The following is a 72,089-nucleotide window of genomic DNA, read 5'->3' as shown; positions in this document are numbered from 1 at the left end:
ATAAAGTGGCACCATTTATTTGCGTTTAGCTGAGCCAATTCAGCATCCATAAAGCAATTGGATGGCTATCAACAGATCTATTTGAGGGAATTCAAAAACAGATAAACAATGAATAGAAAAGCAATTGGGTCATTAGATTTTTTTTTTCCTTTAAAAAGAAGCAAACAAAAATATATTTTTATTATCCATTTCTCCCCATTTTAAATGGGTCTGGCTCCGTGCCTCCATTTTAGCTGGCAGAAGAGAAACATTTTATTTTATAACATCTAATACGCATTGCATCCGAACCAGAAAAGCAACTCAAAAAAAAAACATTCCCAAATTTTTACCCAGGGTAGGAATCATTTCAGTGCAGAAAACCTGGATCAGAATCACCTAAAAGAGTTTTTCTCAAAGCTGACAACTTTAAGATGTGCGGACTTCAACTCCCAGAATTCCCCAGCCAGCCATGCTTGATTTAAAAGGGAAATTGGAAAACAAAAACAAAAAATGAAGCATGTTTAAGTTGTGATTCTCCAGAGGTTAAAAATATCCTCTTCGTGCATGTTACCTTATACATGAATACAGCTGGATTTTTATATATTAGCACAGAAGGACCATTATTTTCAGGTAGTCAGAGGCTTGGCAACCGGTACATATTTATGACGCTTGCCGTATCCCCAGGTCCTTGGATCAATTATTGTGACCTTCTGACAAACAAAGTCAATAGGGAAGTTAGATTCACTCAACAACCTTATTTCTAACTTAACGATGGCAGTGATTCACTTAACAACTGTGGCAAGAAAGGTTGTAAAATGTGGGCACAATCTGTGGTGGGATTCGGCCGTTTCGGACTGGTTTGGGCAAACTGTTAGCTCCGACAATCAGGTTGGCCTGTCTTCCTGCCCCTGTGCTTTACTTATCTATATCCTCTCAGCTGATTCGTGCAGCAGATCGGATTGCCGCACCTCAGCTGTGTTATGCCCCAGTAGTAACGTGGAAGGCAAGTTTTGTTAAAACTGTGCATGTGCATGAAAGTAAAGTACACAATCACCGAACTGGTTGTTAAACCAGCAGGATCCCACCACTGGGCACAATTCATTTAACAGCTGCTCAGCCACAGAAATTTTGGGCTCAATTGTGGTCATAAGTCAAGGACAGGGGTGAAATCCAGCAGGTTCTGACAGGTTCTGGAGAACTGGTAGCGGAAATTTTGAGTACTTCTGAGAACCGTTAGTGGAAATTTTGAGTAGTTTGGAGAACCAGTAGCGGAAATTTTGAATAGTTTGGAGAACCGGTAGCGGAAATTTTGAGTAGTTCGGAGAACCGGTAGCGGAAATTTTGAGTAGTTCGGAGAACCGTTAGTGGAAATTTTGAGTAGTTTGGAGAACCAGTAGCGGAAACTTTGAGTAGTTTGGAGAACCAGTAGCGGAAACTTTGAGTAGTTTGGAGAACCGTTAGTGGAAATTTTGAGTAGTTTGGAGAACCGTTAGTGGAAATTTTGAATAGTTCAGAGAACCAGTAGCGGAAACTTTGAGTAGTTTGGAGAACCGTTAGTGGAAATTTTGAGTAGTTTGGAGAACCAGTAGCGGAAATTTTGAGTAGTTTGGAGAACCAGTAGCGGAAATTTTGAATAGTTTGGAGAACCAGTAGCGGAAATTTTGAGTGGTTTGGAGAACCGGTAGCGGAAATTTTGAGTAGTTTGGAGAACCAGTAGCGGAAATTTTGAGTAGTTTGGAGAACCAGTAGCGGAAACTTTGAGTAGTTTGGAGAACCGTTAGTGGAAATTTTGAGTAGTTTGGAGAACCGTTAGTGGAAATTTTGAGTAGTTTGGAGAACCAGTAGCGGAAATTTTGAGTGGTTTGGAGAACCGTTAGTGGAAATTTTGAATAGTTTGGAGAACCGTTAGTGGAAATTTTGAGTGGTTTGGAGAACCGTTAGTGGAAATTTTGAGTAGTTTGGAGAACCGTTAGTGGAAATTTTGAGTAGTTTGGAGAACCGTTAGTGGAAATTTTGAATAGTTTGGAGAACCAGTAGCGGAAATTTTGAGTAGTTTGGAGAACCGTTAGTGGAAATTTTGAGTGGTTTGGAGAACCGTTAGTGGAAATTTTGAGTGGTTTGGAGAACCGTTAGTGGAAATTTTGAGTAGTTTGGAGAACCGTTAGTGGAAATTTTGAGTAGTTTGGAGAACCGTTAGTGGAAATTTTGAGTAGTTTGGAGAACCGTTAGTGGAAATTTTGAGTAGTTTGGAGAACCGTTAGTGGAAATTTTGAGTAGTTTGGAGAACCGTTAGTGGAAATTTTGAGTAGTTTGGAGAACCGTTAGTGGAAATTTTGAGTAGTTTGGAGAACCGTTAGTGGAAATTTTGAATAGTTTGGAGAACCAGTAGCGGAAATTTTGAGTAGTTTGGAGAACCGGTAGCGGAAATTTTGAGTAGTTTGTAGAACTGGCAAATGTCACCTGTGGCTGGCCCCAGAGTGGGGAGGGAATGAAGATTTTGCAGTATTCTTCCCATGCCATGCCCACCAAGCCACACCCACCAAGCTACACCATGCCCACCAAGCCACGCCCACAGAACCGGTAGTAAAAAAAATCTGAATTTTAACACTGGTCAAGGACCATCTGTATGTAGGTTCCTGAATGCCAAGGAGACCCTGCACGACACATAGGAATCAAACCAGGTTTGCTCTCTTTTAGTCCAACCTGCCCCATATACTGTATATTAGAGTAGGGAATCGGGTTGATGGTGGGCTAGCTATACCAGGTCACGCTAAAGGAGAAAAGGCAGGATTGTCATTAAATGAACAAACTGATGAGGAAGCAAGGACAAAGTTCTGTACTGGAAATAAGGTCACTGACTTGATCAGCGATAAGTATCTGGTTCATATTCATGCACACTGATCTATTAGTACCAGTTTTCTTCGGCTTAATTTAAATATTTTAACAATTTATACTTTAGCTTTTAAAAATGGAGAATAAAGGTAAAAAGAATAGTGGCATTCCACTATTCAATGGTAGATGCTCCAAGAAGTGTGTGTGTGTGTGTGTGTGTGTAGGCTTTGCAAACATGTGCACAGTCTTAAGTGTGTTGGTTGTTAGAATCACTTGCTCATCTATCTGATTGGAGCCTGAGGCCGGGCTCTTTTCCTGCAGATGGGAATTCTTGTTGTCCTGGCTTTCAAGATGCACAGAGCAGCTCATTGCTGTGTCCTTGCTAAAAGTGGATGCAAAAAGCAGTATCTGAGGAAGGAAGGAAGAAAGAGAAAGAAAGAAAGGAGAGGGAGAGGAACAGAGGGAGGAAGGGAGATGGGAAGGGGGAGGGAGGGAGGAAGAGCAGAAAAAGAAGGAAGGAAGGAAAAGAAAAGAAAGGAAAGAGGGGAGAAGAGGGAGCGGGAGGGAGGAAAGAAGGAAGAAAGGAAGGAGAAAGAAAGAAAGAAGAGAGGAGATGGATGGAAAGGAGGGAGGGTGGGAGGAAGGAAGGAAAAGAAAGGAAAGGGAGAGAAGAGAGAAAGGGAAAGGGAGGGAGGAAAGGAAGAAAGGAAGGAGAAAGGAAGGAAGGATGGAAAGAAGGAAGGAGAGAGGAGATGGATGGAAAAGAAGGAGGGTGGGAGGAAGGAAGGAAAAGAAAGTAAAGGGAGGAGGAGGAGGAGAGGGAGGGAGGGAAGAAGAAAGAAAGAAAGAAAGAAAGAAAGAAAGAAAGAAAGAAAGAAAGAAAGAAAGAAAGAAAGAAAGAAAGGGAAAGGAAAGGAAAGGAAAGAGAAGGGAGGGAAGGAAGGAAGGAAGAAGGAAGGAAAATCCTAACACAAGAAATGAAAAATAATAACTGCCCCAGAACTTTGAACAACTGAAAGATGTCTACAACCTTGCTTAGAACTCAGCTTCCCTCCCAAAATATCATTTGTTCCTTCTTGAAATTTGTTGACATGAACCCCACATCAAGAAGAAGATTCTCTCCCTGAGGTGGAGGAACTGATGTTAAGATAAGCTCTCTTGAAGAAAGATATATCTGTTGTGTCACATTCTTCCCCTCATCCTTGACAAGAAAACCAAAGTCCTCTGGAACACACAGCCTCTTGGGGACAAGAAATATGAATTGACAGATGTGAGGTCCAGCAGCATCGTTAGGAGAACTTTGCTCAGAATATGCTCATGTCGTACGGAATATTATGTTTGATATTCATTGCCTGTGATCAGCCCACATACAATGAACTTTCAGGCCTGGAGATAATGCATTTGGACACCAATATGGATTCATTTATCCCATTTCAGCATGAACAATCGTGCCTTTCTCAGAGGTCAATCACGATTATAATATTTTTGACCTTATTTGCATCGGCACCTCTTAGAATAGAGGAAACAGGAAATGGAGGCCGCAGCCTGGATGCTTTTGTCATTTCTAGCATCAAGATATCCAGCTGCAATGGAAGCATTGGATGGGGAAGAGGCTATTTTTATTATTAACTAGCTGATAACCCGGCATTGCCTGGGTATTTATTTATAGGGGGAAAATGTCTGGACCAAATATAATTTCTAATGTTGGATTTTCCCCCTTACCAGAGGGAGCCCCCTTGTGGAGTACTGTGAAACCGTTACCATGGCAACTCCACTATGCTATACAGGAGAAGCCATTTTGAGGGAGTACAGTAGAAGCCATTTTAAGGTACAACAGGCTGTATCGTAATAGAACACACACACTGAGGAGTGTTAGGGGTGTCTTACCCCCACAGTATTTGTTTCCAGAGAGTAAGTCATCTGTGTACTAAGTTTGGTTGAAATTGCTCAAGGCGTTCCAGAGTTATGCTAGAATACAGAGAGAGAGAGAGAGAGAGAGAGAGAGAGAGGGAGAGAGAGAGCTATATATATGTGTGTGTGTGTGTGTGTATGTATATGTGTGTGTGTGTGTGTATATATATATGTGTATGTATGTATGTATGTATGTATGTATGTATGTATGTATGTATGTATTTGTGTTACAACCCCTGGTATGACTAAATATGGGAGGAAGGTCACTACTCCCTCTTTCTGTCCTTCGGCTTATCACAGAAGACCATGCAGGCAGAAAACCATATTTTTATTTTTAATGTTGCCTTTTTATATTTGTGTTATATTTGTACTGATAAATAAAGGGAGACTAGTATAGATCTATTTCGACTAGTATAGATCTATTATATATATAATAAAAATGTATACATTAAACAAAGGTGAACCGCTCAAATCGACATGTTCGTGTTAAAATCCATTTACAATAATAACAGAAATCAAGCTGAAAATATAGAAAACCGTAAAGGCTAAATTTGCACTTGATAAAGGTCAATGGAATTCACCAGGGGCTGGACTTGTGGCAACGCAATGATTCCAAACCAATGACATGTTTCACTCCGCCTTCCAGCTCAGCCTGCTCTTCTCCTACATGATCACAAATACCCTTGAGGAAACTTTTACTGATTCCAAGATGCATGTTTAAACAAAGTGACCACTATATATGTTTTTTTTAAAAGCTCAGGCAGCTCAGAATGGCTGTTCCAGTTCTACACACACACACACACACACACACAAAGAGAGAGAGAGAGACAGAGACAGAGACAGAGAGACAGAGAGAGAGACAGAGAGACAGAGAGAGACAGAGAGACAGAGACAGAGAGACAGAGAGAGAGACAGAGAGAGAGACAGAGAGAGAGACAGAGAGAGAGACAGAGAGACAGAGAGAGAGAGACAGACACAAAGAGAGAGACAGACAGAGAGAGAGAGACAGAGAGACAGAGAGAGACAGAGACAGAGAGAGAGAGAGAGAGAGAGAGAGAGACAGAGAGAGAGACAGAGACAGAGACAGAGACAGAGACAGAGACAGAGAGAGGGGGGGTTCGCAAATTAAAAAAATGAAACTCTCCCAACCTCCATCCAGGAAATACTAAAGTTGTCGTTAATGTTACAACCTATAATACATAGCCAGTGGTCTGTTGACAGTATGTCAGCTAATAAGCTGAAAAGGTTTGGTTTGCTGAGCCTCAGAGCCAAAGGTTTAAGCCTAACAAAATTGTAATGTCGGTTCTTTCTAGGTTTGATCCTGTTGCGGTTTATACCATTTGTTATGTCTCCGGGTTTACTGCCTATGAAAATAGAGAAAGAAAAGGAAGGTAGATTAATTTTTTCCCCTTTAAGATGACTTCTATAAAAGCTTTAAAGGAAGCCTTCTGAATTACGAAGCTTGAAATGTTCCAATCACTTACCGTACCCATAAACTGAAACTAAGTGTACTAACTCACCCAATCCTTTAGTTAAAGGAGGAGTTTTTACAGCAGAAGACACCTTTAGACGACTTCGAATTATTACAGACATTACTTAACACTATTAAAAAGTCAATTTAGGATCTGGTATATCAGCCTCATTCCTTCATTTTCGGGATGTCTACTAAAGATGCATCCTTTATGCTTTATGTGTCCTGTAAAATGCCCAGAAGTACAAAAAGAATGTTCCGTTAGGTTGTTCAATTGTCAGTAGGACACGTTGCAAAATGAGGATTGTTCTTCCTGTACACAAAAAAAAAAAAACCCTGGAACTACACCACTTACGGTCTGACCTAAGCATACTACACAAAATTGTCTGCTACAACATCCTGTCTGCTTCAACCTCAATAATACACAGGCAAACAATAGAAACAAACTCAAGGTAAACCACTCCATACTCAATTGCAAAAAATACGACTTTAGCAACAGAGTGGTCAACGCCTGGAGTGCTCTACCTGACTCCGTTGTTACATCCTCAAAGCTTCAATGGCAAACTGTCTACCGTGGACCTCACCCGATTCCTAAGAGGTCCGTAAAGGGGGCATGCATAAGCGCACCAGCGTGCCTAACATCCCTGTCCTACTGTCCCCATTTTATTTGTACTCATTTCCTTTGTTCATGTCCATGTTTATACTTATACCTGTTACCTTGCACATGTTTCACAAACCAAATAAATAAAAATTTTAAAAAGTCAATTTAGGATCTGGTATATCAGCCTCATTAGTTCATTTTCGGGACGTCTACTAAAGATGCATCCTTTATGCTTTATGTGTCCTGTAAAATGCCCAGAAGTACAAAAAGGATCTTCCATTTAGGGTGTTTAATTGTCAGTAGGACACATTACAAAATGAGGATGGTTCTGTGATGGTTCTTCCTGTACAAAAAAGACCATCCGCGAGACAGATTTAGGAGTTCCGTTCTACATTGGACACAAAGGGTATGACGGAGTTTGCATGTTACTCATCTCTGTTTCACCCTGGACTCCAGAGAGGGCTTTGTTCCTAACAAGCAGCCATAAATCGCAGAATGTGAGGTTACCCTTGAGATTTTCACATAGCCTGCGGATGGCATGCAATCTATCTCGGGGAACTTGATTTAGGGGCACGAGGGAACATCCGGGACAATACTTAGCATTGTTTTTTAAGCTGCTGTGAAATCAATTACAGCGTTCAGGAGGTGGTGTACACTGCCTTCCCACTCTTCATTGCTCATTCAAGCTTGCTTGTCTAAGGGGGGGGAGGGGGGAAGCAGACGTAAAGTGCTCTAGCAGAACAAAAGGGAATTATACAATTGCATGGATTGACTCCTTCTTAGCTATCTCAAAAGCTGGAAAATCATTTCTTATACAAACTCACTAGGAAAAACTGGACTGCCCAAGATTGTCACCGCTAGACAAATCGGATATACATATGTGTTTCAAGGGAGAATGAATGTATGAATGAAGACGTTTTCACTTTAATTGAACAGATGGAACTTTATTGTAGACGGACTGCGACCTTCCGTATGTTTATTTTTCTGGGCAAAACCGTAGCCATTTCAATGAGATCTTAATTATTGATTCAATATCTATCTTGCTTTTCCTCTGGAGTTCAGATGTGGTAGGTTCCGCTTCACTGCATTCACTGCATTCAGTTCTGGTCACCACAATGTAAAAAAGATGTGGAGACTCTAGAAAGAGTGCAGAGAAGAGCAACAAAGAGGATTAGGGGACTGGAGACTAAAACATATGAAGAACGGTTGCAGGAACTGGGTATGTCTAGCTTAAGAGAAAGAAGGACTAGGGGAGACATGATAGCATTGTTCCAATATCTCAGGGGTTGCCACAAAGAAGCGGGAGTCATGCTATTCTCCAAGGCACCTGAGGACAGAACAAGAAGCAATGGGTGGAAACTAATCAAGGAGAGAAGCAACTTAGAACTGAGGAGAAATTTCCTGACAGTTAGAACAATTAATCAGTGGAACAGCTTGCCTCCAGAAGTTGTGAATGCCCCAACACTGGAAGTCTTTAAGAAGATGTTGGATAGCCATTTGTCTGGAACGATATAGGGTTTCCTGCCTAGGCAGGGGGTTGGACTAGAAGACCTCCAAGGTCCCTTCCAACTCTACTATTGTATTTTATTGTATTTTATTCTTCAAGACAAGCCTAGCCACTCTAAGGTAAAGTTAAAGGTAAAAGTAAAGGTTCCCCTCACACATATATGCTAGTCGTTCCTGACTCTAGGGGGTGGTGTTCATCTCCGTTTCAAAGCCGAAGAGCCAGCGCTGTCCGAAGACGTCCCTGTGGTCACATGGCCGGCATGACTAAAGACCGAAGGTGCACGAAACGCTGTTACCTTCCCACCAAAGGTGCTTCCTATTTTTCTACTTGAATTTTTACATGCTTTCAAATTGCTAGGTTGGCAGAAGCTGGGACAAGTAACGGGAGCTCACTCCGTTACACGGCGCTAGGGATTTGAACCGTTGAATTGTCGACCTTTCTCACTTTTGTAGCTTCCCTTTGTTACCTTGGTGTGGTCCAGTGACGTGCGGTGACGTTTATGACTGGTGAGGCTGGTGACGTCATCAAACCACGTGGTTGCTCCGATCGCAGTGGCGCAGCCCAAACGGAGACGTTTCTTCAGCTCCAGCCTCAATCAGCGCAGCCGCGGTCCCCTTCATCTTGCCTCAGGAAGGAGGGGAATGGGACCATGTGTGCAGGGGAAGGGGATCGCGGCTCTGCTAATCTGAGGCTGTGCGCTGAGGAGCCGCCTGCACACATAGTCCCATTCCCCTTGCAAGGATCCCGGGCTCGCCCGATGTAAAAAATGCCTAGGTACTGTGTTTCCCCGAAAATACAACCTGTCCCGCGCTCACTGACCTAGCGTTATCCTGAAAGCGCCAAGTTACAGGAGCTGGGGGTGGGGGGAGCGCTCACGTTGCTTGCCGCCTTCGGTATACCGCTAGGTTGGGGAGTGCCTGCTGCCGCCCCGCGCTGCCGCCCCGCGCTGCTGCCCTGTGCCGCCGCCGCCCCACCCCGCGCCGCCGCCGCTCTGCGCTGCCCCACGCCACCGCCGCCCTGCTCCGCGCCGCTCTGTGCTGCCCCACGCCACCGCCGCCCCGCTCCGCGCCACCCTGCGCCGCCGCCGCTGCCCCGCTCCGCTCCGTGCATAACATCCAAACTCCAAAACTTCCAGCATCGGCCGCCGGACAGAGAGTTTTCCGGACAGAGTCTTCCAGCAGCTGGCCCACCATAGAGAGCACTCCTAGAGCGGCCGATGCTGGAAGTTTTGGTTGTAGAGTGCCTGCTGCTGCCCCGCGCCGCCGCCGCCCCGCGCCGCCGCCGCCGCCACCGCCGCCCCGCGCCGCCGCCGCCGCCACCGCCGCCGCCACCGCCGCCCCGCGCCGCCGCCGCCGCCACCGCCGCCCCGCGCCGCCGCCACCGCCGCTGCCCCGCTCCGCTCCGTGCATAACTTCCAAACTCCAAAACTTCCAGCATCGGCCGCTCTAGGAGTGCTCTCTATGGTGGGCCGGCTGCTGGAAGACTCTGTCCGGAAAACTCTCTGTCCGGCGGCCGATGCTGGAAGTTTTGGAGTTTGGAAGTTATGCACGGAGCGGAGCGGGGCAGCGGCGGTGGCGGCGGCGCGGGACGGCGGTGGCGGCGGCGCGGGGGTGGCGGCGGCGGTGGCGGCGGCGCGGGGGTGGCGGCGGCGGTGGCGGCGGCGCGGGGCGGCGGCGCGGGCCGGCGGCGGCGCGGGGCAGCAGCAGGCACTCCACAACCAAAACTTCCAGCATCGGCCGCTCTAGGAGTGCTCTCTATCGTGGGCCAGCTGCTGGAAGACTCTGTCCGGAAAACTCTCTGTCCGGCGGCCGATGCTGGAAGTTTTGGAGTTTGGATGTTATGCACGGAGCGGAGCGGGGCAGCGGCGGCAGCGCAGGGTGGCACGGAGCGGGGCGGCGGTGGCGCGGGGCAGCGCGGGGCGGTGGCGGCGCGGGGTGGGGCGGCGGCAGCACGGGGCGGCAGCGGCACGGGGCGGCAGCGGGCGCCGGCAGCGGGCGCCGGCAGCGCGGGGCGGCAGCAGGCACTCCCCAACCTAGCGGTATACCGAAGGCGACAAGCAACGTGAGCGCTCCCCCCACCCCCGGCTCCTGTAACTTGGCACTTTCAGGATAACGCTAGGTCAGTGAGTGCGGGACAGGTTGTATTTTTGGGGAAACACGGTACCTAGGCATTTTTTGCATCGGGCGAGCCCGGGATCCTTGCAAGGGGAATGGGACCACGTGTGCAGGAGGCTCCTCAGCGCACAGCCTCAGATTAGCAGAGCCGCGATCCCCTTCCCCTGCACACGTGGTCCCATTCCCCTCCTTCCTGAGGCAAGATGAAGGGGACCGCGGCTGCGCTGATTGAGGCTGGAGCTGAGGAGCCTCCTGCACACGTGGTCCCATTCCCCTTGCAAGGATCCTGGGCTCGCCCGATGTAAAAAATGGCGAGATCGGCACACTTGGGGCTGCTGCTGAGATGTCCAGGGAGGCTAAACCAAGCCGCGCGACTCTCCCAGCCACTTTCACGGCTTCCTGGAGTAATTCTTTTTTATTTTCATGATGAGAGTGGTGAGGCTCCGCCTCCCCTGCCTCCCCTGACTGCACGTCACTGGTGTGGTCCCTGTCATTACTCAGTTGGCAGAACAATTGACAAAACCGATCAGGAAAAGAAATCGAAACTCTGAGGTTTTTTACAGCGCACTATTTTCTCAAATCAGAAGAAATAGCAACAAGAATCAGAAAGTGCTCGCATTCAGCCACAGTCCAATATACCACGAGCTATTACGACAATTATGGAAATGGGGAGTGGATTTCTATGAGGTTGCTCTCACCTTCAAGTATCTAAAGAGATTCTCCCAAGAGTGCTTTTTCAAAAGGCAGCTGGACTTTCTTTGTTTTTCCTTGAAGATGTTTCGCTTCACATCCAAGAAGATTCTTCAGTTCTATCTGAAGAGAGAAACATTGGGACTTTGTGACTGTGTGCTGTATCTCGCCAAGCAGTTGTCTTTATTAGGATTGTACACCAACAATTTGTCTTGTTGTCCACTTTGAGGGGTTCTATTACCCAATTCTTATTTCTATACTGAATCTCTAAAATAATTCAAAATTGAATCGACTGGAAAAGATTCAGACCTGCTGTAGAGATTTCACAGTCTTTTTTCCACCTTTGATTTTTTGAAAAAAATCCAGTGAAAGAAATTCCCTGATTGCATTCAATTTTATTAATGGAAGAGATAGATGATAGGATGGATGGATGGATGGATGGATGGATGGATGATAGATAGATAGATAGATAGATAGATAGATAGATAGATAGATAGATAGATAGATAGATAGATAGATAGATGATAGAACTGGCTGAATACCATCTCTGGTTTTGACTTGAAAACTTTGGATATGGTTCCTTAACATTTAAACATCTTTTTACACAATTGTAATTTTAACAAGAAGGAATCATTAAATACATAACAGTGAGTGATTATATCAAGTGCCTGTAGTATGAGTTTACTGGAAGTGAAATGAAATGAACTATTTTTCCCCTGTCCCCATAACATGTTACCATGTTTTCCTGAAAATAAGACAGGGTCTTATTTTCTTTTGATCCCCAAAATAAGTGTTTGACCTTATTTTCGGGGAGGATTTATTATTTCTGAGGTGCAGGAGGCGGTGGTCCCCTTGTGACTGCTGCTGTGTTGCAATATATTGAGGGAGGGCTTATTTTCGGGGAAGGGCTTATATTAGCGCATGTGCTCAAAAGCCCGATTGGGCTTATTATATGGGGAGATCTTATTTTTTGGGAAACAGGGTATGTTACTTTACACTTTACCCTACCAGTCTTGATTTGACTTGACTTGATTGACTTAGGTAGAACAAGAAGCAATGGGTGGAAACTAATCAAGGAGAGAAGCAACTTGGAACTGAGGAGAAATTTTCCGAGTTAGAACAATGAATCAGTGGAACAACTTGCCTCCAGAAGTTTTGAATGCTCCAACACTGGAAGTTTTCAAGAAGATGTTGGATAAGCATTTGTCTGAAGTGGTGTAGGGTTTCCTCCCTAGGCAGGGGGTTGGACTAGAAGACCTCCAAGATCCCTTCCAACTCTGTTATTCTATTCTAATTAACAACTGTGTTACTTGACTTGGTCTGATTGACTTGATTGACTTGACTTGATTTATTTTTTGGAGAACGGCTCTTGCAACCTAGCTCAATTGTGTCTTTCAGCTGGAAAAAGATATGAACTGGACTCAACATCATTTTCCGTTGGATAATGCTGAGTGAAGCAGCAGCAGCTGAGAGACTAGTGGCCAGAGCTCTGTTGTTTGAGGGGGCTCACACAGGCGTCCCTGTGAAGAAATGACACGTCTTTGGTTTTAATCTGAAAAAGAGAAGCATCACCAAATTAGGAGCTGTTTGTGAGTTCAAGTCTGCATCGTTCTTGACCTAGACAACGTATCTCATGATTTTATTATTATTTTTAGTTCTGAAGAGGAGTCAAGGAGAAAAAGAAATCTCTTGGCCTGGCTTGGTGTGAAACAAAAGGAATTCTTAAGTTTCAAGTACACACATCATTTGTTAAAGGCAATATTTATCTGAGATGAAAGCCGTGTAATAACAATGAGAAAGACATTCAGCCGATGAAAAGGAGCACAAAGCCAGATGAGTGCTTTAAGATGAGTGCGATGTAAACAGAGGCCCGTCTTCTGTTTCTGAGGAGACTAAATGCACATTGTTAGCATGTGGTGTTTCCTGGAGATGTTTGTTTGGATCCTTCTTCCATCAGAGGATCATAATGCGTGGAGTGATACGGCTGACGTTGGCCGTTTTGGAGATGGGCTTCTTGTTTTTTGTTTCTTTGGAGAGGGGAGGAAGGCTTGGGTGTGGGTGGGAGAAACTGAGTAGTTAATCTGAGGAGCTGGGAAGCTGGTGAGAGGTCTTGATCTTCCAGTAGGTCGGGGGCTCCATTTTCTTTTTGCCCTAAATTCCCACAGGGACACTTTAAGGAGGGGGAAGGATGTCACTCTCTTCTCACTCTCTCTCTCTCTTTCTCCCCTTCCCCTCTCCCTTTTATCCTCCTCCTCTTCTCTTTCCCTTCCATCCCTCTCTCTCCCATTCCTCTCTCCCGTTTCCTCCTCCCCTTTCTCTTTCTCTTCTTTTCCCTTTCCCTCTCTCTTTTCTTCTCCCTCTCTCCCTCTCTCCCCTCCCTCTCCATCTCCCTCTTTTTCTGCCTCCCTTCCTTCTTCTCCCCTTCCCTTTATGTCTCCCTGCCTTCCCCCCTCTCTCCCTCTCTCTTCCTTCACCCTCTTCCTGTCTCCCTCTCCTACATCTCCCTCTCCCTCCTTCCCTCTCTCCCTGTCTTCCCTTCTCCCCCTCTTTCATCTCCCTCTCCTACATCTCCCTCTTTCTCTCTCCTTCTCTCCCTCTCTTCCTCTCTCGCCCCCTCTCTTTCAACTCCCTCTCTCTCCTTCTTCGTTTCCTTTTCCCTCCCTTCCTGTCTCCCTCTCCCTGTCTTCTCCTCTCTTCCCTCTTCCATCTCCCTCTTCCTGTCTCCCTCTCCTACATCTCCCTCTCTACCAGTTTCTTTCTCTCTCCCTCTCCCTGTCTTCCCCTCCATCTCCCCCCTCTCTCCCCTCTCCCTCATCCTGCCTTCCTCTCCTACATCTCCCTCGCCTTCTCTGTCTCTTTTTCCTCTCCCTCCCTCTCTCTCTATCCCCCCCCCCACACACACACACTCAGCTGTCTCGTTATTTCTAGCCCACTCATTCCTTTCTGGGAATATACTGGAAACTTCACAAGAGCATACATTTTGAAAATTAAATTAGATCTTGCTCCAAATTTCTGTGAGCTGTCCCCATCACCCAATGTTTTATACAAAGTATGACATGAATAGCTTTAGCCATTGCTATCCTAGAAGGCAATGCGATATTACCAGTGAACATGATCTTCTTAGTGCTGACCCTTTATTTCTCTCCCCCAGGATGCTCGCCTGCCTTATACGTTATAATCTTTCAACTCTCATGAGAGAAATTTTGTTTTTACCCTGGAACATCGATTGCAGTCCTGCTGATGCTTTTCACTCAAAAGTGGAAAATGCTGTGGAACATGTTTGCATCATTTTACCGGCATTTTCACCAAGCATCTCCATTCCTAAAATAACTTGGAACTCAAGCTTGTCTACTTGCAACAAGCAGTTGTGTTTCCAGATGCTTTTTTTATTATTATTAAAGAAAAGACTAGGCTAACCTTCTCCAAAAAGGGACATGGTGGTTCAGTGGCTAAGAGGCTGAGCTTGTTGATCAGAAAGGTCGGCAGTTCGGTGGTGCAAATCCCTAGTGCCGTGTAACGGAGTGAGCTCCCGTTACTTGTCCCAGCTTCTGCCAACCTAGCAGTTCGAAAGCATGTAAAAACTGCAAGTAGAAAAATAGGAGCCACCTTTGGTGGAAGGTAACAGCGTTCCGTTCACTTTCAGTGTTTAGTCATGCCGGCCACATGACATCTTCGGACAGCGCTCGTTCTTCGGCTTCGAAATGGAGACGAGCATTGCCCCCTAGAGTCAGGAACAACTAGGATATATGTGCGAGGGGAACCTTTTACCTAACCTTCTCCAGGTGGTGCTATCCAGATGCTGAATTTTTCCTAAATGAGAAAACAACATTAAATGGAAGCCGATCCAGAACAAGGCAGAATTTTCAGGCAGGGTTTTTTAAAAGATCCAGAGCTTCACTCCTCTATTTATACATTCTCATCCCTGACAACAATAATTCCCTGATGTTATTTGTCTCCAAGAGCAAATTTGTTCTGTTGAGCTTTTCTTTCTTCTTTAGCATTAACCCACTCGCTAGTCTCACTCAACCTCTTCCATTCCTTTCCCCTCCCTAATTTTTTTTTCTAATAACCATGCAAGGACAGAACAATCAGTTCTGTCCTGACTGACCTTATGTATTAGTTAATATAATGCAACCCTTCAAATACTTGTTAATCTCCATAATCTGAAGAGATGATGCCAACAAGCCTCAGATTGCTGTCCTTGTGGCGTGTTATTGCTAAGTGTCTCTGTGTTTTAAAGACACCCTCCCTTTTTTTAAAAAAAATCAGACCGTGTCCATTTATGAAACAAAGCTTGTTTTGCCTTTGTTCCATGGATTTGGTGCCTCTAAAGATCCAGGAAACCAAGTGTGTCAACAGGACGTGACCAAAAATGTTGTGGTGCAATTGAAATGGAAACAAAAAACAACAACCCCAAAACACTTCTTCACCAGCAATCACCACCCAGATAAGGAGAGATTAACACTAGGATTGATCACCACCCTCAATGGTTCATCATACAATTTTGCCTCCAAACCCCTGATCATCTCTGTTGCTCTTCTCTGCGTACTTTCTGGATGGGTGACAACAGACTCAAGCTCAACCCTTCCAAGCGGCGCCCCGCTTTAGCCAATGTGTTCCATCTCTGGCCATCGGGGGGGAACAACTGCCCCCGGTGGATAGGGCACGCAATTTGGGCGTCCTCCTAGATTCCCGGCTGTTGCTGGATGATCATGTGACAGCCGTGGCTAGGGGGGTGTTCCACCAGGTTTGCCTGGTGCGCCAATTGCGCCCCCTACTAGAGCGGGACGCCCTTCGCACAGTCACTCATGCCCTGGTGACTTCCCGTCTTGATTACTGCAATGCTCTCTACATGGGGCTCCCCTTGAGATGCACCCGAAGGCTCCAGCTGGTTCAGAATGCAGCCGCGCGGGTTATTATGGGGAGTACTAGGTGCTCCCATGTAACACCTTTCCTGCGTGAGCTGCACTGGCTGCCTGTGGCTTTTCGGGTGCGTTTCAAGGTGCTGATTGTCATCTTCAAAGCGCTCCATGGCTCAGGACCTAGTTACCTGCGGGATCGCATTCTACCCCACACATCCCTGCGACCAATCCGCTCTCACAGAGAGGGTCTCCTCCGGGTACCTTCCGCTAAGCAGTGCGGGCGGGCGGTGCCTAGGAATAGGGCCTTCTCTGTGATGGGCCCAACCCTCTGGAACGACCTCCCCCCCGATATTAGAACCACCTCGGATCTCCGCTCCTTCCGCAAGAAACTCAAGACCCACCTGTTTCGACTAGCCAGCCTGGCCTAATTGTAATTGTAATTGTATTTACAGGGAACATCTACTACTGACCTTCCTGGATGGCTTTCTAAATTTTAAATTTTGGGGTTTTAAATTGGTTTTAGAATTGTTTTTAATTATTTAATTAGTTTGGGTTGTATATACAGACGGTATGTGTGCGTTGTTTTGTCTGATGTTTTATGTTATGTTTTGTTGTTTTATACACGAACGGTCTGTACACCGCCCCGAGTCCCTACGGGGAGAGGGGGCGGTCTATAAATTGAATAAAACCTAAAACCTAAACCTAAACCTAGGACAGGAGTGTCAAACTCAATTTCATTGAGGGCTGTTTCAAGGTTGGGTTTGACCTTGGGGGCTGGGTGGGTGTGGCCAGAGTAGGCATGGCCAGCTCAACATCACTTGTGTGTGGCCCCTCCTGAGAGCCGTTTTTGCTGGCAGAGGCACCGTAAGCCAGTCCTTCGCTGTTTCCAGGGTGGCCCCGCGGACTAGATCTAAGCACCCTGCAGGCCGCATCGCGCCCACAGGCCTTGATTTTGACATCCCTGTTCTAGGACCTTTTCCTAGTCAGAAGGGTTTATTTATTTGGGCCATAAGAAGTTCACCTGTTCTGACCTCGGTTTCCCCAAACCACTCCTTGTCCTGACCCCAAAAAACCAACTCTTTTTATAGAGTTACTGTGAATTCTGCTCATTCACAGCCAGCAAAGTCTTTCAAGGAAGGATTTACAGTCACAGACCTTATCTGGCTTGGAGAGCTGACAGGCCGATATCTGCAAAACAAGGAGTCTCGGAGACTCATGAACCAATTAAGCGAACTAATTGTCTCCTGCAAACTCCACTCCCCTTTCGCTCCTCTTTTATTTCCTCTGGGAGCGGCCATTCATCGTCCACCTGTGGCTTTACTCCCAAGTCGACCCCTGTTCTTTAGCTGTTCCCTTCGTCTGGCAACTCTGCGCATGCGCACACTGGGAACAGGCTCCAGCTGTTCGTCTGTCTCACTGATGTCTGACTCTGAAGGCAGCTGATAACTGTCAGACGGTCCTGGCCCCCTCTCTGCCTCCGACACAGAGCCCTCATCAGAGCCTTCCCCAGACTGCAGGACTGGCCCATGTTCCTCCCCAACCTCCTCACTGTCCGAATATGGGCCACAACAGAACCTAGGTACTTACCTCCTTCTTGAAATTAGCCCCACATTAGTGGATGGGGCAGAAGTGAAGACTTAGGACCATAAACTGTCCTTAGCCAAAGGTTTGACAAGTGGAGGTGAGGTGAGGTGAGATGCCTGAAAGCCATAAAGTCGTGGATCCATATCAAACATGTGTGATATGGAGCTGGTTTGGAGGATTAAAAAAAAAACCTGATATGCTTATCTTAAGGTTTGCACAACACTTTTTATGCACCATCCCTGATCAGATTTGCCTGGAGAAAGGATGTGTACATTTTCACACCTGAAAAGCAACTCAGCTTCCTTATCTTTTTTCTGTTCAGTCAACCACAGACTCCGTGGCCAGTTGTCCAAAAAGCAAACTTGCGTTTTAAAGTAAAATACTGCTGGTCCTTGATTTCCTTTTTTTTTTAAATGCGATTTTTGTTGCCTCTTCATTATAAACCACTGCTGCTAGAAACTCTAGGAAGCAAACAGTGTCACCGTGTGGTTTGTAATTAAAAGGGAGAGGGAAAAAAATGATAGCATTGTATCGCTTGGAACGGAGAAAGATAACTCGGGGTGCTGTTGTTAAAATTTGTTCCCCAAATTTCTTTTGTTTACCGTATTTTTCGGAGTATAAGACGCACCGGAGGATAAGACGCAACAAGGTTTTGAAGAGGCAAATTTTTTTAAAAAAGGGTTTTGCACTCTGCAAACCTCCCATAAACAGCTCATTTTTCACAAAACATGGACCGTTCCCCCCCCCCCCAAATGGCATGAATAGCTTTTCAGGGGCTTGCAGAGTGCTCCTGGGGGCTGGGGGGCAAAAATGAGGGAAAAATGGCCCGTTTTTCACTCATTTCTGCCTTCCCCAACCCCCAGGAGCACTCTGCAAGGCTCCTAAAGGCTCTGCACGGCCATTTTGGTGAAGGGGCAGGGTTTCAGGAGGCCAAAAATGCTGTATTCAGTGTCTAAGACGCACCCAGATTTTCAGCCTCTTTTTTGAGGGAAAAAGGTGTGTCTTATACTCCGAAAAATACAGTAGTTGTTGACCCTTAAGATTCCTAGTAAACATCACTATCCTATTAGAATCTGAGAATTAATACAATAATACAATAGCAGAGTTGGAAGGGACCTTGGAGGTCTTCTAGTCCAACCCCCTGCCTAGGCAGGAAACCCTATACCGTTTCAGACAAATAGATATCCAACATCTTCTTAAAGACTTCCAGTGTTGGGGCATTCACAACTTCTGGAGGCAACTTCTGTTCCACTGATTAATTGTTCTAACTGTCAGGAAATAGTAAAAAATGCTATTGGTTCGCAGAACCGGTAGTAAAAAAAAATGCTACTGGTTCGCAGAACCGGCAGTAAAAAATGCTATTGTTTCTCAGAACCGGCAGTAAAAAATGCTATTGTTTCTCTGAACTGGCAGTAAAAAATGCTATTGCTTCTCAGAACCGGCAGTAAAAATGCTATTGTTTCTCAGAACCAGTAGTAAAAAAATGCTATTGTTTCTCAGAACCGGTAGTAAAAAAATGCTATTGGTTCGCAGAACCAGTAGTAAAAAATGCTATTGTTTCTCAGAACCGGCAGTAAAAAATGCTATTGTTTCTCAGAACCGGCAGTAAAAAATGCTATTGCTTCTCAGAACCAGTAGTAAAAAATGCTATTGGTTCTTAGAACCAGTAGTAAAAAAATGCTATTGGTTATCAGAACCGGTAGTAAAAAATAATATTGGTTCTCAGAACCGGTAGTAAAAAAATGCTATTGGTTCGCAGAACCAGTAGTAAAAAATACTAAAAAAAGTAAAAGAAAAAAAAGAAAAGTTCCAACAATCGCACATCGCACAGCCAAAAATGGGGGGTGGGGGGTGGGATCCGTTTTTTCTCCCAGCAGGCTTCCCTGAGGCCTGCTGGGCCAAAAATGGGGGGTGAGGATCAGAAAAGGGGGGTGGGAGTCCGTTTTTGCTTCCAGCAGGCTTCCTGAAGACTGCTAGGCCAAAAATGGGGTGGGGGGTGCTGAGAAAAAAAGAAGGAAAGAAAGAGAGACAGAGACAGAAACAGAGGGAGAAAGAAAGAAGGGAGAAAGAAAGAAAAAGAATGGGAAAAAGGAGAGGAAGGACTACAAACCTGGCATTAGATGCAGCTTCAGAGGATAATCCAGGGCTGGAAGGGACCTGGAGGTCATCTAGTCCAACCCTGCTCCAGCAGGACATTGTTAAACTGAGTTTGTCTTTTGATCCCCCAGTTACATGACTACATAGTCACAAGACCCCCACGAAGCCACGCCCACAGAACCAGTAGTAAACAAAATTAGATTTCACCACTGCTTTGCTTGTCAGAAGGTCTCAAAAAGGGATCACATGATCCCAGAACCAGAGGTGGAATTCAGCAGGTTCTGACCAGTTCTGGTGAACCGGTAGCGGAAATTTTGAGTAGTTCGGAGAAGCGATAAATACCACCTCTGACTGGCCCCGCCCCCATCTATTCTCTGCCTCCCGAGTCCCAGCTGATCGGGAGGAAATGGGGATTTTATAGTATCCTTCCCCTGCCACACCCACCAAGCCATGCCACACCCACCAAGCCACACCCACAGAACCGGTAGTAAAAAAAATTGAATCCCATCACTGCCCGTTGCAACTGTCATATATATGAGTTACTTGCCAAGCATCTTAATTTTGACCACATGACCACAGGTATGTTGCAACGGTCACAAGTGTGAAAAACAGTAATAACTCACTTTTTTCATTGTCACTTCAAACAATCACTAAATGAACAGTTGTAAATTGAGGACTAGTTTAATTCATTCACTATTAAAGAAAGAAAGAGCAAAAAAAAAGGTTTTCCATTGGTATTGGTAGAATTGTTTATTTTTAAAATGATTTTAAAAGCATATAAAGAAAATACTTAGCAATTAGATGATCGTTTCTATCCACTCTTTAAAACAAATGATGTTGCATAATTTTTCCTGCAAAAATTGCAACCCCTGGGAGGCTGAATTAAAAACTGTGTTGTTTCCGAGGTTGCATGTGTGTCTCAAATTTAAATTTGTATTTGTATTTAAACGAGAGGCAATAGAGTAGGCTTGATTAAAGAAAGACATGAAATGAGATTAAACACTAAAATAGCAGTGCTGCAGTACAAGGATTCTAACAAATGATGTTTAAAGAAAACAATTGTTTCACATGTCAGTAGATTGTCGAGCAGAACTATTTCACGGTATAAATTAATAATAATTTAAGGGGAATCATTGTTAATCTTTGTTCTAAAAATTTAAATAAGTAGAATGTGCAACAATTTTGATTGAAGATGCTTAGCAGACTTAATTAGATTAACTTCTGCTAGAAACAAACAGATTTTGCATTGCCTTAATAGAAGCTGTTGAGAAGAATCAAGAATGGTTTATATAAGAACCAGTAACAATTGCTCCTGTATAATTTAAAATTAAAAACTGTTGCAAGCTAACACAGGCTTCTCTCTAACCTAAGGTATTATAACTTGAAATTCACATTTTTTCAGATTTTGAAAATGCAGCTGAACAATTATACTATACTAGCTGATAACCCAGTGCTGCCCAGGTATTTATTTATCCCAATCCTCCTTCCATGAACTTCGCTGCAATTTCTAATGTTGGATTTTCCCCCTTTACCAGAGGGAGCCCCCTTATGGAATACTGTGAAGCTGTTACCATGGCAACTCCACAGCGCTGTACAGTAGAAGCCATTTTACGACAGTACGGTAGAAGTCATTTTAAGGCACAACAGGCTGTATCTTAACAGAACACACACACTGAGGGGTGTTAGGGGTGTCTTACCCCCACAATATTTGTTTCCAGAGACTAAGCCATCTGTGTAACAAGTTTGGTTGAAATTGCTCGAAGCGTTCCAGAGTTATGCTAGAAAACACACACACACACACACACACACACACACACACATTTATCTATAGATAGATAGATTACAGAAATCTGACAAAAACACTAGTATTCGCCAAAAAACCCACACACAAAATGGCTTTATATTATAATTGTTTAAAACTCAAAAATGGTAAGCAACAATGTATACTTAGGAGAGTGATGTAAAATGTCAAATGGCATAAAATGTCAAAACAAATAAACAGACAGGACCACTGAATGGAATGTGCAGCAAGTATGAATGGAAATATGAGAAGCAGCGAGAAACATTAAATGTCTGCCTATTCTATTTATTCCAGTTATTGAGATGAACACAGGGTTTCTTGTGAAAAAGAATGCAAAAACAAACAGAAACACCATCATTTTAACATTCACAGTGCCAGAAGCTCGTTTTTGTTGGCGTAACAGGTAAAAATAAACAGCAGCTACAGTGCATAATATTTCTTAGTGGCTAGAGAACAAAATCAGCTCCATGTGTAGGGGGCAGAGGAGAATCTAATGAAGAACTGAACAAGCTTCTTGGATGAGAAGGGAAATGGCTTCAAGGAAAAACAAAGGAAGTCCAGTTGCCTTTTGAAAAGAAAAAAAAAGCACCTTTGGGATAACAAGATAATAATTTGAGAGAATTAACTTCATACTCTCAAAGTTTATGGAGGCATGGTTGCTTTTTCCAAAAGGGGGTTTTCCTTGAAAATGTTTCATACAATAATTGATTCATTGTTCTAACAGTCAGGAAATTTCCCTTTAGTTCTAGGTTGCTTCTCTCCTGGATTAGTTTCCACCCATTGCTTCTTGTTCTACCTTCAGGTGCTTTGGAGAATAGTTTGACTCCCTCTTCTTTGTGGCAACCCCTGAGATATTGGAAGACTGCTATCATGTCTCCCCTAGTCCTTCTCTCTACTAACTAGACATTCCCCATTCCTGCAGCCGTTCTTCATATGTTTTAGCCTCCAGCCCCCTAATCCTCTTTGTTGCTCTTCTCTGCACTCTTTCTAGGGTCTCAGCGTTTTGGCACATGAAAGCCTGAAGGAGTGCAAAACCATGCCCTAGAGCCGTGATGGCGAACCTATGGCACACGTGCCACAGGTGGCACGTGGAGCCATTTGTTAGGGCATGCGAAGCGTTGCCCTGTCAGCTCCAGCGCGCATGCGCGTGCTGGCCAGCTGACTTCGGCCTTCATTTTTGGCTGTTTCCCACCCTCTGGAGAGGGCTGATGAGGGAGGAACAGCTGGATCCCGTGCCTGACCCATGGCTGCATAGAAGGCAGAGGAGAGGAGAACAATGGAAATCTATGGGCCGGTCGTTGGGAAGGAAGAGCCACTGCTGCTGGCGAAGCATCACCTTAGCCCTGGAGATAAAAGGCAGGGGGCAGGGATGAATAGGTGTGGCAGACAATATTCATCTCCCTGCCAGACAGACTTGTTAGCCTGTTGTGAGTGAGAGAGAGGCTTTTGCTGTAGTTAAATTAATTTAACTACAGAGGGTATGTCATATTTGCGAGCCGGGTCAGAACTCTCACGATAAAATTTTATTGAATTCTGAGACCAGCTGACATGGGAATCATTGTATCAAAAGGGTTTTTTAAAACAGACTGGAAAAACTGGGGCTTTGTAAATCCACCTTCTGCAGTCATATCCCTTTTTGCTGTTTTTGCTGTTATGTGGAACAGGCCGGACACCCAGCCCTGAGAACGAGACTTGCCATAATATAGAACGCTTATGACTTTCAGCTCAGAAATATCTAAATGCCATTTTCATTCCCTTTTGCAGGTAGTCCTCGATTTAAGACCACTATTGCAGCCAGTGCTAAGCAAGGCAGTTGTTAAATGGGCCAGGCCTGATTTTACAATCTCATTTTTTAAAAAAATATTAAGCGATGATGTGAGTGGTTATTAATGTGGCTTTCCCAATTGATTTTGCTTGTTGAAAATGTTGTGGCCCACCAGCGGCCAGCGGAGCTGATGGCAGACTCAGACAGTGAGGAGGTTGGGGAGGAACATGGGCCAGTCCTGGAGTCTGGGGAAGGCTCGGATGAGGGCTCTGCGTCGGAGGCAGAGATGGGACCAGGGCCGTCTAACAGTTATCAGCTGCCTTCGGAGTCAGAGGTCAGTGGGGCAGAAGAACAGCTGGAGCCTGTTCCCAATGTTCTCATGCGCAGAGCTGCCAGGAGAAGGGAACAGCTAAGGAACAAGGGCCGACTCTGGAGTAAAGGCACAGCGGACGGTAAATGGCCCCTCCCATAGGGAACAAAGAGGAACGAAAGGGGAGTGGAGTTTGCAGGAGATAAATTCTTTGTTTAATTGGTATGAAGATTTGTTCGCGGCTCTCAGAGACTCCTTGCCTAGTATTTTCTTGTACAGCGTTGCATTTGGAAGATATTAGCCTGGCAGCTCTCCAAGCCTGATGAGGTCTGTGGTTGTAAATTCACCCTTGAGAGACTGTTTGCCGGGACTTTGCTGGATGTGAATGTGAAGAATTCACATGAGCTTAATAAAAAGGGGTTTTGTCGGGACAAGGAGAAAGCTGGCTGGGAAGATTGTAAATAACGATCACATGACTCTAAATACATGCCGGTTGTGATCACGTGATCCTAGGAATGTGACGGTCATAAGTGCGAGGACTGGTTGTAAGTTCCTTTTTTCCAGTGCTGTTGTAACTTTGGTCGCTAAACGAATGGTTCTGAGTCGAGGACTACTTGAATATTCTCCAATGAAGATTCCTCTTCCTCTTTAAGGAATAGTACTGCCAAGCAGGTGGCAGAGTGAAGTGATATTTCTGCTTGCCAGTCTAAAGGAACTAATTAGTCTGGGTGGCTTAACAAGGGCTTTTTAAAACCATCAGAAGTGCAGGCTAGCTCAGACAGTGCCACGTTGCTTCGCTGACCTCTTTTTCATTCTTTCATTCCCCACTTTTCCTTGGCGGCTGTATCGACAAGGCTTTCTGAATTTCGCGAGGACAATGGAGCAAGCCGAAACAAAAGAAGGAGAATGTGTGATTTTGCTCAACGGGGTTATCGTCTTGTCTCTGACAAAAGAAGTAATTAGGCTGAGATGCTTTGGGAAGAATAATGGAAGCTTTGTAGACTGTGGAAGAAGATCAATGCAAAAAATGTCGCGTAGCTATCTTAGGGACGAAGCCAGAGGGGGTATTCAGCAGGTTCTGAACAGTTCTGGAGAACCGGTAGCGGAAATTTTGAGTAGTTCGGAGAAGCGGTAAATACCACCTTTGACTGGCCCTGCCTCCATCTATTCTCTGCCTCCCGAGTCCCAGCTGATCGGGAGGGAATGGGGATTTTGCAATATCCTTCCACTGGAATGGGGTGAGCATGGAGATTTTACAGTATCCTTCCTCTGGAGTGAGGAGGAAATGGGGATTTTACAGTATCCTTCCCCTGGAGTGGGATGAGAATGGAGATTTTACAGTATCCTTCCCCTGGAGTGAGGAGGAAATGAGGATTTTACAGTATCCTTCCCCTGGAGTGAGGAGGAAATGGGGATTTTACAGTATCCTTCCCCTAGGAGTGGGGAGGGAATGGGGGTTTTACAGTATCGTTCCCCTAGGAGTGAGGAGAGAATGGGGATTTTGCATTATCCTTCCCCTGGAGTGGGGTGAGAATGGAGATTTTACAGTATCCTTCCCCTGGAATGGGGTGAGAATGGAGATTTTACAGTATCCTTCCCCTGGAGTGAGGAGGAAACAGGGATTTTACAGTATCCTTCCCCTGCCATGCCTACCAAGCTATGCCCACCAAGGCAAGCCACACCCACAGAACCAGTAGTAAAACTTTTTGAATCCCACCACTGGACAAAGCCTTCCTTTCGCTGATCAGTTTCTGCATCTGGTTTTGGTCCCCACATTGCAAAAAAGACATTGAGACTTTGGAAAAAGGGCAAAGAAGAGCAACTGAGATGATCCAAGGCCTGGAGACTAAAAGCATATGAGGAACGGTTGCAGGATTTGGGTTTGGCTAGTCTAGAGAGAAGAAGGAGTAGTGAGGGCACATGATAGCAGTATTCCAGTATTTGAGAGGCTGCCCCAAAGAGGAGAAGATCAACCTGTCCTCCAAAGCATCTAAAGACAGAACAAGAAGCCTCAAATAAGTGCCTGATCTGGATAGAAAACAAGCAACATCCTATGTTAATACTACAGATTAATGCCAGATTTTACATACTGTAGGTCCATTTAATCTACAATCAACAATTTATGATTGACAGCCATTTCTATTTTCTATCCTGGAAATTTACTTCTGCTATTAGACCTTGTATTATCATGTTATTTATGCTATTGTATTTTTATTATTAGTTGGGTAATAAAAATATAATAGGATGAATAGCTTTTCGGCCTGGAAAAGCAATTTACTATTAAACAAAGGGGTCTACATTTTGCAATAAAAAGTTTAGTGGGGTATGAAGAATAAGTAATAAATGTTTGCCAGTAATATCTGCTAGAAGAGGTAGGAAAATGGTTATAGTAAAGAACTGTGGAAAGAAAGAAGAGAAGGGAAAAAATGTATCTTGAGCAGTGGTGAGTTGCTAACCAGTTTACTACTGCTTCGCTCGTGCTCACGCGTGCAACACTTCTGCACCTCTCTCTGCCACCATGACCAGTTCGGCTAAACTAGGTCCAATCAGGATCAATCCACCTCTGATCTTGAGCCTGTGTCAAACATCCACCATGACCATCCCCCAGCCACACACACACACACACAGAGCCCTCTGAGGTCAAACACAACCCTGATGTGGCCCTCAATTAAATCAAGTTTGACACCCCTGAACTTGAACATAGCAACGTTGATTCATTATAGGCAATCTCCGTTCCATGACTATTTATTTAACAACCCGTCAAAGTTATAACGGTGCTTATAAATGGTTATAAACGGTCCTCACACTTACAACCATCACAGCATTCACAACGTCACACGATCAGAATTTGAGGGCTTGGCATTATGGCATACGACTATTGTATGTACAACGGTTTTTAGCATTCTGGTGTTGCGTGTGCCATTTTCTTAGGGATCTTCCGAGAAGCAAAAAACAATGGGGAAGCTGGATTTGCTAAACGACCACATGGTTCACTTAACAACTATGATGATTGACTTAACGGCTACAGCAAAAAAAAAAAGATTGTAAAATCTGGCACTTATCAACAGCATCGCTTAACGATGGAAGTTCTAGTCCCACTTGTGGACGTTGAGAACCCCCTGTATGTCCTTTGGAGATGATATTGCTCTTCGAATCAGATCTGCTGAATGTTGGAAATGTAATCCATCAGTAGGTTCATATCATCATATGTGGTGGACATGCCCAAAAGCCAAAACATTTTGGATGAAAATACATACTTGGCTGGAAAAAATGATAAAGCAACATATTGATCTGAAACATGAAATATTTTTGTTCGGCATTCTACCAGAAAAATATGACAAAAAGAATATGTATCTGGTTTTACATATATTAACTGCAGCTAGAATTGTATTTGCGCAATAATGGAAAAATAAGGAAATACCGTTAGATGAGAGTGTAATTAAGAAAATATTGGAATGCGCAGAAATGGACAGATTAACACTCATTATTAAGGATAAACAAGAAACTGAATATTTCTTGATGTGGGATGTATTCTACCAATGGTTAGACAATAGAAACAGAAGTTAGAAAAGAGGAGATATTAAATAAAAGGGCATGTTAATGTGGAGAGAAATTAAGGATGAAGATGTTATGCACTATTGCAATTGTATGGAAAAATACTTATATTATTAATAGCATTGTAATGAATATTATAACAAATATGTGGATTTTGATTGTTTAAAACTCAGATCTCACACTGTTCGTTGGAAATGGAAAGTAATATAAATAAAATAAATAAAACATGAAAAAACCACAGATCAGCTGTCCTGCCCACAGATCCTTGCTGGAAATAGAAGTGCATACCACATAGTAGGGCATCATTATGACTTGTTTAGGCTTAGGGTGTTGGTTTTGTTCTCTGGCTGTGTAAACTATGAACACACTCTTGTGTGGCAAGAGGAGTGAGGCGCGACAATCTTTATTTCTCTCCTATGTGTCATTTCCTTCCCAGCCTTCAATGGTGGACCTCATAATTTATTAGCAACATAGGAAAGGAAAAGTGAAATGCTAACTAATATGTTTTGTTTTGTGGACTTATGTAGCTGACCAAATCTTGTGTCATGCTTTTCCTTCAGAACACCCTGGAGTAATAAATTCACCCAGCTCTCCCACCTCCCTGACTAAATAAATGTGCAATTTATGGCTTCATTTCATTGTTTGGTTTGGCCAAATAATGGCGGATGACTGTGTGTTTCCTGGTACCACAGTAATTAAGTCTTTCGGGGGAACGCCATGGAAGGACAAGTAACTCGTACAATGTTCCTTCTTGTTCTTCAACACCCTTTTCTAAACTGTTTGTTAAAGAAAAACAGAGATTCCTGTCCCTTCAATAGGACGTCTACCAGGGATGGGTTCCTGCCAGTTCTAACCTCTTCTATAGAAAAGGTTCCACAAATCTACAGTGCCGTTTAGAACCAGTTCCAGCTCCCTCCTCTGCCCGTCCGCACATCATCAAGATGAAGAGTGAGAGGAGGAATTCTGGGAGTTGAAGTCCGCAAGTCTTAAAGCTGTCAAGTTTGAACACCCCTGGGGTTTTTTTTCTAAAGGGTAGGAGGTGCAAGGGTCTTGTAATTTGACAGCTCTAAGACTTGCCAGAGTTTCTGAGCCAACAAGAGCATTGTTAAGTGAGTTTCACCACATTTTTCAAGTTGGCCACGCCCACTCAGTCACATGGCTGCCAAGCCACTCTCACCTGGTCACATGGCCAGCAAGCCACTCCCACAAAGCAGGCCACACCTACAGAAGAGGTTCTAAAAAATTTGAAACCCACCACTGAAGTCTACCCATATGTCTGCTGGCCGGTGTAGATGTTCTTGCAGTCATTCTTTTCACAAGTTGTGGGCAACTTTGTGTTGGTGACAGGGACCTATTGGCTACCTATGGCCTTTACGGAACATGAGGGTTGTTGATGATAGTTGCTAAGCCACGTGTGATTCCATGGAATAGCACGTTCTGACCTAGGCTTCCCCAGCAGCACGAAGCCGAGTCCTTGTCCCGATAAACCCCTTTTATTTAATTTACAGTCAATTCCTCTCCAGCAAAGTCCCGACCCACAGTCTTTCAAGATCGTTTAGAATTACCAATCTTTATTAGGCTTGGAGAGTGGCCAGGCCGATATCTTTCAGATGCCACAATTCTTGGCACGAATGCAGGAATGAACTAATTGCCCCCTGCAAACTCCACTCCCCTTTCACTCCTCTTTTTATTTCCTCTGGGACCATTCATCGTCCACCTTGGCCTTAATCCCAAGTTGACCTCTGTTCTTTAGCTGTTCCCTTTGTATGGCAACTCTGCACATGCGCACACTGGGAACAGGCTCCAGCTGTTTGTCTGCCTCACTGATGTCTGGCTTGAAAGGCAGCTGAAAACTGTCAGACGGCCCTGGCCCCATCTCTGCTTCCGACACAGAACCCTCATCAGAGCCTTCCCCAGACTCTAGTACTGGCCCGTGTTCCTCCCCAACCTCCTCACTGTCCGAATCTGGTGCCAGCTCCGCTGGCCACTGGTGGGCCACAACATAGCATGCCAGGCCAGCCTATCCTCCATTGTCACCTGAGTTTGGCCAAATTCTTGTTCATTGCATTGATGACACTATCTAACTATCTCATCCTCAGCCCTCTCCTTCTTCTCTTGCTTTCCATCTTTCCCGGTGTTGGAAGGAATATCCATCTGGTTCAGTTCCAAGCCGGGAAAAAGACACGAAAACATGGAGGCTGATTGGAAAGAGGGTTTAATGACAAAGCAGAACCACGTGAGTTCTGGGTAGCTGACCACATGGAATTGAGAGTGAAGGGTTTTTATATCTTCTCTTGGGCTGTGCGCTTGAGTTTCCTGTTCCTGTGCAAGAGCATGAATTCTATTGACTGTGGTAGGGAGGGGGAGGGAGAAAGAAAGAGAAAGAAGGAAAGAGAAAGGAAAGAAGGAAGGAAGGAAGGAAGGAAGGAAGAAAGAAAGAAAGAAAGAAAGAAAGAAAGAAAGAAAGAAAGAAAGAAATAAGGAAGGAAGGAAGGAAGGAAGGAAGAAAGGAAAGAAAGAGAAAGGGGGGGCATTAACATTCTGGAAAACTGTAAAGATCTGGAGCTGAGGTCAGGAAGTGGATGGAACTCTGTGGATGTGGGTTTTTTTTTGATGAGCTGATAATGAAATTTTTAGGGGCTTCTTCCCAGTTTCTTGGTAATAGACCTATTTGCCTTTATTTCTGTTCATCACCCAGAGTTCCTTGGATAGATGGGAGCTATGTAAATTTGTTAAATAAATAAATTTGCACATTGTACAGTGTAAACTTTAATGAGTTGAGATCAATAGTTTCCATAGTGATTGGGTTTAACCAAGTCAATTAAAAACCTAATTGGTTTGTTCACACAACATGTTAAGCTTAGTTTATGCATTTTAGCAAATGCCTCCCTAGTATAAATTTGAAAATGCCAAGGTCCTTTTTTTTTTTAAAGACATTTCTTACAAATTCTAACCATGCATGGAATAAAGCAATCCTTTGCTGCAAAATCTAGTTTTGCTTCTCCAAGATGTAATGTTTATTTAAAAATAATGTGAAAACTGTAAGCAGTTAGTTTCCTTTCTACATAGGCATCAAATATGCATCAAATATGTCAATGTTACACAGCTAATCAGATTCGGCTGCAAGATGAAATCTCTGCAGGCCAGTCGTGTAAATTGAGAATCAGAGAGCCTGAATGTGCAAACTTTTACAAGGCAATTCAAAAATAGACACCAGACCTGTTTCCTTCTCAAAATTGGCAAGTAGTACTGAATTAATTCTGGAATATTTCTCTTCTTGTCTAATGCAAGTCGCAAGGATGCTTTTGAGAAAAGAAAGGAGACTAAAAGGATGGATATGCAACAGAGACATTAGGAAACCCCCATAAGGCAAAGCTTACCCCTATGAATCCTTTGACTGGTGAGTTTTAGTGTCAGTGTGAACGGATCATTTGCAAAGAATGCTGCGAGTCCCACAGCTCTCGTTCTTTTCCTTCTCGTAGACAAAGGGGACAATTTCCAAACAGAGAAGTTTTCATACTGTTTCTATTAACTTGAATGAATTATGTGGGTGTAAACTTCCCCTGCATCACCCAGATAATTTTCCATTCAACGGCTCATTCCTGTGTATTTTAAGAACGTTCTAACATCTAAACAGCTTTCTTGAATTTAAAGAAATATGCACCAAGTAACGCTCACATTTACTGTATTTTTCGGAGTATAAGACCCACCTTCCCCCACCCCCCAAAAAAAGGTGGGTGAAAATTTAGCTGTGTCTTACAGACTGAATACACACTGTTCCCAAACTTCCGGTTGGCCTGTTGGGCCTGTTTCTCTGCCCTCCCCAGCCTCCAGAGGCTTTCTTGAAGCCTGGGGAGGGTGAAAAATGGCCTCCCTTGGCCCTCCGGAAGGTCAAAAATCAGCTGCACGCTGATACTGACTGCTGGCATGCCAGCAAATATAGCTATGCATGCCACCTGTAGCGTGCATGCCATAGGTTCGCCATAACGTAGATCAGTGTTTCTCAAACTTGGCGACTTTAAGTCCTGTGGACTTCAACTCCCAGAATTCCCCAGCCAGCTGGCTGGGGGATTCTGGGAGTTGAAGTCCACAGGACTTAAAGTCGCCAAGTTTGAGAAACACTGACGTAGATGTAGCTGAGTGTGGTCATTTAAGCCTCCAGTTCTGGAACTCAATCGGGCTTTATCCTGAGCCCCACTTCTTTGTGATTCTAGGAGTGTCCCTAGCTTTGCCACAGAAATACCTGCATACCATATTCTTTCCCAGATGTTGTTAGCAAATGGGTTTTCCACCATTTTCCCTCTCCTTTCTGTCTTGTGATTGTCATGGTTACCTATCAACTCTGTTTGTCTTTTATGGTATTTTCTGAAATATCTCCTTCCCCTTGGACCAGATGCTACCCAGCACCTCTTGGTGTCCCCCCAAAGTTCCATCCAACAAGCTGCTTTGCTCTCTTTTTGATGTGGCGCATTTTGGAAGGACGGGTGTCATTTGGATTAATGTGGAGTCCATCTCTCTTGCAAGGATTCAGCTTCTCCCCTAAATTTCCCCAGCGCCTAGCAAATCCAAATCCATTTCCGTGACATCACTGGCTGATCCAAGCATTGTACTCCACCTGTGCAGGTAGTCCTGTATATAGAACAAATGGCCTTTTGAGAATATTGCCTGAGTTATCCTGGACCTCAATTTAAATTTAGCTTCCAGGATTGGCTAATTACAATTCCTAATGTCATTTCTTGCAACATTGAGAATATCCGTAGTCTTTCCTTCACCATGAAAAATAAGTGATGACATGTGTGATGAGATCAACATGCAAATATTGTGACATTTCCTTGGGTCAGATATTGTGAACGAGATATGCAACTGTGGCATTATATAGTGCTGTCGTTGGCACATCACTGTAGCTTATTATGGGATGCAAGTGTGCCCATCATCAACCAGTCGCTAATGTAAACAGCGGGCACATCCATAACCTTTACACAAATAGATATAGAATAACACAGTTGGAAGGGATTTTGGAGGTCTTCTAGTCCAACCTCCTGTTTAGGTGGGAAATCCTATAGCATTTCAGACAAATGGTTGTCCAATCTCTTCTTAAAAACTTCCACTGTTGGAGCATTCACAACTTCTGGAGGCAAGCTGTTCCACTGATTAATTGTTCTGTCAGGAAATTTCTCCTTAGTTTTAGGTTGTTTCTCTCTTTGATTAATTTCCATCCATTGCTTCTTGTTCTGCCTTCATGTGCTTTGGAGGATAGGTTGACTCCCCTGTTTTTGTGGCAAACCCTGATATATTGGAAGACTGCTATCATGTCTCCCCTAGTCCTTCTTTTCATTAAACTAGACATACCTAGTACCGAAGTGAGCTCCCGTTACTTGTCCAGCTTCTGTCAACCTAGCAGTTTGAAAGCATGCAAAAATGCAAGTAGAAAAAATAGGAACCACCTTTGGTGGGAAGGTAACAGCGTTCCATGCGCCTTCGGTGTTTAGTCATGCCGGCCACATGACCACGGAGACGTCTTTGGACAACGGTGGCTCTTCGGCTTTGAAATGGAGATGAGCACCACCCTCTAGAGTCGGGAATGACTAGCACATATGTGCAAGGGGAACCTTTACCTTTACCTATGTGAATATAATATTCCTTTTGTATACTGTACACCAAGGGAAAAATTACTTTAAGAGAATGGAATATTAATTTTTTAATGAACTTCCATTAATTTTTACAATCAAAATAATTGTGGCTTGGGAGTGTTTTATTGAGTTTGTCGAATAGTAGTTGGGAATGAGAAAGTTTTGTTGTTGTTGTTGTTGTTGTTGTTGTTTTTAACCAGAAAAACCATAACTAGACATTGTGGTGTTTAATTGTTTTGCAGATGGGACCAAAACTCTGGTACGAGAAGGAAGGAAAAGAGCATGCCAATCACATCTCTATGTTATAGTGCAGTTGATCTGAATCAGAGGTGGTATTTAGCAGGTTCTGACCAATTCTGGAGAACTGGTAGCAGATATTTTGAGTAGTTCAGAGAACCGGTAAATACCACCTCTGACTGGCCCCATCCCCATCTATTCTCTGCCTCCTGAGTCCCAGCTTATCGGGAGGAAATGTGGATTTTTCAGTAACCTTCCCCTGGAGTGGGGAGGGAATGGAGATTTTACAGTATCCTTCCGCTGGCACGCCCACCAAGCCATGCCACACCCACCAAGTCATACCCACAGAACCAGTAATACAAAATTTTGAATGCCACCACTGATCTGAATCAATCATGGTTTGCTTGATCAACACTTATAATATTAAAGTTAAAGAAATGGTTGTGTTCCATAGGGTTAACTCTTGATTGTCCTTGGCTATGAAATATTTATCTTGTCTTTGTGAATCCCCTCTGCAAGAAAACATCTGGTTCTTTTCTCTTTAATCTATGTGAAACTTTCAAAGGATTCCTGCAGCTTTGTTCAAACATGCTTATATTTTTGTAGCACTGATGTGCATTAAACAACAAGACAATTTCAACTCACAGAAGTGTTTGATCCTTCAGCCTCATTTGTGTTGAACCCATGTTTAGATACCCAAGGAGAACAAATGAGGATGGGTTGATGAATGTTGTTGATTGATCTCCTGAAATTCAGGCCTTCATTCCCCAGGAGGCTTCAAGATTTATTAAGCTGAGCTCACCAGGGACGTCGTCTGAACTAAAATGTTATGAAGGTGTTTCTCTTCTATTAAAAAGAAACATTAGACAAAATCACATGTCTTTGTAGTCTTTACAGATGAGGTCTTCCTAAAATATCTAAAATCAATCTAGGAGCGTTTTGATTTTTTTTTAAAAAAAGAATGAGAAAATAAGGGGGGGTTCCCCATTCCCATTAAAAGGTTACTTTTTAATTTTGGAACTTGAAATATTTTAATAGTCAAATACTTGCAGAGAGGCTAAACTTTCTCCATTGTTTCTTTATAACACCTATTTTGAACATGCTGTGTTTATAACTTGAGATGCAATGAAGGTAAATTTGGAATACAAAGCTCTGAAATGATATGGAGACTTACATCCTATGGGGTGGTAAAAAAAAAAGAACTGCCCATGTGAGAACTGTTAACAACAGGTTTCACATGCATATGTCTCCTCATGATTTTACCGAGAAGGAAGTTATTATAGGATACACAAAGCAGCTCCCTCTTATTTCTCATCCAGAAGGTGCTACAGAGATCAGAAGAAGACACTGTTCAAATGGAAGGCGTTAAAGAACCAGTAAGATGAAATAAATGGTTTGGCATGACATTTGTGATCAATCCATAACTTGGTTAGATCTGGTCTGTTTCTACATCAACAAACTCTTTATAAGTCGAATGGGTGAAAGTATGCTGTGTCAGGATGACCTAATTAAATCATGAGGCTTGAGCCAAGCTTCAAAAGAAATCCAGTCATTTATTAGGAGCTTCATGTCGGCACGTTCCCAAGTGAAGCCAGCTGAAGTTATATTTATGAGTAAAGAAAGAAGGAATCCACAGAAGAACTGTAAGCTCTCCGGTGATTGCTTTCCCTGAAAATAGCACTTTGAATAATCTTGACACCTGGGAAGCTTTCAAAACCATTGAAAAAATAGAGTCCATGTCAATAGCAATTCATCCATCCATTCAGAATCCTGTAAGGACAGGGAAGTCACCAATCTTCCTTTGTCTCGACCATTACATTGACATTGGTTATACAAAACCATGGATCTCATTGTCATGAACCACAATGCACCAAAATCTCTAGCTTTCTCTTTGATTGTATTGATTACACAATGCATTGAACTCGGTTATTATATATGTAAGATACAAGGACAGGCAGAGCCTAAGAGCGTAGTCAAGAGAATAAGCAGCCTAGATTCGCTACATTCCCACAAGTGCAGAAGTGACATTCAGCCGGTTAGAACCGGTTGGCCTGAACCAGTAGCAGAAATCGTGGGTGGGTCCTCCCACCCACCCTGGCTCTATGCTGTCTATTTAGGCATATTTTTGAGGGCAGGCACATGTGGACAAGGTGCGTGTGAGAGCAAAGTGCATGCGCGGAAAGCCGGGCGCATGGGTGGAAGGGGCATGTGTGCCTGCAAAGCCCGCGCACATGTGACAAACCAGTGGTAACAAAATGTTGAAACCCACCGCTGCATAAGCGTCTATTTCCAGCTGCTCTTGAATTCTGTTAACTCTTATTTAACACCAATTTAATAGCTGATTTTTGGCTCATGCCTATACACAAGAATCTAGTCAACTAATAGCCACAATATTTAGTTGACTAGATTCTTGTGTATAGGCATGAGCAATAAATCAACTTAACTGCCACTAGTAGCCTCCCACCGTCCAGTACGATCCCACAGAGTTGGCCTCCTCAGGGTGCCGTCGGCCAGACAGTGTCGGCTGGTGACCTCCAGGGGGAGAGCCTTCTCTGTGGGAGCGCCTTCCCTCTGGAATGAGCTGCCCCCGGAGCTTCGCATAATCCCTGACCTCCGGTCCTTCCGACGCGCCCTAAAATGTTGGCTTTTCCAGCAAGCCAGCCCTTTTATGTAACTTTTTAAATGTTATTGTTATATTAATTGGGTTTGGTTTTTTTGGATATTTATCTAATTTCCTTTTAACTTTTGTGATATGTGTTTTTTAATGTTGTACACCGCCCTGAGTCCTTTGGGAGAAGGGCAGCATATAAATCCAATAAAACAAAACAAACAAACAAACAAACAAACTGGAAGAAATTTCCATGTGGTTCTGATTCTTTGCGCTTGACAATAACCCTACAATACCTGCATGCTTCTTTTTGTTGTGTCTTAACTCATGAATTAACCCAGATTCTGGTTTGCATAATATGGTGGTCCCAGATAAACCAAATGGCTTTGGGTCAACATGCTAAAAAAGCTCCTATAAAAGCTTTAACCATGACTGGTGTGTTGTGTGAATGCAGCCACTCAACTTGGGTCTGGTTATGCATGTTGTGTGAATGCTCCCTTTGTGGGTTTCCTCCTTCTGCCCTGATCATGGTTATACACGCTGCATTTATGCAAAGGAATGAGCTTTGTGCATTCCTCAATTGTCTTCCTCGGTTTCCCCCTGCTGATCCTGCGGAGAAGAAAGAAATCTATCATTTTTGACCGCATCGCTGAGAATTGTCCACCTTTTTTTTCTTTCTGCAGCAAACCAGGACAGTGAGAAAAGAGATTTGTTTAGAAGAGAACAAGCCAATTACTCCAATGTAAAATGTGTTAATTAGGAAGAGGGGGGAGGAGAAAAGAAAAAAAGAAAAACGTGTGAGTGAGCACATTAATGGGAAAAAAAGTGCATGCCCCAGCAACCAGATATTAGCAGATTGAATAGATCCTCAAATCCAGATTTTCAACAGTAAAGAAGGGAGAAGAAGCATCACAGGCTGATTTTTCTCTCTTCAGTATTGTTTTGTTTCTTGAAATTGTTTCTTACAAAAATTAAAAAGCTTTAAAATGCTTCCTTTGCCTTTAAAAATTAACAGATGGCATGAAAAAGGTGTCTCTGGTTTTTAAAATTAATAGATCATTTGGGGGGGGGAACCCCATGTAATTTGAACTGTAATTGATAGCATTCAAAAGTTAGTTGTTTCCTGAATTTTGGTATTCACTTTACAGGAAGTGATGTGAATGCAAAACAATTCACTTTTGTAAACTTTCTGTAAACTTCAGTGTACCAGTTTTCAGCATATATTCCATTATAAAACACTGACCAGCGGTGAGTATAGTTCAATGACAACCCTCAAGATCACTAACCTAGGTCTACCAGATGGCCATTTCTTCTTCTTCTTGTGCCATATCCATCATCGGAGGTTGGCGATCAGAGAGCCACGTTGGCACATCTGGGAAAACCCGAATCTGAAAGCTTCCCGGTTTTCCCCACCCAGTTGAAAGTTCAAGATCTTGCCCCCACGCCCACAGGTCAACCACACGGTCCAATCTTCTACTGCCATGCTGGCAGTTTCACCCATCCAGTTCCGGTCAGGTGCAGAGGTGCAAAGACAAAGGATGACCTTGGCTTTCTAGAAAGAATTTCTACGTAACACCCACGTAACACCTCTGCTGCGCGGGCTGCACTGGCTGCCTGTGGCCTTTCGGGTGCGTTTCAAGGTGTTGGTTATCATCTTTAAAGCGCTCCATGGCACAGGACCTAGCTATTTGCGGGATCATATCCTGCCCCATATATCCTTTCGGCCGCTTCGCTCTCACAGAGAGGGACTCCTCCGGGTGCCGTCCACTAGGCAATGCCAGCGGGCGACGCCCAGAAGTAGGGCCTTCTCTGTGATGGGCCCGACCCTCTGGAATGACCTCCCCCCGGACATCAGAACTACCACCGACCTCCGCTCCTTCCGTAAGAAACTTAAAACCCACCTGTTCAATTTAGCCGGCCTGGCCTAATCCCAAATTTTAGTCCCTCAAGTCTGCATTTTTAAATTTTTAGGGGTACGCTTTTTAGCTGATTTTAACTTTTATTATTCTGTACAGCTGAATTTAGGTTTAATTCGCTTTTAAGGGTATGTAAGGGTATCTATTTTTTGTATCTGTTTTTAATGTAATGCCTGTACACCGCCCCGAGTCCCTTCGGGGAGAGGGGGCGGTCTATAAATTTTGAAAATAAAATAATAAATAAATAAATAAATAAATAAATAAATAAATAAATAAATTTTGTTATGGCTACATATCATCTAACTCCGTACAATCTAACCCCCTCCCATTTTCCCACAACTGAAAATGCATAGTAGAATAATATAAAGTGTGGCAGGCCAAAGATCCAAAAGAAAAGATGGCTACAGGCCTGACCACTGCTGAGTTTTGTCCAAACCAGCCCTTAGATTTTGAAGCCCTGAGGTTCTTCTTCTGCCTGGACCTCATTTGCCTTCAATCTTTCACTGGAGGATTAAGTGAAGCATGGCGTATTTCTCTGGGTGTCGCGTCACATGTCCAAAATATTCTAACTTTTGCTTTTTAATGGTTTCGATGATCTCCCTTGGCTTTCCCAGGTGGCTTATCACCTCCTCCTTTCTGATTTTGTCAACCCAACTGATACATAACCTGTAAATCTACATTTCAAATGCTTCTAGTCTCTTTAAGGGACTTTCTGTCAGAGACCAACTCTCCACTCCGTAGAGCGGAATAGCAAAGATGTAACATCTGACACGCCTCATTTTCAGTCTTAGCCTTATGTCTTGACAGCAGAAGACCTTTTTCATTTTGAAGAATGCTGTTCGAGCTTTCTCTATCCTTGTCTTTACTTCAGGGGTCATGTCCCAGCTTTCAAATTAGAACTGAGGTATGTGAGCCTTTCAACTTTACAGTAGAACACAGTATTGGCTCTTTTAAACTTTGATCTTGGAGAAGACACCTAAGGACATTGTGGATAGATTTTTTTTTTTTAAACCCAAACCAATGGGTCATAGAAAAAGCCCATCCAGCGTTATCGCTTATGGCACAAATGATTGGGCTCAAATTATTATAATTTTATACATTATGGGAAAACCTAACTCTCTAGAGAAATCTATAATAGATTTCTAGAAAGTTGAGAGAAAGCAGAGAACGAGTAGCAGCAAGATGGATGGACTCAATTGGAACTGCAAGAAAAGCCCCGTAAAGACACTTAAACGGCCAACTTCACAACAGCAAATTGTTAAATTTTATGCCTACTAAGATTTGCACCAACGGGACAATACTCAATGAATTAATCAAGATTGCATTCATATAATACACTTAAACTGTGTACAAAATTATTATATTTACTAGATTTGCCCACTGCGTTAAAGTAACCCAATGGCCTAAATTCAAACAATCTGCTAGCCACTAAATCTAATCAAGATGATAATTAAACAAATTCACCAACTATACACATACTAACACTGAGTCTTTAACTGATTCAGTTAAGCGTTCAAAAGCACGGTCACTTGTTATTAATGCTATCTAATTTGCCTGATATTCTAAATAGCTTGAGTATTGCACAATAATTTTATCGCTTTTTACTGATTATCTCACCCTGAGATCCATGGAGATGGAGAGGAATAGTGATAAATGCGTCAACGAAAATATCACGGTGGGATTTTCACTGAAATTAAGAAGTTCCCCAAAAGTGCTGTGAAGTTTTGGGGAAGTGGTAACCAGTCTGCAGGATGGAAAGTATATCTTTTCCATATTTTTCATTACCAGTTTATCCTACATTTTCAATTCTAAAATAAATCTAAGAAGCCCTACACGGGAATTTAAGGCCAGGTTGTCACATTAACTGAAGGATAAGATAAAGGTAAAGGATAAGATAAATATGTCCCCTCAGACATATGTGCTAGTTGTTCCCAACTCTAGAGGGCAGTGCTCATCTCCATTTCAAAGCCAGAGCCGAAGAGCCAGCGCTGTCCGAATATGTCTCCGTGATCATGTGGCCAGCATGACTAAATGCTGAAGGTGCACGGAACGCTGTTACCTTCCCACCAAAGGTGGTTCCTATTTTTCTACTTGCATTTTTACGTGCTTTCGAACTGCTAGGTTGGCAGAAGCTGGGACAAGTCATGGGAGCTCACCCTTTCTGATCAAAAAGCTCAGCATCTTACCCACTGAGCCACCGCATCCTTGAAGGATAGGAGGTAGTTTTTCCAGACTGACATGTGTGTCACCCTTCGCTGATTAACATGATGTTGCCAGAACCAACATCTTGTAGTTTACTGCTCAACAGAATTTAACTTAAAACCCCTACCACCTGATGAACCATTGAGGAATGACTTTTTTTCAAGTAATTACTTGTCAATGACCACTACCTGTTGTCTGAATCATACTTACAATACAATACAATAGTAGAGTTGGAAGGGACCTTGGAGGCCTTCTAGTCCAACCCCCTGCCTAGGCAGGAAACCCTATACCGTTTCAGACAAACAGCTATCCAACATCTTCTTAAAGACTTCCAGTGTTGGGGCATTCACAACTTCTGGAGGCAAGCTGTTCCACTGATTAATTGTTCTAACTGTCAGGAAATTTCTCCTCAGTTCTAAGTTGCTTCTCTCCTTGATTAGTTTCCACCCATTGCTTCTTGTTCTACCCTCAGGTGCCTTGGAGAATAGTTTGACTCCCTCTTCTTTGTGGCAACCCCTGAGATATTGGAACACTGCTATCATGTCTCCCCTAGTCCTTCTTTCTCTTAAGCTAGACATACCCAATTCCTGCAACCGTTCTTCATATGTTTTAGTCTCCAGTCCCCTAATCATCTTTGTTGCTCTTCTCTGCACTCTTTCTAGAGTCTCCACATTTTTTTTACATCGTGGCGACCAGAACTGAATGCAGTATTCCAAGTGTGGCCTTACCAAGGCATTATAAAGTGGTATTAACACTTCACGTGATCTTGATTCTATCAAGATTCTATCCCTCTGTTGATGCAGCCTACTTGATGGTAGACTTCATCAACAGGACAAGGAAAGCAATACGGAGGCTGAACTGCTTTGATTCTGGAATGAGAAAACTTCCACATGGGTGGCTGCAAACTTTAGTTGTGCTTGGCAGGGAAGTTGGCACCTCTGTGATAGAGGAAAGCACACACATCATTGCTTCACACCTGTTGCTGGATTCTTTTTCCCAGCTGCTCTCTAGCTTCTAGTTCACTAGGAACAATTTTTCCAATTGCTACTTACGGCCAACCTGGGCCCGACGTTTGGAAAGCCAGGCTCTGCTTGTCACAAGCCACGACAAAGGGTGAGTGATGGAGGAGTAACACCTCCTTAAAAAACCTTGGTCTAGCTGGCCTGGCTGGCAGCACCTCGTAAGGGCCCCTTTCCAGGGTTACAGGAGAAGACGGTCAACGGTTTTGAAGGTGGAAGAGGGCTCTACGCCCCAACGGTAGATAAAGCAGCAGAACCATCTTCTAGGAGAAGAGAAACTCTGATTACAAACCTCCACTGCCTTGTGGCTATATCCACTACTGGAAAAGGCTTCAGGAGTCAACCTCGAGGCAAAATCCAGAGCCAGAGTCCCGGAAGCAGTTCGTGACTGTGTGTAACCACGTTCTGATAACTCCTGCGACACAGCTAGAACCAATCGTATCGGCTCTGCCTTTCCATTGGACTATTTCAGCAATGCGGAGAGGGGGGGGGATCTGCTGCTTGGGTAACAGTCTATCCTCCATATTAATCTACCCAGGCCTCGTGCTCTGGAGAGGACACTCCAGCTTTACCTCTTTCCAGAACACGATACAACTGATGGATGCCAATGCAATGCAACTTACGGCGGTGAAACTCGGACTCTGAAAAAGGCAGAGAGGAGAAAGGTGGATGCCTTTGAACTATGGTGCTGGAGATGACTATTGCACATTCCTTGGCCTGCAAAAATATCAAAGAAGTCCTAGATGGAATCCCACCAAAACTATCGCTTGATGCCAAGATCGCCCATTGAAGGAACATGCATAAATCAGAGGTGGGATTCACTTGCCTTTCCTACCGCTTCACTCATGCATGCCTTGTCTGCACATGCGCATTATGTTGGGGTGGGTGGGCGGAGCCTCCCGCAACCGCCGCTCCCGGCTCGCCCTAACCAGAGAGCACCTGCTAAATATCACCTCTGCAAAGGATATGTAAGAATGTGGGTGTAATCATTCTGAGACACCATAATTTAGCTCACCAATCATCGTCAGGTACAGCATTCCTGGCGTTGACCACTCTGTTGCTGAAGTCGTATTTTCTGCAATTGAGTTTGGAGCAGTTTACCTTGAGTTTGTATCAATTGTTTGCCCGTGTATTGTTGTGGTTGAAGATGAAGAGGTTGTTGACAGGCAAGACGCTGTAGCAGACAACTTTGGGTACTATGCTTAGATCGGACCACAGGCGGCGCAGTTCCAGATTGTCCAAGCCCAAAACTTCGAGCCTGGCGGCATAAGGGATTCTGATGTGAGCAGAGGAGTGGAGGACTCTTCTCGTTTATGCTTGGCTGTATGCATACATATATAATGGCACATTTACACATCACCCCCTGAAATTCAGCAGGAGCCCTTTTCAAAATGACGGGGAGATTCATTGGTTCACTCACAGGTGCCGCTGAGTCCCAGAAATCTGTTTCTTGCTCTAAAACGGCTGTTCTTTTTTTTCCCCTCCCTTTTGGCTGCTCTTCTCACAACTAGCCTTTTGCCAAGCCTTCAAAGATTGGATTATGGCCTGTTGTACTTAATTATTTTTGTCAGCCTGCTGACCTGGGGTGCCCTTTTCTTGTGTTGATCCTTCTGTTTCCATTTTTCATGTCGTCCAGCTTTTCATCTTGTCAATCAGCCTTTGACTTCCTGATTAAAGTGTCTGTCACAGGAGCAGTTTGGGCTGCAGTCACTTGTTTAATTTGTTCCTCATGGCACCCAATTGTGTTAGTCATCAAACCCAGCTGTTCCCAAGTGCTTCCAGACTCACTTCTTCCCCTGCATGTGTTTGGGTTTCAACTCTAGCATCTATCTTCAAGAGTACATAGTGCCTGGGGTGGGTTCCTGCCAGTTCCAATCCCTTCTATAGAAGAGGTTCCACAAATCTACAGTGCCGTTTAGGACCGGTTCCAGCTCCCTCCCCCCGCCCATCCGCTCATCATCAAGATGAAGAGCAAGAGGAGGAATTCTGGGAGTTGAAGTCCACAAAGCTGTCAAGTTTGAACATCCCTGGGGTTTTTTTTCTAAAGGGTTAGGGGTTCAAGGGTCTTGTAACTTGACAGCTTTAAGACTTGCGTGCTTCAAATGCCAGAGTTCCTGAGGCAACATTTTGGCTGCTAAGCAAGAGCGTTGTTAAGTGAGTTTCGCCACATTTTACAAGTTGGCCACGCCCACCCAGTCACATGACTGCCAAGCCACTCCCACCTGGTCACATGGTGGCAAGCCAATCCCATCCACTCATTGCCACTCCCACAAAGCAGGCCACACCTACAGAAGAGGTTCTAAAAAAATTTGCAACCCACTATGGCATAGTGCCTACAGCTCCGATTTGTTTCAGCTCCTCCCCAATAGTTTGACGTACTTGTCCTGAAGTCCCCAGCCAGACTCAAAACCAAAAAGACGTTCATATCGCAGCTTGATGTTATGGTCATAAACGAACAGACCCAACATCTAAAACAGCCAGGGGTTTCTTTTTTTAACAGAGGACTCCCAACATGGCAGGAAACACATGACTGTTGTGGCCCACCAGTGGCCAGCAGAGCTGGTGGCAGACTCAGATGGTGAGGAGGTTGGGGAGGAACATGAGACAGTCCTGGAGTCTGGGGGAGGCTCGGATGAGGGCTCTGCATTGGAGGCAGAGAGGGTGGCCAGCTGATTTTTGTGTCTCTGTCCACACACTCCGTTTTGGGCCTAGCAGGCCTCCCTAAAACCTCTTGAAAGAAAAATCGAAAAATCGAAAAATGTGAGATGGTGGGACTGACCTAAACCAAGAGCCCATGTGGTCCTTTATGAAATGCACACATGCCCAGTGCCAAAATGACTGTGCAAGGAACATAGCATACGAAATGATAGAGTTGGAAGGGACCTTGGAGATCTTCTAGCCCAACCTGCTGCTCAAGTAAGAAAATGACCACATCTAGCAATTATGAGATCTGGAGGAAAGTTGCCCACAACGACACAAAGAGCCAATTGGACCTCAGCAGATCCCAGCCCTTCCCGGCCATTACCATAGTCACCACCAAAGTGCCACAAATCACACACACAGCAAGACTTGCAGGCAGAGAAAAAAATGCAAAATTCCACCTTAACCTGGGATCAAATAAATACTAAATTAGGTAGCTTCATCTGTTACTCAGAGAGATGAGATAAAGGCTGTTTCTTGAAGACAGAACAATTAGAAATGCATTTTCAAACTCCAGGAAAGGTAATAAGAAACCTTATTCTAAGAGGGGGAAACGTTGGCTTGCCCAGACTGAACTGTTGCAATATGAAAAATGTTGTGCTTTTCATTTATTTTTGGTATTTACACTCTGTTGTATAACAGACTGTCTTCTGGCATCTGAAAATCTTTCTTTTAAAAAGAAAATAGCCTGAAAATATAATCAGAACCAGAATAATAGAAGAGAAAATGTTGGCTAGATTGAAATACATTCTAAAATAAGATCAAACGAGGAATCAAGCTACTTTTAGTTTCAGAAACAGTTACTTCTCCAATCAGAATGGGACAACTCGCCGTAGCCAATTCTCTGCAGGACAATTTAACAAATACGAAAGTTAAATTAATTTTGACAAAACCATGCCCAATAATAGAAAAATAAAATCAATCCAGAAATACAAGAGTTACAATAATTTCCACAAAAAATGTGGTCACCAATAATACAAGTACCTAAATGAAACAATTAATAGACTGTTGAATTGTCTTGCAGTGCACTGTCCTGTGGCAAGTTGGCCGTGGCAAGTTGGCTGTGGTGAGTTGGCCATGGCAAGTTGGCCATGGTAAGTTGGCAACTTTGCCACAGTGAGTTGGCTGTGGTGAGTTGGCCATGGCAAGTTGGCCATGCCAAGTTGGCATGTTTGGCCACAGTGAGTTGGCTGTGGTGAATTGGCCATGGCAAGTTGGCCATGGCAAGTTGGCCATGGCAAGTTGGTCATGGCAAGTTGGCCATGGCAAGTTGGCCATGGCAAGTTGGCCACAATGAGTTGGCTTTGATGAGTTGGCCATGGCAAGTTGGCAGTAAATTGTCCTAGACCTCCCTGTTCCAACTAATAGCTTTATTTTGGTATAAATATTTTGTGTACATTTTCATTCTAGACTTACATTCAATTAGGAGCTAGGCATGGAACCCAACCACTGTCCACCAAAGCATTGTTTGAATGATATGAAACCATCGCCAGCCTGAAGCCAACAGATTCTCTATCCTTACTTAACAATTGTTCCATTTATTCTTCTTTCTTCTCTATTTATCAAACTTCCCAGCCATCCATCTCCCTCACAGAGGGGCTCTTCACGGACCTTTGCATCCATGTCCTGGAAGTCAGGTTCATCACAGCCTTATCTACAAGAGCAGTGGTGGGATTCAATTTTTTTACCACCGGTTCTGTGGACGTGGCTTTGTGGGTGTGGCTTTGTGGGCATGGCTTCATGGGCGTGGCAGGGGAAGGATACTGCAAAATCCCCATTCCCTCCCAATCAGCTGGGACTTGGGAGGCAAAGAATAGATGGGGCGGGCCAGCCAGAGGTGGTATTTGCCGATTCTCCGAACTACTCAAAATTTCCGCTACCGGTTCTCCAGAACTGGTCAGAACCTGCTGAATACCACTTCTGTACAAGAGGCACTTTGAGAGTTGCCAAAGCCATCACTTGAATCTCCATTCTATTTTGAAGCAACCTCTGGACATCGGCGGAGTGGATCCAGCTGTCCAAGCTTTCGGAGTGTTAGATGTTCCAGAAAGTGGCATTGCTCTGGCCGTTTCATCATTAAGGGTCTGTGTTGGGGTGGAGGGCAGGGCTTGAGCAGTCTCTAATCCATTGGGCTTGGAACCTCCTCCCCTTCTATCCTGCCAAGATGGCTGAAATACCATTGACACGTGCACTTGGTGATGGTTGGGTTCACAGTGGGAGAAAGTAGATGGTTACTGTAGATATGGAGGGTGGGATTGGAATAGGAAGATCTGGGCCTGGAATGGAAGCATAGAGAGTGGGAGTGGCTCAGTGGTGGGATTCAAAGTTTTTTTTACTCCTGGTTCTCTGTGCATGGCTTGGTGGGCGTGGCATGGCTTGGTGGGCGTGGCTTGGTGCACATGGCAGGGCAAGGATACTGTAAAATCCCCATTCCCTCCCGATCAGCTGGGACTTGGAAGGCAGAAAATAGATGGGGGCGGGGCCAGCCACAGGTAGTATTTGCCAGTTCTCTGAACTACTCAAAATTTCCACTACCGGTTCTCCAGAACTGGTCAGAACCTGCTGAATATCACCTCTGGACTGGCTGTGGGGGAAGGCAAGCTCAGCTTCATGGCGATAGGCAAAAGGAGATATGACACGAGTCCATGGACACTGAGACCACTGTTTGGAAGTGGCCCTGTTGCCCACTTCTTCACTTCCACCTTCTGTGATGGCTATCTGATCCCCTACGGCCGAGGGTTTTGACTGTTGCTATTGAACGCCAGGTCAATGTATAACAGAGCTGTGCTCATTCAACAGTTGCTTAACAAGGCTTCAATGTTCATCCCTGAACTGGAAAAAAAATCTTTAAAATGGTCCCGTTCCCAGTTAAAATTCGTATAGAGATTTCTCTCTCCCCCCGTCCCTCCCCACCCACCCACCCGCTACCACCACACACACGTTTTCAGTGTTTGAATAGAGTCCATAGTGCTCGGGTTTATATCAACAAATGTTTTGCTTGGCCAGGAGTCAAAAGTCTGAACAGGACTTGTAGTATAATCTTCTCACCAGAGAAAACTAAATAGTTTTTCACTGAGGTTTTTTGGAAACAGGTGTGCCGAACAATTACAGAGCACTTTTCACTCCCAGGGGGCAGCTTTCCAAGAAATAATAATTTTTTAAAACAGGGATGTGTTGTATATCAAGAGTCTATAAGATGAGGCTGAGAACTGAGCTTCTGTAGCTGGACTATTATTATTTTTTTTATTTTTAGTCTCATACACACATTTACAAGTATACATTCTCTTGGTTATTATTCTTACCACATTTTAACACTTTTAAAGATTCATTTTTCCATATAAAAAATAAAATATATAATCTGGATTGTTTTGCTTCCCATCCCATACACCTACCTTGTTTTATCACCATTATACTTTTCTTTCCTTTCCCTTTCTCCCTCCCTCCCTCTCTTCTCTACTTTCTTCTTCTCCTTTTCCTTTCCTTCTTCCCCTTCCTCTCCCCTATTCCTCTCTATCCCTTCCCCTTCATACCCTCTCTCCTCCTCTTCCTACCCCTCCCAATCTTCCTCTCCTTCTCCTCGCCTCTTCCTCTCTTCTTTTCCTCTTCTATTGTTGTGGTTGCCTATTTTCCTCTTCCATTTGGTGTATTTTCAGGATGGTATTTCTAGCTGGACTATTTTTTTATGGCCATCAGGAGTTGCTCTTCTCTTTACTTCAGTCCTTGTTTCTTTTTTAAGGCACATGCAGCTTTTGCAAGAATAAGATCATCCACATGAAGCTTTTCTGGGCCCCAAACAGGCCATATGGATTTGGAAAAGCTGCAAAGGAAGGGACACTGATACAATGTCCCTTCCTGGGTATTATAGGTCAATGAGTAGAGTCACTCATTCTATGTTGTTCTTAGTTGTGAAGTCGTGTCCGACCCATCGCAACCCTATGGACAACGTTCCTCCAGGCCTTCCTGTACCATCCTCTGGAGTCCATTTAAGCTCACACCTACTGCTTTGGTGACTCCATCCAGCCACCTCCTTCTCTGCCGTCCCCTTCTTCTTTTGCCCTCCATCGTTCCCAGCATGAGGCTCTTCTCCAGGGAGTCCTTCCTTCTCGTTAGGTGGACAAAGTATTTGAGTTTCCTCTCCAGGATCTGGCCTTCTAAAGAGCAGTCAGGGTTGATCTCCTCTAGGACTGACCGGTTGGATCGCCTTGCAGTCCAAGGGACTCACAGGAGTCTTCTCCAGCACCATAGTTCAAAGGCCTCCATTCTTTGGCGCTCAGCCTTTCGTATGGTCCAACCTTCACAGCTATACATTGCAACTGGGAAAACCATAGCCTTGACTATACGCTTGACTTCACTCATTCTATAAGAGTGGTCTATAAGCCAAGTGAAATAAATTAGATTAAAATAATAAAAATAAAATATAAACCTAAAATTAAAAGCCACTAGGCTAAAACCTAGGAGACTCTATTTATTTGATTTATTCGTTAAATTTATTTGCTGCCTATCTCACTGTAGATGGCTCTACTCCGGCTTTAGGCATGAAAGTAGGCTGGGTAACTTCGTACCAATCACTAGGAGACTGAGAGTTCTAGTCCCACTTTAGGCATGAAAGCAACTCAGTGACTTTGGACCAATCACCAGGAGACTGAGAGTTCTAGTCCCGCCTTAGGCATGAAAGTTGGCTGGGTGACTTTGGACCAATCACCAGGAGACTGAGAGTTCTAGTCCCGCCTTAGGCATGAAAGCTGGCTGGGTGACTTTGGACCAATCACCAGGAGACTGAGAGTTCTAGTCCCGCCTAAGGCATGAAAGCTGGCTGGGTGACTTTGGACCAATCACCAGGAGACTGAGAGTTCTAGTCCCGTCTTAGGCATGAAAGCTGGCTGGGTGACTTTGGACCAATCACCAGGAGACTGAGAGTTCTAGTCCCGTCTTAGGCATGAAAGTTGGCTGGGTGACTTTGGACCAATCACCAGGATACCGAGAGTTCTAGTCCCGTCTTAGGCATGAAAGTTGGCTGGGTGACTTTGGACCAATCACCAGGAGACTGAGAGTTCTAGTCCCGCCTTAGGCATGAAAGCTGGCTGGGTGACTTTGGACCAATCACCAGGAGACTGAGAGTTCTAGTCCCGTCTTAGGCATGAAAGTTGGCTGGGTGACTTTGGACCAATCACCAGGATACCGAGAGTTCTAGTTCCGCCTTAGGCATGAACGCTGGCTGGGTGACTTTGGGTCAGTCATTCTCTCTCAGCCCAACCTACCTCACAGGGCTGTTGTTGTGGGGAACATAAGAGGAAGGAAGGAATATTAGCTATCTTTATTGCCTTGGGTTACTTATAAAAATTATAAAAGTGGGATATAAATAAATAAAAATAAAATAAATAAATGATGCTCAACTCCTAACAATTCTGGGCAGTTCCAAATGAATAGATAAAAATTAATATTTTTAACTTTTTAGGAATATTGACAATTCTTATAATATCTTTCTCATTTTAGTTGCTTTACATAATTATCTCTCACACCTTTCTTAAATCGGTTCAAAACATTTAGTTAATTGTCTAAAAGTTAATTTGAGGGGGTGTTGTCTCTCTTCCTGAAAATACTACATGCAAATACAGTTATAATTATTCATATATTTCTTCCTTCATGTGACTATATTCACTTAATAGTTTCATCACATTCAATGCTTATTCACTGTTCTTTTTTTCTTTACAAAAATTATTCTTTGTCAGGAAAAAAAAGAAGCCTTTTTCTATTACTCATTAGGCCCGCTAAGCTTAATTGTATTCATAATTATCATGAATTCAAACAGTTAAATACATTTAAATGAGCTCAAATTAAGAGGCTAAGACTTGAAATCTCTTCAGGAGGAAGAATAGAATGATTTGAAAGAATAATGGTGTCACAATAGTGACCAAAATCTGTTAAAAAAAAGAGAGATTATTTCTAAAATGAATAAGCTATTTGGGATTTCACTTTCTAATTAATCATAATGTTAAAATTTGCCAAATGTCTGTCTTAGAAAAGATATAAGAGACAAATAAATATAAGAACTGTTTATTAATATGTTCATTCTTCTCCAGATAATTTGTTTTGTCATGTTTTCCATGCAATACGTAATGAGTCTAAATCTCGAGAACTAGTATTGTGTCTTTAGGCAAAATTTGATAGTTTTATAAGATCTTAAGTAAAAAAAAAAAGTTCAAAACCAGAATAGGATTTCCAGGGAAAAACAGTTATAATCTCTCTTTTCCCTTAAATGGTGTGTCAGGCACAATAAAGTTATTATATCTAGGTTGAATCCAAAAAGTATTTGCTGCCATCTAGAGGCCACCTGTATTTCTGCAACACAGATTTAATAGCACTTCGGTGAACCGCCACAATATGTGGTGTGTTGGAAGAGAAACAAAATGGCGGGTTCTGAAACTCAGTCTTCCCAAGCAAGAGGAAACGACTGGGGTTTTTGTTAAGATGTGGAACCCCAAGTAACAGCTGAGGATGCTGCACATGGTGGCGCAGTGGTTAGACTGCAGTACTGCAGGCTACTTCTGCTGACTGCCAGCTGCCTGCAATTTGGCAGTTCAAATCTCATCAGGCTCAAGTTTGACTCAGCCTTCCATCCCCAGATTGTTGGGGGGCAATAGGCTGACTCTGTAAACCGCTTAGAGAGGGTTGTAAAGCACTGTAAAGTGGTATATAAGTCTAAGGGCTATTGCGATTGCTATACTGGTAGTAGCTTTGGTAAAAAGTACAGAGAAGATATTATGGTTCATTCCTAAGTTAACTAACAATCATTCATTTAGTACAATAATACAATACAATAGTAGAGTTGGAAGGGACCTAGGAGGACTTCTAGTCCAACCCGCTGCCTAGGCAGGAAACCCTATACCGTTTCAGACAAATGACTATCCAACATCTTCTTAAAGACTTCCAGTGTTGGGGCATTCACAACTTCTGGAGGCAAGCCGTTCCACTGATTAATTGTTCTAACTGTCAGGAAGTTTCTCCTCAATTCTAAGTTGCTTCTCTCCTTGATTAGTTTCCACCCATTGCTTCTTGTTCTACCCTCAGGTGCCTTGGAGAATAGTTTGACTCCCTCTTCTTTGTGGCAACCCCTGAGATATTGGAAGACTGCTATCATGTCTCCCCTAGTCCTTCTTTTCATTAAACTAGACATACCCAGTTCTTGCAACCGTTCTTTGTATGTTTTAGTCTCCAGTCCCCTAATCCTCTTTGTTGCTCTTCTCTGCACTCTTTTCTAGATTCTCCACATCTTTTCTACATCGTGGTGACCAAAACTGGATGCAGTATTCCAAGTGTGGCCTTACCAAGGCATTATAAAGTGGTATTAACACTTCATGTGATCTTGATTCTATCCCTCTGTTGATGCAGCCTAGAACTGTGTTGGCTCTTTTGGCAGCTGCTGCACATGGCTGGCTCATATTTAAATGGTTGTCCACTAGGACTCCAAGATCCCTTTCACAGTTACTACTGTTGAGCAATGTTACTACCCATACTGTACCTGTGCATTTCGTTTTTGTTGCCTAAATGTAGAACCTTACTCTTTTAGTGATTGGTCAAAGCTACAAAGCACTGAAAAAAGTGAATTATGATTATTTTTCACACAACTGTAGCAACATCTCCATGATCATATGATCAAAATTCAAAAGCTTGGCAACTGGCATGTACTTATAACAGTTGCAGTTCCCCAGATCACGTGATCACATTTAACTTTCTGACAAGAAAAGTTAACGGGGAATCCAGATTTGCTTATCCACTGTGTCGCTTTCTTAAGATCTGCAGTGATTCACTTAACAACTGTGGCCAGAAAGGTCGTAAAATGGGGCAAAATTCACTCGACAACTGTCTCACTTAGCAGTGAAAATTTTGGGCTCAGTTTTGGTCGTAAGTCGAGGACTACCAAGAGAACCCCTTTAAAATGCCTTGGATCGATTATTTTAAAAAAGATGTTTCACTCTGAATCTCTCCCACGTGGCTGGAAACAGACATATTTGTAAATATTTGACCTTTGTGCAAACATTAAGAAATTTTGGAAAGATGTGGAAATGGAAATTACTTTGGTGGTAAATGATGAACAAATTGAGAATGTAAATTTGTGAAACTGGTTTTTCCTGCCTCAGTGCAAAACCTCAGATTTTTCACCACTGAGCTGCATTTTGTGGTTTCCTAAAGAATCTTTCTCCTGTAGCTAGGAGGAAAAAGTCATCCCTATTTGTCTCAAATCTATCTATAATTCAAAATGTGCATGCACATAGAAATCAAACTTTTCACATTTTTTCCACTTGGGTTTGCAAATCAATGAAAAAATGCACAAAAATCTGTATCCATAAATGTATCTAAGCCTAAACAAAATATTAGAAAACCAGAAGCTTCATAAAAGACTAAAATACTAAGTGCCTTAAAAATATACTTTAATGTAGCTTTCCAAAGCTTCCAGATTTGGTAATGGCCTCATTCAGACTTGCAATAAATGTAGTTCTGGATCTACATGGCGTTGGTTTCTTAATCTAGTCTAACTCATAGGGTTGACTGGCCATTATTTTGAGTCTTTTGATACCCCCTTACCAAGCACTGTCTTACTTAGCTTCAATCCATTCCTTCCAGCCAATATACCTTGGAACCAGAATAACAGAATAACAGAGTTGGAAGAGATCTTGGAGGTCTTCTAGTCCAAACCTCTGCTCAAGCAGGAAACCCTATACTGTTTCAGACAAATAGTTGTCCAATCTCTTCTTTAAAGTCTCTAGTGTTGGAGTACCCACAACTTCTAGAGCTAAGTTATTCCACTGATTAATTGTACTAACTGTCAGGAAATTTCTCCTTAGTTCTAGGTTGCTTTTCTCCTTGATAAGTTTCCATCCATTGTTTCTTGTCTTACCTTCAGGTGCTTTGGAAAATAGATTGACCTGCTCTTCTTTGTGGTAACCCCTGAGATAGTGGAAGAGCCAGCCAGCCAACACAGTTCTAGGCTGTATAAACAGAGGGATAGAATCAAGATCACAAGAAGTGGTAATAGCACTTTATAAAGCCTTTGTAAGGCCATACTTGGAATACGGCATTCAGTTTTGATTGCCACGATGTAAAAAAAGACGTTGAGACTCTAGAAAGAGTGCAGAGAAGAGCAACAAAGATGATTAGGGGACTGGAGGCTAAAACATATAAAGAACGGTTGCTGGAACAGGGTATGTTTAGCTTAAGAGAAAGAAGGACTAGGGGAGACATGATAGCAGTGTTCCAATATCTCAGGGCAGTGACGTGCAGTCAGGTGAGGCAAGTGAGGCACAGCCTAACCTCTCATCATCAGGGCAGCGAGTCATTTGATGGGAAACTTGCCTTTTGGGAGGAATGACCCAGCTTGGCTCCCGCTTTCGATCTGCCGCCCAACGACCGAACGGAGAAGTGAAGAGGCAGGAGAGACAAAGCAGGAGCCAAGCCGAGCCATTCCTTCCAAGAGGCAAGTTTCCTATCGAATGACTCGCTGCCCTAGACTCGAGGCTCCAGTCCAGCCTGCGGTGCTTGCAGGACTCCCAAGCTCGGCACCAGAGAGCCCGCCGCGAGAGAGGCCGGCCAGGTTGCCCGGGCGGTGGCAGAGGTTCCCTTTGTTTTTCGGGCGCGGGAAGCGGGGGTGGGGGGAGAGGCTTTCTCCGCTCCGTCCACTCCCCACCTGCGCTGCCCTCACCTGACAAGTGCACCCCGGATTCCGCGCAGCTCTGGCAGGCGGTGCCATGGCCGAATCCCAGGGCGGAGGGCGGCAGGTCACAACTGAGCATGCCTGACTGTGGAATTCTGGGAGTTGAAGTCCACAAGTCTAAAAAAATTGCTGCCTCACCAGCTGTAAACCTCACCGGACGTCACTGTCTCAGGGGTTGCCGCAAAGAAGAGGAAATCAAGCTATTCTCTAAAGCCCCTGAAAGCAGGACAAGAAGCAATGGGTGGAAAGTAATCAAGGAGAAAAGCAACTTAGAACTAGGGAGAAATTTCCTGACAGTGAGAACAATTAATCAGTGGAACAGCTTGCCTTCAGAAGTTATAAATGCTCCAACACTGGAAGTTTTTAAGAAGATGTTGGATAACCATTTGTCTGAAGTGGTGTAGGGTTTCCTGTCTAAACAGGGGGTTGGACTAGAAGACCTCCAAGTTCCCTTCCAACTCCGTCATTCTATTCTAAGACCACTACCATCCCAGTCCTTCTTTTCACTACAGTAGACATACCCAATTCCTGCAACCGTTCTTCGTGTGTTTTACCCTCCAGCCCTCCGATCATCTTTGTTGCTCTTCTCTGTGCTCTTTCTAGAATCTCAACATCTTCTCTCTTTTTTTTTGCATCGTGCCGACCAATATTCATTGTGACCTGTTTACAGAAAATGTATGTTTGGAGGTTGCAAACATACATTTTCAGATTGCATCCATGTTATCTGCAAAGCCGTTTTACAGCCTGAACCATTTTCTATGCATTTTGAGCCAGCCTATTCCCGAGGATATATTTAACATTGTTCATTAGCGAATAAAGTTTCTTTTCAACAGGAATAGTTAGCCTATATTAGGTGTTTATAGTTCAGCTGGATTTCTTAAGGTCAGTTTTTTAATAGAGCCCTCCAACTGGGAGATGAAAGATAGCTGCCTCACTACTCAGACTGCTGGGCTCCCAGCCAGCCAGGGCTCCTATGGAGAGTGTCTCTACACAGAGGCTACATGGAGGTTGCCATCATTTGTATGCTGGCATGAGTTTTTTTCTCATGCTACTGAGATGGTGCAAATGGCAGAAGCTAGACAGCCAGCCCCCGCTTGGAGTTTCCAGCTCCCGTACAAAGCACCTCCTTGTGAGTGTTTCTTCAGTTTTGAGCTTAGAAGCAGCTCGTACGAGTTCGGGAGAACATTTGGGTAGTAGGGCAATCAGACTGTACCAAGTAGAAGCTGAAGAAAAGGATGCTGGGAATCTGAAATCATCTACTTGTCTCTTTCCTTCCTTCCTCCCTCCCTCCCTCCCTTCTTTCTTCCTTTTTTCCTTTCTTCCTTCCTCCTTCCCTCTCCCTCCCTTCTTCATCCTCCCTCCCTTCTTTCCTCTTTCTTTCCTTCTTTCTTTCCTTCCTTCCTCCTTCCCTCCTCCTTCCCTTCTTCCTTCCTTCTCCCTCCCTTCTTTTTTCCTTATTTCATTTCTTCCTTCTCCCTCGCTCCCTCCCTTCTTCCTTCCCTTCCTTCTCTCCTTCCTTCTTTCTTCTGTCCTTCTTTCCTTCCTTTCTCCCTCCCTCCCCTCTTTTCTCCCTCCCTCCCTCCTTCCTTCTTTCCTTCCTTTCTCCCTCCCTTCTTTTCTCCCTCTCCCTTCTTTTCTCCCTCCCTTCTTTCTTCATCCTTCCTCTTTCCTTCCCTTCTTTTCTCTTTCTTTCTTTCTTTCTTTCTTTCTTTCTTTCTTTCTATCTTCCTTCCTTCCTTTCATTCTTCCTTCCTTCCTTCCTTCCTTCCTTCCTTCCTTCTCCCTTCCTCCTTCTTTCCTTCCTTCCATTCAAAATTATTTAGGTAGTAATCAAAAATAATCCAAGCAGAAATTTATCAGCCTTTTGAATTTATTTATGTCCATTTCTTCCCCACTGAAAGAAGTCCACTGAAAAAAATGTTCCTGTTTTATCAAAACTGTGTTGGCTTCTTTTTCAGTTTGATCTGAGAGGGACGCACTACTCAAACAAATTTGGAGCTTAGCACTTGCTTGCTTGCTGTGGAGGCACTGGGGTCTGCTGAAGTTGCTTACTTGAAAAAGAAATATTATAATGGAGATGGGGATTTAAAAATGGAGGCGGGTGATGGAGATGGATAATAGAGATGGAGATGGAAATAGATATGGAGATGGAGTTGGATGTTGGAAATGGAGATAGATGATGGGTATGGATAACGGAGATGGGGATGGAGATACATGATGGACATGGAGGTGGAGATAGATGGTGGAGGTGGAGGTAGATGATAGAGGTGGAGAGAGATGATGAGATGGAGATAGAATGGAAATGGAAATAGCTAATGGAGATAGATATACATAGTGGAGAAGGAGACATGAGGGGAGGTGGAGAGAGATAATGGACATGGAGAGAGATGATGGAGATGGAGGTAGATGGAGATGAAGATAAAAATGGAAATGTAGATAGATGATGGAGATGGAGGAGATAGAGATATATTAACATAATAAAATGTATGTGTTGTTATCTTGGATTTAGCCTTTTGAGATTGTTCTAATTAGGGACAAGGGATAACATAGAGAATATATTTGCAAAACTCAAAAGGTAGCAACAAGAATAAGAAAAGAGCACAGTCCCAAATCTGCTCGAAGACTTTATTTATTTAAAAAAAGAGCCATCTGGTCATAGCCCCGGGAGCGGGAAAGAAAAATATAGAATTATTCAAAAAAGCAACTATAAAGACACAGCAAATCAAACAGCATTGGATTTTAAACTTCAAAAAGTTTAGAATTTTTCATCTATTATTCATTACGATTACAAATTCTATCTCAAAATATTTTACGCCACAATCCATAGCAAAAAAAAAAAAAGGAGGAGGAGGGAAGTCCACGGGAGACCGAATCCTACAACTTCACTGAAATGGAAAAAGCAAAACATCAGAAACAAATCTCCTTTCTCTACTTCTTGGAAATGGGATGGATTGAATACCCTCATTGGTGGTTTTTCTGCTGCCTTTTTTTTTTTTTAGTTAAGGAGAAAAAAAAATGGGATTGTACATTAGAGTCAGTTAGTCTGGTTAAATTGGAGGAAATTAACAGCACCGTTCCAAAATCAGCTTATCTATATTCATGAGGGTTTAGAAACGTGGAATTCCTCAACTCTACAAGAAGACATTCAATTTTCACATCTCCATTTTCAAGTGAAGCTGCGCTGCATATAATCCTTCATTTTAATGGGAGAGGACCTTAATCTTCTAATACCTGAGAACTAGCCAAGGTATACATCAAAACAGCAGAAATACTATTGAAGTTCTCCATTTTTCTCCAAGAGGTCATACCCGTTAACCCAATTAAAATGAAGCTGAGCTAAAGAAGATGGACGTGTTTTAATTACAGGCATTGTGTTTACTTCTTAGGAAGATAAGAGGACAGTATTAAAGTACAGGTAGTCCTCAACTTATGGACACCATTAAGCCCAAAATGTCTGACAGACAGTAGTTAAGTAAGCTTTGCCTCATTTTAAGACCTTACCTGCTTCAGATGTTAACTGGAATACTGCAGTTGTTAAATTAGTGGCAAATCTGTCTTCCCCATTGACTTTACTTGTCAGAAGGTTGCCACAATCACCCCTGGGACACCGAAACCATCATAAATATGAGTCACTTGCCTGAATTTTGATCATGTGATCATGGAGATGCTACAATGGGCACAAGTGTCAAAAGCATTCATAGCAATAGCACTTAGACCAGTGGGTCTCAACCTTCCTAATGTTTTAATACAGTTCCTCATGTTGTGGTGACCCCCAACCATAAAATTATTTTCTGTTTTCCGTATTTTTTCGAAAACATGTGTTTTCCGATGGTCTTAGGTGACCCCTGTGAAAGGGGTCAAAGGGGTCCCGACCCACAGGTTGAGAACCACCGACTTAGACTTATATACCTCTTTACAGTGTTTTACAGCCATCTCTAAGCTGTTTACAGAGTCAGAATCTTGCCCCCAACAATCTGGGTCCTCATTTTACTGACTTTGGAAGAATGGAAGGCTGAATCAACCTTGAGCCAGTTCAGGATCGAACTGTCAAAATGCTGGCAGTCGGCAGTCAGCGGAATTAGCCTGCAGTACTGCATTCCAACTACTGCGCCACCACAGATAAGCGAGTCACAAGGTTGCCTATTCCAACAAGTTCTAACTTGGACGTCGAGTACCAAACAAATGATGAGGGGACAAAGGGGCACACCAAATTCGATAACATCCAAAGCAGTCAAGTACCAAGGTGCCACTTAGTTTTCAAGCACAACAGCTTCTGTAATACTCACTGCTTCTGAAATAAAGGACTACAGGTCAAAAGCTAACCGTAGGAGAAAGAGATTATTCCAACAGAGACAACCATCAGTCTTGCTGGAGACATTTTCAGAACTTCTAAGCTTTGGTTATTCTATCTATTGGAATCCCTAGGATCATTGAAGTTACAGCTGTCAATAACATACAGAGGAATATAGTCAGAAGTCATGGTGTTTGTAATAATATCCTCTGACACCTGTATTGGCTTTTCCTTAAGCTAGCAATTACTGTTGAGTTATACCCAGCCACTGCAACAACTCATTGAGTTGTTTTAGCTACTTCCCTTGTGGTCTTTGGATAAAACAAGGAGAGAAGCAACTTAGAACTGAGGAGAAATTTCCTGACAGTTAGAACAATTAATCAGTGGAACAGAAGTTGCCTCCAGAAGTTGTGAATGCCCCAACACTGGAAGTCTTTAAGAAGATGTTGGATAGCCATTTGTCTGAAACGGTATAGGGTTTCCTGCCTAGGCAGGGGGTTGGACTAGAAGACCTCCAAGGTCCCTTCCAACTCTTCTATTGTATTGTATCTCACCCATGGGCACAAATGCAAGCAGGTAGACATTTTAGGGTCTGAATGCGGAAGCCAATTTGGTGACACTGATAATAGACTTTACATTGGAAAGACTCTAATGTATATAATCCTGCTCAGTTCATGGCCACCTGTGCCATCCTGTACATTTCTTGCAACACACGGGTACAAAGTCTGTGATCTCAGAATGTAGTTGCCTGTGGATCACAAAAACCACAGATGTGACCTTTCAACCAATGGTGGGATTCAATTTTTTTTATTACCAGTTCTGTGGGCATGACATGTCTTGGTGGGTGTGGCTTGGTGGGCCTGGCAAGGGAAGGATATTGTAAAATCCCCATCTCCACCCCACTCCAGGGCAAGGGTACTGTAAAATCCCCATTCCCTCTCCACCCCACTAACCTGCTTTCCAGTTCCTGGGCAGGGCAACAGAAGAAAACCCAGCCATTCAGCTGGGACTCAGATCAGCTGGGACTCGGGAAGCAGTGAATAGATGGGGGCGGGGCCAGCCAGAGGTGGTATTTGCCAGTTCCCCGAACTAATCAAAATTTCCGCTACCGGTTCGCCAGAATCTGTCAGAACCGGCTGAATACCACCTCTGCCTTCCACCCTGTCCAAGAATTGCTGCTGCTCAATTTTAAACTGTCAGGAGGCTATACTTGTTAAGAACATGAAGAAAAGCTATAATTGGGCTTAATTTGAATTAAGCTGAAAATGAATGAAACTGACCTTGATTGGCTATGTGTAGGAGATGACCAGGTGATTGGAGGACGGGGGGGTCCAACGTGTCATCAGTCATGTGTCCCTTCGTACCCACAAGAGATCTAAGTCCAGCCCACCCTGAATTCCTTCTCTCCCACCAAATTGCTTTGACCATTAGTAGTTCAGATTCTTGTAGCGAGTTTAATCTTGCAATGAATCTTTATACTGATTTGGACTGCCTGGATTTCCTGATTTCCTTGGCACTTGACACTACGTTTGTTATCTTGGCTCCCACTGCTTTTTGGGCTCCATTACACCAGAATAGGATTGAAAGGCAAAAGTTGGACTTCATCGTCACAAAAAAGATGTGCCTGGAAAAAGAGAGTTAAGGAAAGGACCAGTTTGGTCTATAAGTGATGAGCTATAAGTGATAAGTGATCCTGGCGATTATCAGTTCTAGCTCTGCCTTAGGTGTGAAAGCTAGCCAGCTGGGTGATTTTGGGCCAGTCCCTCTTTCTCAACCAAATCCATCTCACAGGGTTGTCTTCGTGGGAAGAGGAGGAGGAGGAGGAGGAGGAGGAGGAGGAGGAGGAGGAGGAGGAGGAGGAGGAGGAGGAGGAGGAGGAGGAGGAGGAGGAGGAGGAGGAGGAGGAGGAGGAAGGCATATTGGATATATTTGCAAATGAGTTGTTTATAAAAATAATGAAGTTGGGCTGTAAATAAATAAATAAATCTGTGTGAGAGGAAATGTCAAAAAGGATGGCTTGTAAAAAAAACGTAGATTCTGTAGGCTTCATTGGGAAATTGCTTTAAATTCAGATTAATCCAGTTTTTAGCTGTAGCAATAGCACTTAGACTTATATACCGCTTCACAGTGCTTTTACAGCCCCTCTCCAAGCGGTTTCAGCCTACGGCTCCCAACAATCTGGGTCCCCATTTTACCCACCTCAAGAAGGATGGAAGGCTGAGTCTACTTTGAGCCTGGTGGGAGTTGAACTGCCAATTTACAGGCAGACGGCAGTCAGCAGAAGTAGGCCCGCAGTACTGCACACTAACCACTGTGCCACCACAGCTTATTTTAAAAATAATAAAATAAAATACTGAAAATAGTGACTTGTGATTGGTTTTCCCACTTTACGACCATTGCAGCTTCCATGGTCATGTGATCAAAATTCGGGCACTTGGAAACCGGCATGTATTTATGACGGTTCCAGCACCCTGGGGGGTGTGTGGGTCATGTGAATTCCCTTTTGTAATCTTTGCAACTGGCTTCTTGCATGTAAAATCAATGGGAGAAGCCAAGTTCACTTAACAACCACATGATTTACTTAAGGACTGCAGTCATTCACTTAACAACTGCAGCAAAAAAAAAGCTGGTAAAATGAGGCAGAGCAATTATCTTGCTTAGCAATGGAAGTGTTGGATTCAATTACTTTATTTTATTGCCATTGTACATGCATACACAGTATACACATACAACGAAATTCACATAACACCCAGAGACCAGGCCCAACACACAGAACAATCCCCAAACAAACCCCCACCCACCAAAAATAATTCCCCACCCCTAAACCACCCAAGCATCCACACAACAGACCAAGTAATGCTGTCCAATAGCTCACTGATAGTGAGCTTTTAGTTCATTGTTGAGTGCAATTATAGCTCTGGCAGTGACGTGCGGTGAGGTTTATTACTGGTGAGGTACTGACACAGTGTTGAGTTTCAAATATTTTTTGACTTGTGGACTTCAACTCCCAGAATTCCACAGCCAGGCATGCTCAGTTCCAATTTAAAGCGACAGCATTTGTTTTTCTTCTTTGCTCCTTCTTTCTTTTTCTTTTTCTTCTCCTTCCCCTCCTTCCTCCCTCTCTCCCTTCCTCCCACTCTCTCAAACACACACACACACACACACACACACACACACACACACACACAGAAGTTGGATTGGACTATCTCTCCTACTCCTTCCCTCTCTCACTCACTCTCAAACAAACCCCCCCACACACAAAAGTTGGATTGGATATCTTTTCCAGTGGCTTGAAACAGCTCCTCTGCCATCCCCCCCCCCCCATTCCCCTGCTGCCTTTCCCAAACACCTCCACCATTGCAAATGCAGCCTGCTGTCTGGGTGGGAAATGCCTGGAACACAATAAAGCCCACCCACCACCTCCTGCTGGCAGGCTGGGGTGAGAGGAGAGGCAGAGAAGCCGGAGGGGAGCCGAGCCTTCCAAAAGAAAGAGGCTGGGGGGAAGTGTGTGTACTACAGCATGGCTCTTTGCCTGGCTTCCTGCCTCCTCCTGTGGTCTCCTCAGTGCTCGCTTGTGCTCTCCCTCCCCAAGTGTAGTTTGATTGCAGATGGAGCCACGTTGCCTTTTCAAACTTGTAATCAGTGAAGCTGGGCTAGATTTTTATATAGTTTTATCCAGCTGTGTGTGTGTGAGAGAGAGAAATGAATGGGGGCCTGGGGAGGAAGTCACTACACTTGGGGAGGGAGAGCACCAGTGAGGTTAAGCAGAGTCATCCACGGTGAGGCAGCAACTAGCTCAGCTTTTTCCTTTTTTTTTTTTTCATGATGAGAATGGTGAGGCTGTGCCTCACTTGCCTCACCTGACTGCACGTCACTGAGCTCTGGCATAAAAGCTATTCAGAAGACATGTGGTCCTAGTTTTAATTGTTCTGTATCTTCTGCCAGAAGGCAACAGTCTAAAAAGATTGTAAGCAGGATAGGAAGAGACTCTGAGAATGTTATGCAACTTCCTCGAACAGTGAGATGCGAAGATGTCATCCGGGGCTGGTAGCTGGAGCCCAGTGATATTTTGGGCAGTTTTAATGATTCTCTGTAGAACTTTTTTGTCCACTGCACAGCTGTTCCCATACCATGCAAGAATGCTGTATGTCAGGACACTCTCAATAGTGCTGCGATAGTAGGGCAGAAGTAGATGCTGAGATAGATTTATCTTCCTTAGCATTCTCAGGAAGTACAGCCTCTTCTGTGCCTTCTTCACAAGCATGTTAGCATTCATGGTCCATGAGAGGTCCTCGGAGATATAAATGCCCAGAAAATTAAAAATACCAACCCTCTCCACCTCCTCGCCATTTATGTACAATGGTAAATGTACATCTCTCTTCCTCCTGAACTCAACTATAAGTTCTTTAGTTTTTTGGGTGTTAAGTGTAAGATTATTTTCTTTGCACCACAATGTCAGCCCTTGTTGTTCCTTCCTATAAGCAGACTCATTGTTCTTATTAATGAGCCCCACCACTGTTGTGTCATCCGCAAATTTAATAATTGTGGTCATAAGTTGAGGACTAGCTATATGAGATGGTCAACTGTGGAAGGATTTTTCAATTCCTGTTTCCTCCAATTAAACTACAATTTCAGTGATAACTCTACAAAGCAGATGTGACTTTCTAGGCCCCATCAATTCTAAATAATCCAACCGCCTTCCCAAGAGGCCACCTCAAAGACAGCATCATCTTGATGTCATGCTACTTGTCTATGTTGCTCTTTGCTTAAATGTTCTAGACTGACGCTACCCAGCAACTAGTAGTAGCAACTCAGTGGCACTCACTAATATACTTTCTCTGTCTGCATTTTGGTTACTGCCTTAAGGGTACCCATACTTGCCAATTTTCACCTCGACTGTACGATGAATAACTTCATTGGCTACATGTCCAATAATCAATTTTCACTTTTAATGATGTGTGAGTTTTATCACTTAGATTGTTCAGCTTCTGGGCATTTTCAGTTAAATCAATATACATATTTGACTGAACTATTAAATGTCACTCAAGTGTAGCGTTGGTGATAAATGATTCCTTTCCTTCTCTTTCCTCCCATCCCCCAACATATATAATGTCTTCATCTGAAAAATGGCTTCATTTATAAAATACTTGCGGCAGACTTTGTGGAAAGTTATTGCTTATAACACTAAGCAGTAAAAGAGAATGGGAGCTGGTTTGGTGTAGTAGTTAAGGCACCACACTAGAAACTGGGAGAAAGTGAGTTCTAGTCCTGCCTTAAGCATGAAAGCCGGCTGGGTGACTTTGAACTAATCCAAGGAGTTGGTTCAAAACCAAGTTTGGCCATTGAGGAAACTCATTGTAATGTCAATGTACTGCGGAGTCTGTACTGTTTCCTTGCAGATGTTTCATTACACAACTAGTAACATCATTAGTGCTGATGAGTGTAGGGTTTTCTCCCTGTTAATATACAGTAGTTTGGCTTGTCAATGATGGTGGGGATGTGATTTTCCCTTGGGTAGTTCCTTAATTAATCTTGCTGTCTGCTGGATTGTTTGTCTGGTATTAATCCCTGCTTCTTGGGGTTTAAGCGGGTGCAGAGGATGTGTTCTGGTCTTTTGGTTTCCTTAACTTTTCTTATTGTCTTCTTTGAATGGTGTGCAAATGTGGTTTATCTCTATGTGTCTGTTGATGGCTGATTGGTCTGAATGCCAAGCTTCGAGGAATTCCCTAGCATGTTATATACTACCGTATATAAACAGAGAGCAAACTTTGCTCCAGCCAAAAATACTAAGGAGTTCTTGGAAGCTTGACTGATTGATTATGTGCCAACAAGTCAGTGTTGACCCAGCAACCATATGCGTAGTTTTTCTCCATAACTGCCATTAATTTAGTCCTTTACATTTTCTAATGGTGGACATATCACCATTGCAACTGATTCCATCCAGACTGCAGTTTGTCATCCTCAACTTCTTCTACTTTATATTTTTCTCAGGACAAGAGACTTTTTTTTAAGAAAACCAAGTCTTGGCACAATGTGTCAAAAGGAAGATAATTTGTGCCTGATCATTTGAGCCTTGAGTGAGGACTCTACATTGATCTGTTAGGTCATAAAAGTGATGACTAACCTTTTTTGGTCAGAGTACCCAAAGTGCATGTGTGCCCCCCCCAAGCCCCCAAAATGTAATGCGTGCATCATTTAGCTGATAAAGGAGGAGATCATGTGGCTTAGTGGCTAATACAACTGCCTAATATGTAATACAGCCCAACATAAAAGATGGTTTCAGCCTGGATGGTCTCCTGGAGTGAGCCGAAAGACAGAAAAATGGAAGCAGTGTGCTCCCTCCCATATTTGGGCATCCCAGGGGTGGTGACACCATACATACATACATACATACATACATACATACATACATACATACATACATACATACATACATTAGTGGTGGGTTTCAAATTTTTTTAGAACTATTCTGTAGGTATGGCCTGTTTTGTGGGAGTGGCTTGGTGGTCATGTGACTAGGTGGGAGTGGCCAAGTCAATGTCACTGAATTCTTTGCCCAAAAGAATGACCTACAAAAAAAGATATAAAAAAGGAAATTTATTATTTTGTGCACTTACTACTTAAATAAGAATAAAATAAGTAAAAATAAGAATAAAATAAGTACACAAAACAATAAAATAGCTACTTACAGTGGAAATATGGCTATCCTTGCCGGTCTTCAACATTACTGACCACCTTACACACACACTTCCAGCCCCTCTGTCTCCTCCCTCATCCTGGATTCACTCAGACATTTTTAAAACTCACAGCCTGTGCACAGCACACACGATTCCAGCCCCTCTGCCTCTTCCCTCTTCCTCAGACGTACAGGTTGAAATCCACTCCTGAGATAGATAGATAGATAGATAGATAGATAGATAGATAGATAGATGGATGGATGGATGGATGGATGGATGGATGGATGGATGGATGGACGGACAGACAGGCAGACAGACACATACATTTCATTTCCTCCTTCTCTTAATTGAGGGTAACAGGTTTATATTTACTCCAGAGATTATGACAGATGACAGCACGAGTAGACATTTTCTGCTTGTTCTTTGCTCTTTGTTCCTACGCATTTCAAGGTTCAGCCATAGGTTACCTTGAAACTGTCTCTGATGATTTGGGGAGTGAAAATAGTGATGGTATGGAGAGGACCTTAGGTCACGCAACTACTCAACGTGAAATGGAAGAGTGGCATTACTGTGGAATACAGGAAAATGAGAAAATGGGCCTAGGATCCCACTGTGAGAAATACTTAGTTGTAATCTGCTTGAATTAGTTCACATTTTTAAGTACTGAGAGGGATGCCAATCAGTGACAACAAAGGAGGATCTAATACTTTACACAAAAACATCCACCGGTATTTTTTTCAAATAAGAACAAACGTGATGATTTGACACGGGGGCTGCTGTGTGATCAAAAAAGGTACATTAGCGAGCAAGCTATCCACAGTGCTCTTTGTGGTGGGAGATCACAAGGAACTTTGTTTAAAACTAAACATAGCAAAATGACAACAGAACATGAGAGCAGAACACGAGAGACAGAAGGGAAAGGAGATTAGTCTTTCAAGACGAATACTTAAGAAATGCCAAGGGCCAAATTAACTAGGGAAAGCTTAGTGAAGCTTTGCGTGTGTGAGCAAAAGGTATGTGTTACATAGGGAAGCATTTCTCCATCTCCCCTCCCCCCCTTCCTCATCAGAAGTTTATGCATTAAATGTAGTTTTCAATTTGAGTCCGTTCATGTGTATGTGTGAATAGATGGGCTATGTTCCTTAGTCTTGGCAATTTGAAGATTTATGGACTCAGTCAGCTTCCCAGTCAGCTTCCTGGAGTCCATCCATTTTCAAGGTGCCAAAGTTGAGAAACACTGAGATATACAATAGATCGGGAAGGGGGGGGGGATTGGATAGATAAATGATGGATGATGATAGACAAATATCAATAGATAGATGATAGATAGATAGATAGATAGATAGATAGATAGATAGATAGATAGAAAGATGATAGATAGATAGATAGATAGATAGATAGATAGATAGATAGATAGATAGATAGACAGACAGACAGACAGACAGACAGACAGACAGACAGACAGACAGACATGAATAGAAAGGTAGGTAAGTAGGTAGGTAGATGGGTAGATGATAGATAGATAGATAGATAGATAGATAGATAGATAGATAGATAGATGATAGATAGATAGATAGATAGATAGATAGATAGATAGATAGATAGATGTAGATGATAGACATGAATAGAAAGATAGGTAGGTAGGTAGATATGACAGACAGACAGACAGACAGAGAGATAGATAGAAGATAGACAGATAGATAGCACAAGAGAAAGAGAGACAGACAGACAGACCCCTAGAGAGTGTTGTTCACCAATTTTTCTCTCTATTATAGCACAGATCACAAGTTTTATCCTCATTGTTCTGGCGTTTGTTAAGAGCCCTGCCATTCTACCATTTCACCCAGAGTCCCGTTGGATTTTGTTCCCCGATTCAACAAAGCAAAACTTCTCTTGCCGAACTCAACTGCAACGACAACGACAAAAAAAGGGACGGAGGAGTATCCTGCCAAAGCAGCAACATTTGGAAGAAAACGTTCACGTCCTAATTATTGAACACGAGAAATGTGTAAAATCCCCTCACATCGTAGTGATACACTTGACAATTGCTTTCTCACTTCGGCAGCCAAACAGGCAGGCTTGGTGATGTAATCTTTTTAACAGGGTGTCGACGGTTTTTTCTGCTCGGCAGAAGGAACGTACCGTACTTTTTACTAGTGCCGAAGCCACAAAAACAAAGCCAGGGAGGTTGTTAAAATAATGAGCAGTTGAAGAACAAATTTAATTCCCTCACAACAGCGCCGGCTGCCAGAGTCATAGAAATAGCTAAAGACGTCTTGCGGCTATGACCAGCTGGGGAGAAGAAAAGAAGATGGCTGCCCTCCCTTATGGTGAAACTTGGTAGCGTTACACCCATTACACCATCATTTGGTGGTGAACTAACATATAAATAGACCAAGAACTTTCAAGCTTTTTGCCAATTGTGGATAAATGGGTGTTCTGTTCAGTCACGGTCCCATTATGCTTATGAGTTCATGAGAAAATTTTGGGTTGGCGCTTGACATGGGCCGACGAGGTGACTCAATCCAATGTTTATTTCCACTGAGGGGGAAAAAAAACTCCTCAATTTTACCACTTTTGTTCATCTGGAAGACAGGCGGGTAGGATGATAAAATAACAAACTGGACCAAGGAGGTTGGTTCAAATTCCACAAAGTTTAAAAGAAAGATTTTAAAAGCGTCCGTCTGGAATAAGTTCACACGCAAGAGCTAGTTTTTGCAATTGTTAACCATTTGTGAAGTTGGTGGGTGGAATAGGGGATTTTAAGCTTTTTCCGTTGGGTCTGTATCAGCATCTCCTTCCAACAGTGGTCTCATAAAGGGTAGGGGGGGAAATTTGGGTTTTACAGTCCACATGGAATGGATTTGAGGTAGTCCACAACTTACGACAGGTTTGAAGTTGAGGGAGTCAGCTTATGGCTGGTCACTTAACAACTATTCAAAGTTACAATGAACCTCCCAAAAACGTACTTAGGATCCGGTCCCGAAGTTACGTCTGCTGCAGTAACCCTGTGGTCATTCGCTTCTATGACCGACCACAGAGAAGCTGTAGCACAGGGACATCAAACTCAAGGCCCGTGGGCCTGATCTGGCCCACGGGGTGCTTAGATGTGGCCGGCGGTGCCTTTGCTAGCAAAAACGGAACTTGGGAGCCCGTTTTCTCTGGCAGAACGCTCGGGCCGCCACAGGCGCCCCCGATACAAGTTATGTTGAGCTGGCCACACCCACTCTGGCCACGTCCATTCCTCCCCTCCCGAGGTCAAGCACTCTTTTCTTTCTCTCCCTTTCCCTCTTTTCCACTCTCATAAACAGTCATGCAGGCACATCACCATTGCGCAGGGGCATTTGCGTGAGGGACAGGTCAAACAAAAAAAGCCTCAGAATTGCAGCTGTGGTTGTACGGTTGAAGCCCTGCCCCCTTTCTTATGCATGCAAATAAAAACATTGTGGGGTTTCAACTGCATGGTTTCGGTTATCATCTTGCCTTGTTTCACTCTTGCAGAAAACTCTGTGTGTAAAGATAGAGAGTGCAAGCAGCATTCCTCCAGCACATGTTCTGTTCTCATACACACACACATAATACTGTAGACCCACACCCCAATTTAGATTGAGAATTCTGAGATGCACAGTTCTACAAATTTTTACTTTTCGTTATCCTGCTTATAGCACTGAATAGGGGGTTTGTTGTAAAAGCAATTATAATTCCTCTACATCAGAGGTCCCCAACCCAAGGGCCGTGACTCACTCCTGGGCTGTGACCTGTTTGGAACCAAGCCACAAGAGCAGCTGGCCGATGCATACGCACACACACCGCTCAATTTGTACAGGAGGCGGGCCCTTTCCCCTTTCCCCGCCCCGCTCCTGGCCTGCCAAGCCATAAAGAACTTGGAGACCTCTCCTCTCTGTGGCACCTGTGCGACAGCTGATTCAGAAGAAACCTTGGTTGCTTGAGATAATCCAAAGGAGTGAGTCTCTAATCCCATGATGCCGAACCTCTGGCATGCGTGCCACAGGTGGCATGTAGAGCCCTCTCTGTGGGCATGTGAGCTGTTGCCCCAGCTCAGCTCCACTGCATGTGTGCGCGCACCTCCTGCCAACCAGCTGATTTTCGGGTCTCTGCTGTACAAGCATGGGGCGTGTGGCACATGCAGGAGTCATGTGTGCATGTGCGAGGGGTGGGGGAGTCACGTGCGCATGCATGGGGGAGAGGGGGAGCATGGAGGGTGTGGTGTTTCCCCCCCGCAGCCCGTTTTTCTCTCAGGAGGCTGCAGGGAAGCCTACTAGGCCCAAAATGGGGGGGGATCATGCATGCACGCATGGGGGGGATGGTGCATACAGGAGTCATGCGTGCATGTGCAGGGGGGTGAGGGAGTCACACGAGCATAGAGGGTGTGGTGCGTCCCATGCAGGCAGTCTTTCCACCATGAGGCTGCAGAGAAGCCTACTAGGCCCAAAATGGGGCTGGGGTGGGGCAGTCATGCACGCATGCGCAGGGGTTGTAGCACATGGATGGGTGTGTTGCACACGCATTGTATTATGGGTGCAGGTGCACAGGCACACACTTTCGGCACGCAACGACAAAAAGGTTAGCCATTACTGCTCTAATCCAATGGAGTGAGTCCCTCCAGTGAGAAGAAACAGACGTTAGGAATGGATTTCCTTGATTCTCTTCCATAAATTCCATTATTTCACTCAGTAACGGAACTGATCATCTAAGTTCAATTGTTAATGTTGTGCGGCACTCTTCTGCCAAACTGGATTTGCTTAAAGAAATCCATCGCAGCAAAAATAAGTAAATAAATAAACCTGATTCCTAAGTGTACCAAGATGGATATTTTAAAATGATGATCATAAAGAAACAATCAATGAAATAGATTTGCCGTTATTTAGACATAATGCAAGCCTATACTTAGGGATAAATAGAAAGAAAATAAGCCGGAGGTTCGTTTGCAGAATGGCCTTTTTCGCATCTTAATTGACCTTCCTGTTTTGAAAACATGTAATTTGTGCTGGAGATTCCATAATGCCCCCAACTAAGAGACGGCATAAAGACAAAGAATCATTTTGGGCCCCACCCCCTCCCACTCGGATAACAATACGCTGAAAGAAATGACAGTGGAGAAAGGAAAGTCAGAGAGAACAATCGCAATACTTAGCATTTATTAATTGACAAAAGATATAATCATGGGGAGTTTTGTCAACAGTTTCAATGGGAAGCAGATTGCCTCTCAAAACTGCGTATATTGGAGAGATGATCTAAGGTTTTTTTCGAAAGGGAAATGCACAATCAGAATACAGGCGGTCTGTTCTGATCGAGGCTTCCCAAGAGCATGAGGCAAACTCCTTGTCCTGACAAAAACCCCTTTTATTAATTGACTGTGAATTCTGCTCATTCACATCCAGCAAAGTCTTTCGAGGGAGGATTTACAGTCACAGACCTTATCTGGTTTGGAGAGCTGACATGCCCATATCTGCAAAACTTGGCAAGGAGTCTCGGAGAGTCACGAAGCAATTAAGCGAACTAATTGTCTCCTGCAAAATCCACTCCCCTTTCACTCCTCTTTTCTTTCCTCTGGGAGGGGCCATTCATTGTCCACCTGTAGCCTTACTCCCAAGTTGACCCCTGTTCTTTAGCTGTTCCCTTCGTCTGGCAACTCTGCACATGCACACACAGGGAACAGGCTCCAGCTGTTCGTCTGCCTCACTGATGTCTGACTCTGAAGGCAGCTGATAACTTGTCAGACGGCCCTGGCCCCCTCTCTGCCTCCGACACAGAGCCCTCATCAGAGCCTTTCTCAGACTTCAGGACAGGCCCATGTTCCTCCCCAACCTCCTCACTGTCTGAATCTGCTGCCAGCTCCGCTGGCCACTGGTGGGCCACAACAGGGCCCTTGACTTATGGCCACCATTGAGCCCCAAACGTCCATTGCTATGCAAAACAGTTGTGAAGTGAATTTTGCCCCATTTTACAAGCTTTCTTGCCACTGTTGCTAAGTGAATCACCACAATTCTGAAGTGAATCACTGCAGTTGTTAAGTTAGTAACACAGTTGCTACGTGAATCTGGTGTCACCCATTGACTTTGCTTATCAGAAGGTTGCAAAAGGTGATCACATGAACCCCTGCACACTGCAACTGTCACAAGTACATGCCAGTTGCCAAGCATACAAAATTTTGATCATGTGACCATGGGGATGCTGCAACGGTGGTTTGAAAAGCAATCAAAACTCACTTTTTTCAGTGGCGTTGTAAGTTTAAACAGTCACTAAACAAATGGTTGTAAGTTCTGGAACCTGGGTAGGGCAAAAAATGGGCCTCCCGGAAGTTCCGGAAGTCTGGATATGGGCCTGTTTCCAGCCTCCGGAGGGCCTCCGGGGTCCGGGAGAAGCCCTTTTCACCCTCCCAGAGGCACGAGGAAAGCCACCGGAGCCTGGGGAGAGTGAAAACTCCCCCATCCCCCGCTGTGGTGCAGGAGGCCAAGTCGGCCATGCCCACCATGGCCACGCCCACTCAGCAACCGTGCGGTGAACAAGTTGCTAAAATTTTTGAATCCTGGTTTGCTTGCTTTATAAAGTTAAATATAGGCTAAGCAGGTAAAGGTCCATGGCCTTCTCTATAGATATCATCTTTTAAAGCCTCCAGCTGAGAGTGAAATCCTATTATTCAAATCCTAGGGACCAGTGACGGATTCCTACCGGTTCGAACCGGTTCAGCCGAATCGGTAGTGGTTTGGTGCCCTGGGTCGATGGAACCAGGCCTGCCAACATCTCTGAACCAGTTCTCTGGGCAGTGCTGTAGGCGTTACCATCTTGTTTTTCACTTCTGCGCATGCGCAGAACAATTTTAATTGCATTGCACATGCAAGCACAGTGCACAGCGCACATCAGGCGCATACGCGAGGGAACAGACAGCACTGCCTGCCAGAACCCACCCCTGTTAGGGACCCTTTGGATATGAAACCTCGACTCGACTAACTTAGTTTGCGGCTTGTCTTTTGTCCAGCGGAGTCATGATTCTCTCTTGTCCTCAAAAAACTGACCAGGAGAAAGAATGAGGTAACCAGGGGTGGCTTTGACAAGGGCAGGAGGGAAAGGGGGAAAAAAGAGAGAATATAATGCTAAATTTATGTGCCACCAGAGTAACATATCAGGGCCTCTGAGCTGATTAGAGCCAGATGTTGCTAACAATGTTAACGTTTATGGTGCAACGGCAGGTGAGGGAATAAACCGCTTTCTTGAGGGCCTTCAAAAATCAAATTGGCAGCTTCTCCTGACTCTTGACGCCAATGTTCCTGTTAGGGCTACAATGCCATTGTTGTTCCTCTAATATTCGGCAGTGTGTCATGTAAATGGACTTGAATATATCGTTTGACTTGACAGGGTGGTTAAGGCCAAGGTTACACATGTTTGGCATTATAAACCAGCCGAGGTTAAACAATAATTTTATTAATAACAGGTTTGGGGGCTAGGAAGGAGAAGGGAGACAGAATGGCTCTGATGTTGCCACATGTCAAGGGTTTTTCTTTAAAAAGTCTATTATTTTGGCTTATCAGGAGATATTTGCATTTTCATTTCCACCAAAACAAGGTTTTGTATTAATCTGTCATGGCTGTAGCCCAAAACAAGCAAACCGAATGATTACTTCCCGGTAAAAAGACGGATTAAATGTTTATACATCTTCAACTAGCGTTCTAGACGATAAAGTGAAAAGCCCAGAGCTTCACTGATGCTCATTTGTTTCCTTTCTTTTATATCCAACTTTCTTACTTTTTCCTTGTTAGCGCAAATGATGAGTGCATTTACAACTAACTTCCAAGAAAAGGGAACGGAGGAGAAGAAGAAAATACTAAATTTCCATTCTGAACCAATGAATTGACCTCATCAATGCCAAGAAAAGTCCGTTCAACTCCTTTGGGGGTTAAGATATTTAGACCATTATATTGGCTGCATAAAACATATTAAGTGCATTCATCTCCACATACCTGTCATGAAGTTCAGTAAAGGGTTACGAAAAAAAAATACAT

The sequence above is a fragment of the Natrix helvetica genome (genome assembly GCF_964273705.1).
Source record: "Natrix helvetica genome assembly, chromosome: 6".
Lineage (NCBI taxonomy): Eukaryota > Metazoa > Chordata > Lepidosauria > Squamata > Natricidae > Natrix > Natrix helvetica.
The sequence above is the reverse complement of the archived record's forward strand: the minus strand, read 5'-3'. Positions refer to the sequence as shown.